We start from the raw sequence: 69,653 nt of genomic DNA, 5'->3' as shown, positions 1-69,653 counted from the left end.
TCTGGACCCTCCTCTGGCTGACAAATGCGGCCCCATTTTCTAAAGCAGACCTTTCAGACATCACTATTTTGTCTGCACTAGTGAGTATGTTTTATTTTGCAATAGGTTAAGCAGGTTTGAAAGTCAATAGCCCCTTCTCTGGAACATCTGTATCAAGTACAACAACATGTCTTCACTCACTGTTTTCTGCCTGAGAGTCCCACATACCCAATGCAACATCAGTGAAAATAAGTGTTGTATTTGTCTAACTATTTAGGTAATATTGTTGGTTTAAGGTTTAGAATGGGAGACGGAATCCAAAAGAATCCAGAGCTCTCTTCCAAAGAATGTTGTTAATTCTTTGGCACACAGTTAATCAGTGCTCCCTGGAAGTACTGACCCTGATTTGAGAACACTTCAAAAATAAATAAATAAATAAATTAAATAAATTGGTCAACGGAAGACCCAGGTCACGCATGGTTTATAGTAACCCAGCGAGGATCCAATGGCAAAGCTGAAATGTAAAATCCAAATCTACTTTTCCACCATTGGCAGTGACTAGACTGCACCCAGACTCTTCCCCATGCTGTCCATCTGCAGCTTTAAAGGAGCAGAAGAAAGATATTTCTGGTAAGTCTCTGGGAAGGTTACAGCTAAGGGACAAAGTCTACACAGAGATCCACAGGTGCTGGAGTGGTTTCCGTTCTATACAGGGGTGACACCGTTTAGCTCAATGGCTCTCAGCAGCCCCACTATACAAACCGTTCCAGCGCCGCAGGGCAGATCCTGTTCCAGAGGAGAGAGGGAGACATGCCAGGCCCACGGCACTGCCAGCTGTGCCCGGCAGCCGGGCTCCACACTAGTCAGCGATTATTGATTCCCTCCAGCAGTGGAAGCCGCCCGCACCGCTGCGTCCCGGGCACCCTACAACCCTGGGGCGGGGTTACACACTGCAGATTTCTCCATGCGCAGCCCAAGCCGGGCACGGTCGCTGCTGGCCGGGCGGGCCGGTCCCTGCGGCTGAGGACCAGCAAAGTCCCGGTCCTTGCTCAGCTGCAAACGGCTCTGCCCCGGCTCCAGCCCCGACCCCGCCCGGTCCTTACCTGGGCAGCGGCCCGCTCGGCCATGGCCCCCCCGGGCGGGGCTTCTCCAGCGGGCCCGGCCCGGCCGAGTTCCGCTCCTGCTACGGGCTGGGCAGAGCCCCGTGTCTCGGGCTTGTTCCCCGGGTTCGCCCGGCTGTCAGACCGAACCAACGCCCTCGGGGAGGCCTTTGTGACGCCACGTGCCTGCGTCTACACTGGCTCGCGCTGCTGTAAGTGCCCCAGTGTGAGGACACACTAACACCAGGCAGGGACCGGAAGGAAGTGGAGCCATGTTCAACTTACCGGCTCTGGTCAATGAAGTGTGAGTGTAGACACCCTCACAGCCCTCCAGCAGCTGTCCCACAGTGTCCAAGAGTGACGGCTGTTTGTGAACGCCTGCAGAGAAAAGAGGCTGTGGATGCACAACTATAGACCGGTTGTAGAAATGGGGATATGTACAAAGATTGCACGGGGGAAGCAAACAAAGGGGTACCACAGGGATCAGCAGCTGTGCCCCGTGTGGCCGGGGCTCCAGCTACGGCAAGAGTCAGGATCCGTTTGCAGTGGAGTCTCAATCTAGCCAGCTTTCAGAGGGGCAGCCGTGTTAGTCTATATCAGCAAAAACAATGAGTCCTTGTGGCACCTTAGAGACTAACAAATTTGTTTGGGCATTTAGCCAGTCCCACCACCAGCCAGACATGGATGAACCGAATCCAGGGGCAGGAACCTCAGCTATGTGTCTACAGCTCGCATTCTTCCTTACAATGTTTAAATGTGAAGATGGCACCAGCCCAACCCCAATTTAGCAGGACATAGGTATCTATTGCTCATTGTTTTACTTGCCCAACAGAGGAACAACAAATAGAGGTAGAGTTGTTATCTGCTTTTCATTCCCCCTTAGAGGGAGGCAGGGAGGGACCATGAGCTTATTTGTTATTGTGCATTGGATTCTCTTCCTGAAAATGCTGCTACAAGTTTAGAACCTGTGGAGTCAGTATTGTTATTTATTATTTAGCACGCACAACATATTAGGCACCTTATGGATTATTTTAAAAATAAACATCACCTATGGACAATATTAATGATGAACTCGCAGACTGTACTGTAATCACAAACGGGACAGATCAGTGTGACAGGGAAAGTTTATTTATGTCAGCAAGACAATTCAAACCCATTCAAATATGAAGGGCAGAAAATCCTTATATGGCATTGCCAGACCTTAACCTGGCTACTCAACAGAAGTAAAGACTCGCAAAGCTCTATAGGTTTTATTCTACTGTCCGCTTCACTACACTTCCTGGCAAAATAATATGCTATGGCCCAAGGCTTATTTTACATTCACAGAATGTTGACACCCCCTATACAGGTAAAGGCATAATATGGCCATTGCACAATGGGGTCTTAGTCCATGACTAGAGCTCCTAGGCATGACAGTAATACAAATAGTAAATAATGTTTACTGTGTGCCTGCAATGTCACTTCTGTCCCCTCCCCATTTACACACTTCAGCGGCAATCAGCTAACAAATGCTGGATAAAAGAGTTACTAGATTTGGCATCTTTCCTGCACTTCTTTGACAGAGTTCAGATCTACTATCATTTATTCTAAACAGGGGTGCCCAACATGGTGCCCACGGGCGCCATGGCCCCCGCCGGGGCATCCATGTGCGCCCACCTGCTGGCCGCCGGACAAGCAGCCCAGTGAAATGCCGCCGAGAAGCAGCAACGTCAAGAAGCGCTACCGCCGAAATGCCACCAATTCGGTGGTGACGCCTCTTGATGACACTGCTTTACAGTGGCATTTTGGTAGCAACGCCTCTTGACGTTGCCACTTCACGGCGGCATTTTGGCAGCGGCTTGTCCGGCGGCCACGGTCCTCGGCGGCTAGTCGTCCGGCGCCTGCCCCACGGAAAAGGTTGGGGACCACTGTTCTAAAACATCCCCTTGGACTAAGACAATTGCTTATTGCGTTGTGCTCTCGGATGTTTTGCTCATGCTGTAACTCGTCATTTGACAGCAATCACTTAAAAAAAATCTTTATTGAATCTTAATAGCAAACTAGCTTCAAATATGGTACATACGAGATTGTTGCAACATAACACAACAGGATACCACAAAAAGCAGCATCAAAAATACAAGTATCTACATAAAGACATCTTCATGTTTATGGGTTGTATGTATATTAATTCTGTTTAGAGACACAGTAAATGGCTTTGCAACAGTCCTCTCCTTGGGTAAAGAAGGGATTGGGAAAGTCCTGTTCAAGTAGTCATCACACTAGCAACAATGTTTCATATTTTATTAGTGGTGGGCATAAATCTAAAGTATGTTTTCAGGATCTGTGTTGAGAGAATAGGGTTGCTTTTAGCAGAGATTCAAGGAACAAACATTTAAATAAGATGTTAACTGAACTCAGAAAAGATACCTTCAGAAATAAACAGTAGTAGTAAAGACAACCAACCTTGCATGAAAAATACCTGTTCATTTTACACAGTATAACATTCATTGCTTTTTTTGGGGTGGGGGAGGAGGTTAAATTCACATACAAACTATTCACTTATGGGTCCAATCTTGCTCCCATTTAAGCCAATGGCAAGATTCCCATTGACTTCAAGGGAATCAGGAACAGGCCCTATATCTTTGGAAACAAAACATAAAACTTATCTTCGTTAGTTCCAAATGGCCTGCTGAAGCTCCATATTTTCTTTTTCACTTTATTTTAGGTTCAATAAAGTCTTTGCACTTTCTTTATCACACAAAGATACTGCACTTCACTAGCACAGCAGTGTTTAGCAGGATATAATCATGTTAATTCAGTGAAATACTTAGCAGAAGGCTCTTAGGAAGGGGAGTAGTCCTCTTTTTGCAAATGTGCTCAGTCCCAGATGGGGGAAAGCCCATATTGTGTCATTTACACACCCTATCACTGTGCTTCTGCCTACATGCAAGTGCAATTTTCACTAAGTGATAAATACAAAGACTGGTTCCTGGTTCTTTTACTGGTCTCATTTCCAACTAAGGAAAAACAATCCATGTCAACAAAAAAGGAGTCTGGTTCTTGGTCTCCCTTCAAGATTTTGAGCTGTTGCTCAAAAAAATAATACAGAATGCCCCATTTCTATACCCCTCCAAAACTCATGCCTCCTCTAGCTATTAATTCCCATTGCATTCTATAGGAGCTCACCCCTATTGCCCAACAGCTTTCACTGTATTCTGTGGGAGAATCTAATTTTATTGTCAAGCCTCTTCAGTGTTCAATGTTTTCTGCTTAACGTTTTATTTGATTACCATTTGAACATATAAAGTGCTATATGACTAGGCTTGGAAGGATTAGATTTTTATCAGTAAATGTCAGAAAATGTCAATTTCACCACAGGTAAGCACAAATCAACAACAAATATTTCCATCAATAATAACTGCTGTTTACAGATAGGCAAAGTAAGAAAAATGCCGATTGAGAACTTAAGGTCAAATCCAGTGATTTAGACTTCTGAATAAAGCTTGTTACAAATAGACTAGAGAATGAATAATTAAAACAGGTCGGATTTGTAGATTTAAGGATATTTTGACATATGATGTTGGAAATTTGTGTTTTAATGGTTGATAAAGCTTTAACTCTTTGCATCTCAATGTCTACCATCTTGAAATAATTGTCTGATCCCCCCCAATTTCCTATAACTGTGAAAATTCAAACTGAAACAAAAAAAGCTTAAAACCCATAATTTTGCACAACAGTGAAAGTGTAAATCACTAAAAAATTTCAAATGCTTAAAATACACTCATATTATCTGCTAAAATTATTTTTAAATATATCTAATTCTGCCAAGCCTATATGTAAACGCTAGGTCCTACTATTGTTCTGCAGAGCACTTGTGGAGCATGAGGCTCACGCTCCACAAGTTGATAAAGTTTTGCATCCTCAGTAGCTATTGTTTACTTGTGTTGGTAGATGTTCTGCATTTATCTTCTACCTGTCATCACTATTTGCTCAGGAAGAACTCTGTAACTGAGCTATTGCTACCAGATGGATCCTTCCCAAGGGTGGGAACTACTTTTGTTGTTGTACTTGTTGCACAAGAGGGGAAAACATTCTACACAGAGTTGTTTGACCAGATTCTGCTCTCAGTTGCACCTAAGCCACCAATTGCAGGAGTGTAACTAGAGTGCCAGATTGAGGCCTCTATTTCAGGGGGTTCTTGAACCATTTCATGGTTTGAATCACATTTTAATGGAGAGATCATTTAGGGGATCAAATGCCCACTCATTCGTGATTGCAGAGAATCCCTATTTAGGAGCGCATATCATTCTACAGCAACTGCTTACATGGGAAAGTAATAATTGGAAAGTATTTAATGTAGGTTTAGTTGTCTCTCATGTGATTTAGCAGTTGTAAGGAGAAGTCAGCAACATGAGACCAGACAGCTCTCTGCATACCCACCACCAAGCAGTCCGTGGACCACCTTTTGCTCTATTCAATGTGCATCTTGCAAAATTAATTATTTTAACTGCTTACCTGCCAGGTAATAATACAAACATTTAATAGAGGAAAAATAAAACTAAGTTAGAGCAATTAGAATAATAAAAATCTTGGCAAACCTCCCCATTAGTTCAGTTACCAGTAGGGTTGCCAACTTTGTATTTAAAAATCGGACACTCCAGCTGGAACCACCCTGCCTTAGCCCCCCGAGCCCTGCCCCACCTCTTCCCCCAAGGCCCCACCCCCATTCGCTTCTCTTCCCCCCTCCCCAGTCACTTGCTGCTTTTCCCCTTTCTGCCCCTCTGCCCTGGTCAGGAGGGACACGCCTGCACAGCCAGGGCTGGGAGCTGCAGCCACCCAGTGCAGGTAGGAGGCGGCCCCAGCTGACTAGGAGCTGGCACAGATTAGTGACCAGGCGCCTCCCCGCCCTCAGTGACGGGACTTGTTGTACGGTCAGTAGATTGGACTGGACGCCGTCAGATCCCCTTTTTGACTGGATTTTCTAGTCGAAAACCGGGCACCTCCCTACCCTAGTTACCAGGCATCATTCATTGAAAACAAATGTTATTATGTATACTACAATGTAGCACTCTTCACTGTACAGCTGATCATACAATACAACATTTTACTCTTTTCCCCCCTCTTTGGTTCTCCCTAACTGCTCATATGTAGGCACAATTGGGCAATGTTAAAGTCAACTCCCTATAGAATTTGGAGGATTTATTTTAATACCCCCTTCCCTGCCCCCCCACCCGCCCCAGACAAGAAAGTCCACATCATAAGGTTTAAAAAAAAAGGGGGGGGGGCACAAAACCAGGTGTTTTTTAATTGTTTGCAGGCCACCTTTAAGCAAGGCATTTAACAAGATGCACGGGTTTGGTAAGATTTTCTGACCTATGTTTGATTATGTTTTTAAGCAGATGACTCCACTGTTTTTTTTCCCTATCTCCATCTGCTGATGCTTCCTCTGAATTTGGAACCAGTGCTGCTTTTGGTTTAGAGAGAAGAATAATCCCACATAAATTTTGCCTCTCGTCATTCATGTTGCACAGAAGCGACAGAAAGGAGAACATTACCCATGTCTGTTTTCTCTTCCAGGAGCTCAAAAATGAAGCCTGCATCTCATGTGCTGTAAATTACTCTAAACTGTGGAAGTTTGAACTACATTTTGTCTTTGGACTACTAACATGCGTTGGTGCTTTCACTCACTGTCATTTGACTGCGCTTAATGGACTTTACCATTTATTTCCTGTTTTTAACATCAAGAAGCCCAATCTCTTAAACTGATCTAAGGCTCTTTGAAGCTCTAATTTCTATCTTGCTCTGTTCCGTAAATTCTCTGGTGATGTGATCAAAGGTTCCTCATGTCAAACTTCTCCCATGTTTTCTGCAACGATACAGTCTCTCTCTAGTATAGGTTAGTTGGTGTTTTAGAATATGCTTTTTTGAATAAAAATTTTGGTATAGTCAGTACACTTTTATATGTCCGTTCTCCCCCCTTGCATGAATCATTTTGATAGCTAATAAATTCAGTTGCTTCTCAAGGTTTAAACCGATGAGCTACAATGACAGATCCAATTCAGTGTTATAAAATGTCTTCTTACACAAAAGCTTTTCCCATAGTTGGTACATGTGTATGGTCCATATTCTCAGATGGATTTGTTGGTGACTGAGAAGAAAATGAGTTCCCATAAAGCTTTTGCCACAGTGATTACAGGCAGATGTTGTGAGTCCGTAAGTGATTAGTAAGTCTTGGTTTCTCAGTAAAGCTTTTCTCGCATTCTGTACATTTATAGGGTCTCTCTCCCGTGTGAGTTCTCTGGTGTCTAATAAGATCTGCATGGCGACCAAAGCTTTTTCCACAGTCTGTACATATGTATGATGATACAGGACTCTTTTTTGCATGAATTCGCTTGTGTTTTAAAAGACCTATCTTCAATTTAAAGGTTTTCTTACATTCTGTACATAGGTATAGTCTCTCTCCTGTGGGTGTCTCCTGGTAGAAAAGGATGTCTTTGAATGTATTGGAATCTCCTTTCCCAAGAGTCGAGTTACCCATTCTGCTTCCAGAAAGATTCAACGGCTCTGTTGCTGTGCTCCAATGACTCTCGCAAGTTATTCCCTTGTCAGGAGTTTGGAAAACCAGGTCTTCTGATCTTCCTGAAAACGATCCATGCAGTTTCATATTTTCTGGAGCTTCCTCATTATCCTGCACTTCAGTTTTGATCTCAATCCCATCATCCACTGGAATAAAAAGAATCCAATCATTCATTTCATCTGCTTGGGAAAAGGAAATCTCCTAAGAATAAAACATTCCTGATCCATAATGCACACAATGCTTGTAGGTCATATTGCTCCTTGAGGGAAACAAAAAACAGAAAAGTGATAACTTATCGGACCAGTAAATAATGTATGTCACTCAAACTTTTGCATATGAAATGCCTCTCATAAGCTGCCAATTCCAGAAGTTTAAATAATTTAGATTGAAAGAACTCCACATTATGTCATCTAATCTATCTCCATGCATTTTAACCAGATAGATTTGACTTTGTAAACCATCCCTATTAGAAGCCATGAATATCACCAGTAATGAAGATTCTGCAACTTTAATACCCTCAAAATCCACCTGTGCCTCTCTATTGCTACTGCCAAAGCCCTTGTTCATACCTTTGCCATCTCACTTCTTGATTTTTGTAACCTTCTCTGTGGCTGCCTTGATTCTAACCCCTTCCACTCTACTCCATACAATAAGCTGCTGCTAGTGTCATCTTTCTCCCTGTCACTCAAACTGAATCACTTAACTCCCTGCCCCCTTCACTTGCTCCCTCTTTAATACTGCATTAAATAGAAATATGTCCTTTCCTTCAACGCACGTATCATCCTGTCTCCAACATCTCTGCTCTCATTTCCCCCCTACTCCCTCTATATTTCCCATGCTCCTCCCTGTTCTCTCACCTTACTGCTCCCTTCTCCGACTCTTAGCATTGCTCCTTAGAGTGCCCCTACATTTGGAACATCATCCCTCTTTGCCAAGCATCCTCTTTTGCCTCCTTCAAACCTTTTGTTAAAACATCTCATGGAATTCTCCCTACCTCATGCTCCTTACTAATAATTCTTCACCACCATCACCCTTCCTAAATTATTTTTCCATGTTAGTAATGGTGGCCATATAAGTACCAAAAGAGATGTTTCATCTTAGACCACATGTTCTGCAAGGTAGGGCATATATCATACCATTTATTTAAAAAAAGGTTATGTAAATTTATATCAGTATGATTTTTAATATTTAAAAAATACTAGTAATAACACAACATTTCATCCAAACACTCAGAAATTGGAGGGATGAAAGGAGAGAAACTGCCTTAGACCAGAAAGTTCACTGGTTCCCATATCTATAATGAACTTATGAGAAGATCTTGTTATAAAATAGCAATACATGAGAAAAGACAGAACTATAAGAGTTCATCATGATGGTTTCTCTTGCCAGCTTTAAGTCATTTACTCTTCTGAGATGTCTTAATCCATTACTCACCTATGCGAGGATTCATAGACATTTCTCTTTCCTCCAAGCCCCGCTGAGCCTTGACACGTAGCTCTTCTCTAGACTGCATATCATGTTTGGAGACTGAATAGTTTGGACAAAGAACAAAAAAAATTCCCATAATATCTTAATATTCACTGGTTATTTTTTAAACTTCAAAGAATGTCACATTATCTGAAACTAAGATGCTTACATTGCTGTGACAGTAGGTAAACTGAGCAGAGGTAACAGTGTTAAAGGTGACCATTTTTAAGTCTGTTCACCTTTTCAGCTTATGAGACTTTTGGTCTACTTATTTATTTTTGTCAAAATCCCTGTTTTCATGAATGTCTGTTTAAAAACAGTGGCTTTGACCTTGCCATGAAAACCCAAGGGACTGGAATTTAAACTCTGCCCCTTGCTGACATCACTGCTATTTGCACACCTTGCAGCTGCAAATAGCATTTTCCTCTCCATCCCCACACAACTCCTATGTACCGACAGATTGCACTGCACCATCCCTACAGAGCAACTGAGCATGCTCTATCCCAGGGATGCATGGGCTGAGCAGGACTTTCCCTGCAATTGCTCTTCCTACCTGCTGGGGGACACTAACACCAGACACTAAAACCAAGAGCAGGGAGACTCTCTCTCCTATGCTTTCAATGCTCCTGGTGCAGACACCTAGGTAGCGTGGAGAAGGATGAAGCTGCCTGATTCAAAGGCAGAGAGGTGAGGAGAAAAGAGATGCAGAGCTGGGGCAGAAGACACTGGATGTTAGGAGAAGGGGCAGGAGTCTGCCAGGGGATAAGAGCAGACGGGAGGCTGGGAGCACAGGGGTGGAAGGCTCTATAGTCACTAGAAAACACTCTCCAAAGAACATGTCATTCAGTCCATTTAATATTCCTTTGCAGTCTAGCAAATACCTCTGAAACCCACTGATGTCCCAATGCAAACGGATGGACATCATACCAAATGGACTGACGGTGAAAAATCCATTGCTATCTACATGGGAGGGATAGCTCAGTGGTTTGAGCATTGGCCTGCTAAACCCAGGGTTGTGAGTTCAATCCTTGAGGGGGCCACTTAAGGATCTGGGGCAAAATTGGTACTTGGTCCTGCTAGTGAAGGCAGGGAGCTGGACTTGATGACCTTTCAAGGTCCCTTCCAGTTCTAGGAGATAGGATATCTCCATTAATTTAATTTACATGCTGCACAGACCACAGTGAGAGATTATGCCATACACTATCAAAAACTGAGGAACCACCTGATCAGCATCCTATACAGCAAACAGGAAAACATCAAAAAAGAGCGCTCCAACCTGGAGACTTTCATAAATAACCAACCCTCCACACAAATGGATTTTACTAAATTAAGACAAGAGATCTACATTACACACTTCACCGCTCTACAAAGGAAAAAGGACCGTAAGCTATCTAAAATCCTACCTGCCACATGAGGCCACAACAGTGGTACCCCTAACTCACCCAGCAAAAAGCAACAGAGGGTCCTGTGGCACCTTTGAGACTAACAGAAGTACAAGTCTTGCATCTGAAGAAGTGAGGTTCTTACCCACGAAAGCTTATGCTCCCAGTACTTCTGTTAGTCTCAAAGGTGCCACAGGACCCTCTGTTGCTTTTTACAGATTCAGACTAACACGGCTACCCCTCTGATACTTGTCACCCAGCAATATCGTCAATTTATCCAGCTACACACTCAACCCAGCAGAAGAGTCTGTCCTATCTCGGGGACTCTCTTTTTGCCCTACCACCCCCACGAACATGATACAGTTCTGCGGTGATCTGGAAGCCTACTTTCACCGCCTCTGACTCAAAGAATACTTTCAAGATAACACTGAACAGTGCACTGGTACACAGATACCCTCCCACCAACACCACAAGAAGAACTACTCCACATGGACTCCTCCTGAGGGTCAAAATGACAGTCTGGACCTATACATAGAATGCTTCCGCCAACATGCACAGGCAGAAATTGTGGAAAAACGACATCGCTTGCCTCATAACCTCAGTCGTGCAGAACGCAATGCCATCCACAGCCTCAGAAACAACCCTGACATTATAATCAAAGAGGCTGATAAAGGAGGTGCTGTTGTCATCATGAACAGGTCTGACTACCAGAAGGAGGCTGCCAGACAACTCTCCAATACCAAATTCTACAGACCACTTTCCTCAGATCCCACTGAGGAATATACTAAGAAACTGCACCATCTATTCAGGACACTCCCTACACTAACACAGGAACAAATCAACACACCCTTAGAGCCCTGACCGGGGTTATTCTACTACCCAAGACCCACAAACCTGGAAATCCTGGACGCCCCATCATCTCTGGAATTGGCACTCTCACTGAAGGATTGTTCGGATATGTGGACTCTCTACTCAGAACCTATGCCACCAGCACTCCCAGCTATCTCCGTGACACCACTGATTTCCTGAGAAAAAACTACAATGCATTGGTGATCTCCCAGAAAACACCATCCTAGCTACCATGGACGTGGAAGCTCTCTACACAAACATCCCACACACCGATGGAATACAAGCTGTCAGGAACAGTATCCCTGATGATGACACAGCACAGCTTGTTGCTGAGCTCTGTGACTTTATCCTCATGCACAATTATTTCAAATTTGGTGACAATATATACCTCCAGACCAGTGGCACCGCCATGGGCACCCGCATGGCCCCACAATATGCCAACATTTTTATGGCTGACCTGGAACAACGCTTCCTCAGCTTGCGTCCACTCACACCCCTTCTCTACCTATGCTATATTGATGATGAAGATATCATCTGGACCCGTGGGATGGAGACTCTGGAAGAATTCCACCACGATTTCAACAGCTTCCACCCCACCATCAACCTCAGCCTGGACCAATCTACACAGGAGGTCCACTTCCTAGCCACCACAGTACAAATAAGTGATGGCCACGTTAACACCACCCTGTACCGAAAACCCACCGACCGCTATGCCTACCTTCATGCCTCCAGCTTCCACCCCGGACACACCACACGATCCATCGTCTACAGCCAAGCACTGAGGTACAACCTCATTTGCTCCAACCCCTCGGACAGAGACCAACACCTACAAGATCTTCACCAAGCATTCTCAAAACTACGATACCCGCACAAGGAAATAAGGAAACAAATCAACAGAGCTAGACGCGTACCCAGAAGCTTCCTGCTACAAGACAAGCCCAAGAAAGAAACCAACAGAACTCCACTGGGCATCACCTACAGTCCTCAGCTTAAACCTCTCCAACGCATCATCAGTGATCTACAACCCATCCTGGACAATGATCCCTCACTTTCACAGACCTTGGGAGGCAGACCAGTCTTCGCCCACAGACAACCCGCCAACCTTAAGCATATTCTCACCAGCAACCACACACCGCACCATAACAACTCTTACTCAGGAACCAATCCATGCCAACTCTGCCCACATATCTACACCAGCGACACCATCACAGGACCTAACCAGATCAGCTACAACATCACCGGTACATTCACCTGCACGTCCACCAATGTTATATACACCATCATGTGCCAGCAATGCCCCTCTGCTATGTACATTGGCCAAACTGGACAGTCCCTATGTAAAAGGATAAATGGACACAAGTCAGATATTAAGAATGGCAATATACAAAAACCTGTAGGAGAACACTTCAACCTCCCTGGCCACACAATAGCGGATGTAAAGGTAGCCATCTTACAGCAAAAAAACTTCAGGACCAGACTTCAAAGAGAAACTGCTGAGCTTCAGTTCATTTGCAAATTTGACACCATCAGATCAGGATTAAACGAAGACTGTGAATGGCTAGCCAACTACAAAAGCAGTTTCTCCTCCCTTGGTGTTCACACCTCAACTGCTAGCAGAGGACCTTCCCCTCCCTGATTGAACTAACCTCGTTATCTCCAGACTGATTCTTGCCTGCATATTTATACCTGCCTCTGGAGATTTCCATTACATGCATCGGACGAAGTGGGCATTCACCCACGAAAGCTTATGCTCCAATACATCTGTTAGTCTTAAAGGTGCCACAGGACCCTCTGTTGCTTTAAGCCAAATCCGACTCCTGAAAGGGGCCCAGTGAATAGATCTTGGGAGACAGACCTGTCCTCGCTTACAGACAACCCCCAACCTAAAGCAAATACTCACCAGCAACCACACATCACTGAACAAAACCACTAACCCAGGAACCTATCCTTGTAACAAACCCTGATGCCAACTCTGTCCACATATCTATTCAAGTGACATCATCATAGGACCTAATCACAGCCATACCATCAGGGGCTTGTTCACCTGCACATCTACCAATGTGATATATGCCATCATGTGCCAGCAATGCCCCTCTGCCATGTACATTGGCCAAACCGGACAGTCTCTACGCAAAAGAATTAATGGACACAAAATCTGACATCAGGAATCAAAATACTCAAAAACCAGTGGGAGAACACTTTAACCTGTCTTGTCATTCAGTGACAGACCTGCGGGTGGCTATATTACAACAGAAAAACTTCAAAAACAGACTCCAACGAGAGACTGCTGAGCTAGAATTGATATGCAAACTAGACACAATCAACTCCGGTTTGAATAAGGACTGGGAATGGCTGAGCCATTACAAACATTGAATCTATCTCCCCTTGTAAGTATTCTCACACTTATTATCAACCTGTCTGTACTGGGCTAGCTTGATTATCACTTCAAAAGTTTTTTTTCTCTTAATTAATTGGCCTCTCAGAGTTGGTAAGACAACTCCCACCTGTTTATGCTCTCTGTATGTGTGTATATATATCTCCTCAATATATGTTCCATTCTATATGCATCCGAAGAAGTGGGCTGTAGTCCACGAAAGCTTATGCTCTAATAAATTTGTTAGTCTCTAAGGTGCCACAAGTACTCCTGTTCTTTTTGCGGATACAGACTAACACGGCTGCTACTCTGAAACCTGTCTATTACCTCAAGTGGTAGAGGTCTGTATGGATCTAAAGATCCTAATTCTGCTGATGACCCATGTGGGAAGGACAATATGGTTCCTCAGGATAAATTAAAAAAAGGAATACTTAAGAAATTTCATCCAAAAAACTACATTAAAAGAACATTAAGGTTACAAAATCAAGCATGAATGAAGGACTCCTATAACCTTAATTCAGCCCCCTTGTGCTTATGCATTATGATAGTAGATCATCACATAATTAAAGACTATGTTTTCAAACAACTCCTGCCCAATTCCTTGTAAAAGACGGATTGTGCTTTGACAATAGATATGGGTTGTGTTGTGAAAGAGGTTGTTGTCTAGTCTGTAGGACTCCTGCTTCATTTGTTGCAGAAGTTGGAAGGTGTGCAGCAAATGAGGCAGGGAATTGCAGGAAGAGAAAGGGTGGCCTCATGGTTAATGCCACTGAACAGTGCCCTGGAGAACTGGATTCTATCTCTGCCTCTGCCGCAGAGTTCCCATGTGATGTTGAGCAAGTCACTTAAACCAACATTTTCCCAGGTGGCTATTGGTTTTTTTTTCCCTGCAGGTGTTCCTAATTTTCTGAAACAGCACCACACATGGGGTTGTACTAATTTAACTACTTCGATAACCCCCCACCACCACCACCACCATAGCAGTTAAGTCAGTACAAAAACTGTATACAGACCAGGTACTGGGAGGGGAGAGGAGGTGAGGTGGGGAAGGAGGGAATCAGACTAGGAGCAGTTCACACTACAACTTCATGATTAAAAGGTCCATGGGGTTTGTGATGTAATTCTTTCACCTAAAATTAAGCAAAAACTGCTGAGGATGAAAGTATGTGCCCAAAAGGCATACTTTAAAGGGGGGGGGGGGGGGGGGTAAAAATAATCTTAGAACTAAAAAAAAAAAAATACATGCTAAAATATAAGTAATCCTAAAAAAGATCAGAAAGGATTTGCAGATTACTTTAATAAAGATCCTGCAGACAGGCAGAATGTTTGAGTTTTGCTCCCTTCAGGAAATTCAGGGAGAATCCCAATCACACCACATGTACTAAATCACTTGGCAGTTTATAAATCAGCTGAAAGTCCAGATCCCCTTCATGAGGAAGAGAACACACCCCTAATCTTTCCCATTGTCATTTTTTCTTGTTTTAGAGTTGGCATATAAATTAGAAGGGATATAATCACAAATTACTTAACTACTTTATTCTTGAAATATTCTTTACTGAAGGAATGTTTCATCCACATCACACATGGAAAATAGCATCTGTGCATGTGTTGTTCAACATACACAACTAAATAGTGCATAAACATTATTCACAGAAGGAAAACGGTGGATATAGAGGTATTAGAAACATGACTGTGTCTATCAATCTCCTTTTACAGAAAAGGACGTATGGAGTTGATCTTCTATCACAAAGGTTTTGGAACATCTAAGAACTGATCCACCAGCAATCAAAGGATTTGAGAAACCAGACTGGAGCCAGCCCAAGAACTGTACATATTTCACAACTTCCAGAGAATGAGTGAAAACTGACCTTTACCCAGTGAGATTAAAGATTCATAATTGTCCTTTATCACTTTTTTGTAAAGCTCTTTTTGCCACTCTTCTAAATTCTTCCCTTCAGGAGCTGCAACATTATCAAATGTCCCTGGGACCTGAAATAAAAAATATTGCAAACTTAGTATCTATGATTACATCCTGACAAGGGCCTTTCTGAGAATATTAAATGAGCAGACATTTGCTGGATGTTTCTGATGGCACTCATGCTACTGTATATCTCCTTTACAAAGAGGAATTAGATATTTATACTGCTATGTCTATGTCTCTCTCAAAGTCAGTATTATCGTTTCAAGGTGGTATTCCTTAGCTCTTCACTGAAATCATGACTTCCCAAGCAACAGAATCAAAAGGTAGAAGTAAAGACTATTAAAGTCATCTTGGCCAATCTCTGAAACTCAGTGCACTTGTTCTCTTCAGCACACTCTTCAGTGCTTTCTTTGTCCAATGTATTTTAAATTATTCAAGCTATGAGGCAACTCCACAGTTTAATAGATCTCACTGCCAGGATTTCTTTTTCCTGATAATCAACTTACATTTTCCTTTGCTCATTTACAATTCCTTACTTCTATACTGTCTTGTACCACACTGAATAATTCCTCTCCCTCTTTAGCATTTATACCTTCCAAATACTGGCAGACTGTTGTATCGCTCCATCATCAATACATATTTAAAAAAAAAAATGTTTTTAAATCTTTCCTTACAAATCAAACCCTCCAACCCTTTAATCTATTTTGTTGCTCCTTTTTTCCATTTCCTTACAACTCATCTAGATCTTTCTGATTTGAGGTGAGCAGAGTTGAGTGCAGTATTATAGCTGCAGTTTCTTAAATCTACTTCCTCTTCCATTTCCCAGATAGGAAGTGCTTCTTTTGGCCTTGAATCTTGTGTAATGCCCACAACCTCCACACAGATTAAACAATCTCTGATGACGTTTCTTTGCTCCTACAGTTATAAACATAACATTTAGAAAATAAAAAAAAAAAAAAAAATCAATGAAAAGCTAGTGCAAATACATCCAAGACTGCCAATTTCACATCTAGCTTGTAGCTCCCCGCCCAATTAATTTTAATATTAAAAGATACAAACTACATGTAAAGTTGTATCAATACTTGCCTGATCAGTATTATTGTTCCCACGTGGCTTGTATCCATTTGGTAATATTAGGAGCGAACACTCTGCCTTTATGTATTGCCTTTCATTCAAAGGGGTATCTAAGTGTTTCACAAATGTTATCAATTGTACAACCTATGGATCCAGTTCTACAAATCTGTAGTCATATGAATATTCACTTTTACATTAGGAAACTATTCCATGAGTAAGCACTACTCAGATGATGGTTTGTAATATCTGGTCCTAAACAGGATCGCCACCCAAAACTGATGTACAAGATACTGAATTGAACAGAAACTTAAGGCATGTCTACACTTACCTCCGGAGCGATCAATCCAGCAGGGGTCTATTTATCACGTCTAGTGAAGACGCGTTAAATCGACCGCCAAGAGCTCTCCCGTCGACTCCACCGGAGCAAGAGGCGCAGGCGGAGTCAACGGGAGAGCGTCAGCAGTTGACTTACCACAGTGAAGACACGGCGGTAAGTAGATCTAAGTTATTCACGTAGCTGAAGTTGTGTAACTTAGATCGATCCCCCACACTAGGCCTAAGACACTGTTTAACAGTCCCCAGCAAGGTCTGCCCAGATTTGAAGAAGAGGTCTGTGTAGCTCAAAAACTTGCCTTTCACTATCAAAAATTGGTCCAATAAAAGATATAATCTCCCACTCTTCTCTCTCTAACATGCTGGCTACAACAATAGTACATAGTATAAGCTCTATACTACAAACAAGTCATCCCAAATCAAATGAGATTATTCACATGAGTAAGGATTACTCACTCATACAAGTACAGGTTTGCAGGCTCAGGATCCATTTTAGAGCAGGAAGTAAAGAAGAGTACAGTATCCAACTGACATGCCAAGCAGAAATTTTTACTTGGGCAGAATGTAATTGCACAAGCTGAAACATGATCAAGAGAAAAGTACCATGATATTTTCTGTATTCACAAGAGCTCAACAACCATATGCCTCCTAACTCTATGGTGCACAATGTTAAGTAGCAACTCAAAGGGAAAAGTGCAACCTACTGAATCATTTATATTTTTTATTTCCTGCAGCACCTAGGTGTTCCCTTGGAGAATTCCCATCCAAGTATTCTCTTATTATGCTCTCTTAATTTAAGAGAAACAAATAGAATATCAAATATTTAAATTACCTTTAAATGTTCAGGATTCCGGATTCGTTTTCGAGTTTTATTACTTATTCCACCACAGAAACTTTGAGGTGTTCCAACAAGCCAGTTTCCATCTTCGCCCAAAATGAATTTTTTGGGAACTGCTTCTTTCAGTAGGCGCCGGTTTTTCCTAATTTTTAGAGGATCAATTTCAAAAGAACTGTCCTCAAAATGTTTAGAACATAGTCGCTGATGTTTCGATGGAGTTCCCATTTCCCGACCCATGTTGTGAATCCACTGCTTCAAGAGAGGTTTGTTATGTAAAGGAAAGCCATAGAAAGTAACTGTACTGTTCTTATATACCCCACTCGTAGCATTTTGACAGTTCAAAGCTGAGCAATAAACCATTGTAAAATGAGCAGTAGAAGCAAATCTAAAACAGTAATAAGATGCCAAGAGGTCAGTTTGAAGGGTTTATAATCAACTATTGCTTTAATATTAAGACCAGTAGATATATGCACCTCAACAACGTACAGTGTTGTAAAATACAGGAAAAGATTAAGTTCACAGTGAAGCAAAATGTAGTCGTGGAGCCAGACTTCAATGTAGGACACATGCAGACCTCAGCATAGTTGACATCTGTAAAATACAAAGAAAAGTCAGCCTCCTGCTTCTTAAATTAATACCGCTCTTCCTTAAACCATATACTGGTATACAGTTTCCACAATTCCAACTACCTATTTACAACCCCCAAACTAAAATGTCCCTTTTAAAATAACATAATTTAACATTACCATGCACATCTCCCATATATTAAACACCCCTACATTATGCATACACACAAGTACACCCTATCAATCAGGATATTTGCTAAGAATTTTGCCATATTCAGGAGCAAAGAAATATTTATAACATTAGGGTTACACAGAAGGAAGCAACAGAAAGGTGATGTACAATGTCCAAAAGGAGCGATTCATATGAGGAAATGTCAGCTTTATACTTGTCAGGAAGAGGAGACTTTGGTTGCACACTGAAGTAGGAGCAAGTCTCAGAGGATCGACATATGGAACGTCCAGTGGCAGGAAGGAGCTCTTAGAAGAAACATGTTGGAGTGCAAGAACTCAAGTATATGCTGATGCACAGGGGACTGAAGTCAACAAATCAGATATGTATCTACATTTTAAATTGGGACGGAGGCATGTGTGAAGGAAAAGGAAATGTCAAGAGAAGGGACTCTAGAAAGGAGAATGTTGGGAATGCATTTAACCCCAGCTATCCCAGAACCAGTTCTGGGGTATGTCCTTTCCCTGGAATAAATCTCTTGACCATTTCCACATATCTGGAAGTGTCTGAAGTTCCTGACACTCTGGTCACGCGAGTAGCACACCACCAGTGTATTGTGTCAAGGAGAAGCACCATTCCATCACACTGGGGACATGCAGGTAGCCCTGCTCCACCACATCAATGGGGGGAGAAGGGGCATAGTGAACCCAATGTGATCTATGCCATCATGTGCCAGCAATGCCCCTCTGCCATGTATATTGGCCAAACCGGACAGTCTCTACGCAAAAGAATTAATGGACACAAATCTGACATCAGGAATCAAAATACTCAAAAACCAGTGGGAGAACACTTTAACCTGTCTGGTCATTCAGTGACAGACCTGTGGGTGGCTATATTACAACAGAAAAACTTCAAAAACAGACTCCAAAGAGAGACTGCAGAGCTAGAATTGATATGCAAACTAGACACAATCAACTCCGGTTTGAATAAGGACTGGGAATGGCTGAGCCATTACAAACGTTGACTATCTCCCCTTGTAAGTACTCTCACACTTCTTATCACACTGTCTGTACTCGGCTAGCTTGATTATCACTTCAAAAGGGTTTTTTTTTTTTTTTTCCTCTTAATTAATTGGCCTCTCAGAGTTGGTAAGACAACTCCCACCTGTTTATGCTCTCTGTATGTGTGTATATATATCTCCTCATTATATGTTCCATTCTATATGCATCCGAAGAAGTGGGCTGTAGTCCACGAAAGCTTATGCTCTAATAAATTTGTTAGTCTCTAAGGTGCCACAAGTCCTCCTGTTCTTCTTTTTGCGGATACAGACTAACACGGCTGTTACTCTGAAACCTCCACTCTGGTTCATCATGCCTGGGCAGCCCTGATCCATCAGCACAGCACGCTACGAGGGGCAGACAGCCCCTGGCTCACTGCCCTGATGCACTGTGGGGGGGGGGGCGCCCCACTCCGCACCCCAGTGCATTGTGGGGAATGTACAACCCACCTCACACAACCCATTGGCCCGGTGCATTACGGGCCGGGGAGCACACAGCCCCACTGTATCCTGGGGGGTGGGCAACACCCAGCCCAACGGCCCACACAGAACTATCGGGGAGCAGCCCCACTCCCTCGCCCCGGGGCATCCTGAGGATGGGGCAGCCCCACTCCCTCGCCCCGGGGCATCATGGGAAGTGGCGCCTCTCCCCCCTGGCAGCCCCTCCCAGAGGGGCTCCATGAGACTCTCTCACCTCCACTGCTGGGCAGCCATCTTCCCCCTCTCCGTGCCTCCCTTCATCACCGTCCCACGCCCTTCGCCCTCCCTCGGCGCGCGCAGCAGCCTGTAACGGCCCCACCTTGCGCACGCCTCTGGTCTCCGCCACCAATGGGAGACGACTACCCACCCACGAGCGCAGGGAAAGGTTATGATAGGCTGCGAGGACAACGACCAATCAGAATCGACGCCAGTTAGGACGGGTAACGGCGGCGCCACGCGCCCTACCACACGGGCTAGCGAACGCCGGTAAACTTCTGTCTTACTGCAACGGCACCATTCTTCCGTCCTCCCCTCTGATTGGCCAACCTCTTCCGGCTCCCGTCCTCTGACTGGTGATCCAGGGGCCTGAGGAACCAATCAGCCTCCACTTTCCCCCGGGAGTCTCCTCTCCAAACTACAGTGGCGGGCCGCTCCGACCTGGGCATTCCTATTGGCCCGCAGCTGGCAGGACGCCTAGTTCTGATTGGTGGAGACGGCTGTCGACCCTGCTGAAGCCCTGAGAGCGAGCGAGCGGGGAGCTGGTGCAGGCTGGGAGTCTGTGGTCAAACAACCGGGACTTGTTGTAATCCGTCCTGCCGCCTCACCCCCAAACTATCTGGTTGGTAGGTATTGTCCCGCCTCCCAGAGACTGCCTCCCGCCCCTCCCCCGACACGTCCCCTCAGTCACACCCAGCCCCGCCGGAGCTCCCATTGTCCCTGGAGCGCCCCTCAGTCACACCCAGCCCCCCCAGAGCTCCCCTCAGTCGTACTCAGCCCTCCCTCCTTGCTCTCCCCGGAGCTCCTCTCAGTCACACCCAGCCCCCGCCCCCAGACTTCCCCTCAATCACACCCAGCGCGCCCCCTCCTGTTGTCCCTGGAGCTCCCTTCAGTCACACCCAGCCTGCCCCTCCAGAGCTCCCTGCAGTCGCACCCAGCCCACCCACCCCCCCACAGCTCCTCAGTCACACCCAGGCCCTACCAGAGCTCCCCTCACTCTCGCCCAGCTCGTCCTCCCGCTCTTCCCAGAGCTCCCCTCAGTTGCACCTAGCCCACACCCCTGCTCTCCCTGGACCGCCCCTCAGTCATCCCCACCCCTGCTCTCCCTGAAGCTCCCCTTAGTCACACCCAGCTTTCCCTCCCAGTGTTCCCCATGTCACACCCAGCCCCCGCCAGAGCTCCCCTCAGTCACACTCAGCCAGCTGCCCCTGGAGCTCCCTTCAGCTCTCCTGTCCCCAGACATGGCCCATCCCCTCTCCCAAGCTCCCCTCAAACATAGCCAGCTCCTTCCTCCAACCGGCCCACAGCCCCTTTCTGCCTTCCTGAGACCCCTCCCCACTTTCAGCTCATTACCCTGCAACCCCGAGGCCCCCCACCCATCAACCACCCTGGAGCGTGGTGACCCCAGAGCAGCAGCATGAGAGTAAATGTGGGACCGCTAGTCTAGGCAAGGGAATAGGGGAGACCAAAGGGCATGGTGGTGTGGAAATGTAGAGGGAGCATCTGTGACGGGTTTGGTCACAGAGACCCCGTTGGCACTGTCACTTGATGTGCTGAGATTACCTCTGAGCCTGTTTTCTCTGTCACTTTGGGACTCCAGAACCCTGCCTTGTTGAGCCAGACACGCTAGCCAGCTGCAAACACAGACCCAGGTCTGGTCCACACCCAAAGTGGCAGACTTAACTGAAAACGGCTTAGCAAGTACTCCTGTCTCTAGCACCCAGACACCCAACTCCCACTGGGATCCAAGCCCCAAATAAATCCATTTTACTCATAAATTGTCCACCCTCTACAACACAAAGATATGCACAGCTGTTTGTTCTCCCAGGTATTAATCATTTACTCTAGGTTAATTAATAAACAAAAGTATAAAAAGTAGGATTTAAGTGGTTTCAAGTAATAACAGAACAAAGTAAGTTACCAAGCAAAATGAAACAAAACACCCAGGTCTAAGCCTAATACATGAAGAAACTGATTTACAGATGACATTTTTATACGGAGATGTACCTATCTCTTAGAACTGGAAGGGACCCTGAAAGGTCATTGAGTCCAGCCCCCTGCCTTCACTAGCAGGACCAAGTACTGATTTTGCCCCAGATTCCTAAGTGACCCCCTCAAGGATTGAGCATACAATTCTGGGTTTAGCAGGCCAATGCTCAAACCACTGAGCTACCCCTCTCACCCTCAGAGATGTTCCAATGAGCTTCTTTCACAGACTAGACTCCTTCCTAGTCTGGGACCAATCCTTTCCCCTGGTACAGACCTTGTTAGTTCCAGCAGGCATCTTAGGTGAAAAGCATGGGATTCCACATGACTGGAACCCCCTTTTATATCTTTGACACAAGGCTGGAATCCTTTGTCTCTCTTTGGGTTCCCACCCCTCCTTCTAAGTGGAAAAGCAATAGGTTAAAGATGGATTTCAGTGTCATATGACGTGTTCACATATCCTGTGAGCCCCCCTCCATTCTTTCAGGACTGGCCCCTCCATAGGCAGTGGAGGCTTGCAGGTAAACAGAGCCATCTACAGACAATTGTTCTAGTTAATGGGAGCCATCAAGATTCCAAGCCACCATTAATGGCCAACACTTTGCATAATTACAATACGACTTCAGAGTTATACTTCATATTTCTAGTTTTAGATATATGAATGATACATACTTACAAATAGGATGAACACATTCAATAGATTATAAGCTTTGCGTCTGACAAAGTGGGTATTCACCCACAAAAGCTTATGCTCCAATACGGCTGTTAGTCTATAAGGTGCCACAGGACTCTGTCGCTTTTTACAGATCCAGACTAACATGGCTACCACTCTGAAGCTTTGTAATGATACCTTACAAGAGACCTTTTCCAAAAAGCATATTCCAGTTACATCATATTCACACTTACAAACATTTTTATAAAACATTATGGAGTCCAACATCATATCCAGCTCTTAGCAACTTTCCCTTCTGTCTACCCCACATTTTTTCTTCCTGGTGGTACCTCCTCTCTGTTTGAAAATATATCTGTAAGTCTCAGCGCTGTTCAATCGTCAAGTTGTTTAGCTGAAGGCACCATTCATTTGATTGTAGCACAGAGAGGGTGGACATCTTTAAAAATGGTGAAAGATGTATTTTTTTATTTCATGAAATGTGGAAGGACACAATGTTGCAAGTAACTAAGATGATGTCAGAGACACAAAAGGAAAAAAAAAAGCTCATGTAATGACTGCAATGAAGAAAGATGTAGACACAATGAAAAAATACTTAACATATTTTAACAGCCCGTGCAGTAGTAGCAGCAAGATGGTCACAGCGGAGACATCAGATGAAAAATGTATAGATGATCCACAATTCAACATTCAAGAATCACCACAAGAAAAACAAAGATCCAAACAAAACAGAAATTCTTTATCCGAACCAGAATAATGACGATGCCACTAGTCACAGAGATTAAATGATTCCCATTATAACCATTGGCAATACCATTTCTGATCCTGCATTATGGTCCACTCTAACACCCAAAATTCAAGATCTGCTAGTGATCAATAGTCCACCAAAAGTAAAGGACATGGATTTTCCTCTGGATGAGCAGAATCGCCATTTTTCTATGATGTTTTTAATACAGAAAGCTTGAAAACAGTGACTTTTGAAGCAGCGCTGGCTGCTTTACTCAGATTCCACTGACAAGGTTTTCTGTTTCTGCTGCAAGCTCTTTGACTTGAATCCAAAATCATCCCTAGCATTCGAGGGGTCGAATGATTGAAGAACATGTCTCAGCTTCTCATGCATCATGAAAAGTCACCTAGTCATTTCAATTCCTACCAAATGATGGTCAAAGCAGAACAAATGCTAAAGCAGGATAATTGCATGAACATGGATCTTCAATGTGTGATTAAACAAGGGACAGAACACTAGGAGAACATTGTAAAGAGGCTCATGACAAAAGCACTTTATCTTTCTAAAAATAACATGGCTTTTTCCAAGGTTTATCTGTCAGGCTCGTCACGAACTTCCTAGGTTTGGTGGAGTTACTAGGAAAGGAGTTACTAGGAAAGTATGATGAAGTAATGAAGGAACATTTGCGACTCATACTTTCCAGGGAGGTAATGGATCACTACTCTGGAAAAACAATCCAGAATGAGATAATTGAATTATTGGTGAAGAAAGTGCTGCAAGATATTCTTAAAAGGTTAAAGAGTGCTAAGTTCTACTCAGTTATATTGGATTGCACTCCAGATGAGAGCTGTCATGAAAAGTTGTCTTTCACTGTTAGGTTCCTTTATTGGTTTTAAAACAGTGGGTGAGTCCACAAGGGAAGCACTAACTGATACTATACTTACTATCTGAAGGCATTCGACATAAATACCCAAGACTGCCGGGGCCAAGGTTATGATAACGGTGCAAACATGAAGGGGAAAAACAAGGGTGTACAGGCAAGAATCCTTAATCAAAACCCAAGAGCATTTTTTGTTCCACGTGGATGCCACTCGCTCTGTCTTGTGGTGGGGAATGCTGCAATATCTTCATGGGAGTCCATCTCCCTCTTTGGCATTCTGCAAAGGATCTACCTTCTGGTTCTCTACCTCTGTTCATAATTGGAAGATTCTCATAGATCATGTCAATATCGCTGTGAAGCCAATATGTGAAACACACTGGGAGTGCAGAATTGACAATGTTAAAGCTGTTCGATACCAAAAAGCTGAAGTCCACGATGCCCTCATCGTATTGGCTGAATCAGAGCAAGCAGATGCTGGTGTCCATCATGAAGCACTCACCCTGGCATGTGAACTAACTGAATTCAAGTTTCTTGCCTCCATTGTGGTGTGGTACGATATCCTTTTTCAAGTCAATGTGAACAAAAGCAAGAAAAACTTCAACACTGTTGCAGCCACAAATTTGATAAATGCTTGCCATGACTATACTGTAAACTACAGGGAAAAAGTCAGGTATGAAGGAGCTCTGACAACAGCTAAGGAAATAGCTGAAAATCTTGGTGTTTAACCAGTCCCCACGTGTTCATCATAAAAAGCATCAATTCAGCTATGAATGTGAAGATGAAACAATTTACAATCCAGAAGTCAAGTTTAAAATTGAATTTTTCAGCCGGCTTTTAGACACTGATGTCTCTGGAAGAACGGTTTGAGCAAATGAATCAACATGTGAACCTTTGGGGCTTTCTATATAACATAACGCGACTCCCTGACAAAGAAACTTTGATGAAGCACTGTAACAACCTTCATAGTGCACTGACATATGGAGAGAGCTCTGACATTAACAGCAGTGACCTCTGCAAAGAATTTGGCTATCTCCAAAGTCTGCTTACAATGGACTGTAGTGCTCCTCAAGAAATTCTATAATTTATTTACAACAATGAACTTAATGACAACTTCCCAAACACATGGATAACACTCAGGATCCTGTTAACCATACCTGTAACAGTGGCGAGCAACGACTGGAGCTTCTCGAAGTTGAAGCTCATAAAAACATATTTGCGATCGACCATGGAAGATGAGACAATCTTCGCTGGCCATCCTGTGTATTAAGAATGCTGTGGCTCAGAATATAGACCTGTCATAAGCAATATCAGAATTTGCGGCAGCAAAGGTACACAGAGTTAGTTGCCTTCTGAGTCTTGGTGAACAAAGTTTTTTTTTTTTTTATTTAGTTTAGTGTTTGTCATTTAGCTATGTTATTTTTTGACATTTATTTGAATAAAACAATTGTCTTTTGTATTTGTTAGTAAATTATAAAAACTTGAGATTACAGCTTTATTTCTGAAACTTTTGTTAATATCACTACATACTTACACTCAAAGAAAGGGCACAAAAATTCAGGTTTGCCTAGGGTGCCATTTTCTCTAAAGTTGGCCCTGTGAGAGGACACACTCCCAACCCCAAGGAAGTATGAATATGAGGTACAAGGTATGGTTAAATGGCTGGTAGGTAAACCTAACTCACCCTCAACTCTGTCTGGTCACATCTCTCCCACCATATTACCACTCTCTCAACTACTCTCTCATACTATCCCCCAACATAAGGAACAGAAGCATCTATCCTCCCCCAGTCCTGATCCCAAATGAATGCCTCTTTGGTCTCAAATAACTTGTTTCCCTCTAACAGCAGTGCTGAACTGATAAAGCATCCTCTGGTTCCTCAGACCTAGACTTCTCAACCAGCAAACTACAGATGGTTTGAGTAGCGGCGCTGGAATCTTGGCTTCAAAGATGTGCCTCCTCTCCTTGGCCTATCACTGCTAACATGTATATTTTTGTGTTTTGTTGGGTTTTTTTAAAAGAGGGATCAGCTTATTTTGATAAACACAACCCTCCTACTAATGGATTATTATTTGAGTTCTATTTATTAAGTAAATGAACAACTTCTACTGAACTTAAACTTTTTTTTTTTTAAATAATTACATCATATTATACTCGTGTTCTATTTCGGATACAACATATTGTTATGAGTAGGATCCAGTATCCCCAGTGGCCACAAGAGAGAGAGAGACATTCATGCAGATAACCTTTCCACCAAGGCGTTTTCACTAAGGTTGAAGTTAACTCATGCAAAGATCCACTACAAGGACTACTATGCACTGCTTAGGAGACTGATAGGCTTAAGTGGCGTATAGAAGTTTATATGCCACTTAAGCCTATTAGTAGCCTACGTTATAGACCTTTTGTATGCTGCTCCTTTAAATGAGAAATTTCAATTTTAAATCCCCCTTTCTAAAAGGTAATGAAACTACTGCATTATATTTAAACTATACAGTAGAACCTTTATTTTTAAATTAACTGGGGATTGAATAATTCATAAAATTGAATCTCTCAAAATTAGCCGTTGCAGTATGGTGTATTGCATTGTTCTCTTCCTGTCCTTCAAACCACTGCAAGGTAATTTCCACTGGAGGCATCAGAATTTGAATGGATGTTGATTTGTTCTTCAACATCACTTCCATTGTGTGATTCCCCTACCCCACCCCTGCGCCCTGAATTGTGGAAAATGGTTGGTATAGCTGCTTGTTTGTAAGATTGATGTACTGTATTTACCAGTATTTGTATTTCATAAAATATCACTATTGGAGAACACACATAGAAAGCTGTGTCATGCAGCTCTTACTCATGAGAGTAGCCCTACTAAGGTCAACAGAACTCCTCATGCAAGCTAGGGCTGGAAGTAAGGCCCAAATGTATCTGGACAGCTCCAGTGATCGGTTACAGTATCTATTCCTTTAATTGAGAGTAGGAAATACTACATGTTCTGTGGCAAGTAACTACCCCCAAACAGTGTTAATTTAAGAACAAATGTTATCCATGGCAATATATCACACAAGATAATCCATTCACAAGGATAAGAATGATAGAATTACACCTCTAGTAAACAATCACACCAGCTCGTCAGCTAATTAATGGGGTGAGAAAGAGAAAAATAGATTCTAGTCTGAGTGAAAGGTCTATATTAACAGAAAAGTAACAAAAATTACCCATAAAGATTTTACCAAGACCATGAAATGATTCTCTGGCTGAATACATTTGCCTATACCAATTTTCCATCTTCTATAATTAAGCAAAATCCATTTCCTTCACTTACAAAGAATACACTATAAAGAATACCTTGTGCCTCTGTTTTGGGCTTAGCACACAGTTATGTTGTTCCATGGCCGTCTTCCAAATTCTCCAGCTGAGACTCCCTTCATTTTGTTAAATGCAGTTGTTGGGCTGACCTCTTATCCTAAGCCATATTCATTTGATCTAATGCTGCACCTCAAGCAGAAAATTCTTGATTTACATTTGGGACCCCACCCCATGAAGGGCAGAATGCCCTCGCAACCTCCAATGACTTCACAAACTGAATTCTATCCTGTGAGACTAACATGAGACTTGGGGTGGTCTAGATAGGCTGAAGACATGATTGTGAAGTATCTGCTTTTTTAATTTTGTATGGATTTTCCCCACCCGTAACTCATCAATGGATTGTACCAAAACAAATTGTGAAGGAGTGCCATCTGGATGGAGCTTACAAGGTGGTTACTGCCAGAATTAGGTTTTGCCCTGTTGGTTTTTGTTTCCCTCCCCTCATCTTTTCTATAACATATCCCCTAGAAAAGGCATCAGGGGGTGCTAGAAACAATCCTGGCAAGTTTGGGCCAGAGGATTTTTCTTGACAATTTTGATGATAAAAAAAAACCCTAAAGAAATTCCCACACAAACTTTAGTGAGAGTTTACTGGCAGCAAAGGAGCTATGACAAGTTATACCAGCTGAGGAGCTGACTTGTATTATTTACTAACAAAGGTGGCTTTCACGGCATTTTGCTCAACTTAACTACCCAGCCCTGCTGCCCCTAAACATTTCCCCTCCCCCAGGAGGCCACAGTGCCATCAAAAGCGAGATTAGAGAAATTTTCTTTTATTATATCAAGAACCTGGTATTACTGAATAGGGCTGGTTCCTATCTCAGATACATTTTTGTCCTTCCAGTGAAAGGTAGCGATAGCAATGACCTATAGCTGCTGCAGCACAACAAATGCTTATCCACTTTATTCCCCATAATGTTTCCTTCAAAACCCAAATGTGGTGAAAATTAAGAAAAGTGTTCTCAAAACCAGGACAAATATCAACATATAAAAATCTTCAGTCTCCAGTAATGCACACATCAAACCACATATACAACAGTCTGTAATATGGAACATTACATTTGGAAGGTGGAAAACTCAGGCTATCCAAAAAGAAATCTATACTGTAAGCTTTCTCTAGTCAGTTTCCAACTCATAAGGAGTCTCAGCCAGGTAATCTTCAGATATCTCCATTTGCCTGGCTTGAATGGGCTAAAAGTTTGATTTATAGAGGTACTGAATACCAAGAGCTACCTTTGACTTACATGGGAGGTACGGGTACATTTCACCTCCCAAACTCCATTCCTAAGTATCTGCTGCTTCTCGGAAGGGGTTCAGAAATGGGTTCTAAATTTCAAATGGTAGGAGTTCTTCCTCTCAGTAAAGAGCCAACAATCCCTTTTTCCTGTTGTGGGTCACACTAACATGCATTTTCTGACCTATTTTCAGTGAGCTCTGTCTCACATAGTAGCTTGTGAACAGATATTAATGCATTCTCTCCTTTTACATCAAGCTGATCTCTCTTGTGTATCCAGGTCCCTGTGAAGCCTTCAGATGGAGTTACTGGTGATAGGATTATTTTTGAGGATCATAGATTTCCTACTCAGTTTTTCCCTCACCTAGCGATTGTTCCAGCTTCTCTGTGTGAATCATCTGGTGTCTAAGAAGACTCATCTGGCTAAGTGGATTGGGTCTCTTTCATGTGACTTTTTTGATGCCTAACTAAGCTTCTTTTCAGCACAAGGCTTTTCCCACACACATTACACTGGAATAATTTCTCCCCTAAATGCCGGCGTTGGTGATTTAGAAGATAATCCTTTCTGCTGTAGCTTGCGTCACATTCGGTACATTTATATGGCCTCTCTCCACTGTGAATCATTTGGTGTCTAATGAGCCACGAGCGGCAAATGAAGCTCTTCTCACATTGGCTGCATTTATAGGGTTTCTCTTTTCCATGGCTCCTTTGGTGTTTTGTCAAACTTACCTTCAGCTGGAAATTTTTCCCACACTCAGCGCATGCAAATAGTCTCTCTTCTGTGTGGGCTTGTTGGTGATTCTGAAGATGCACCTTTTGAGTACAGTTTTTCTCACATTCAGTACTTATATGCAGTCTGTCTTCTGGGTAGGGTTCTTCCTGATGGATTAATAATTTTTTGTCACAGAGAGATGAAACCCCCAGACTGTTCCCAGTAGCAGTTGCCTGCTGCATTTTTGAATTGTACACACTCTTCCATGTCACTCTCTGTTTGGGATTCTGCAAACACTCTTCTCCAAGTTTTCCATATAATCTAGACTTGTACACAATGCTTTCAAGAGGTTTTCCGGGGAGCTTATCCTTGTTTGTGCTTCCATCTTTCGCTGAAATAAACATACAATCACAAGAAGGTAACACGAATAAGGAAACCTCTTCTGATCGCAACCAAACAAAGATCTTAACCAGAAAAGTGTTTGTGGCTATATTGTTCCTGAAGAACAGATAAAGCAAGTTAAATAAAAATATAGGCTTTATTACTAAATAGAACAGCTTGGAAAGTTTCCACTGAATTTAAAATGTTGATGAAAAATAGAAAACATTTGTGAAAGTCTCTGCAACCAGCTCTATTAAAAATTACTTATGCAGAGTCATAGATTTGATCCGCACTTTACAAACCTATGGCAAGACCTGTGCCCAGCTTCGAAGAGTCTAGTCTTAGCACTGGATCAGTAAACACACACAAGTTTTGGGACCTGATTTTCAGAGACACGAGTACCCACACCTCCAAATAAAGTCAAACAAGACTCTGGGGATGCTCAGCACCTCTGAACATCAGGCCTGTAGTGTAAACTGATTATGTATTTACTAGAAGTTCCTGACTAAAGAACACCATTAACCTGAGAGCTTATCCAATTGAGGCCTAACCAGTACTGAGCATAGCAGAACATTAGCCTCACTGAGAGCTCTGATCCCACAACAAACTTTGTGCATAGGGCAACCCCCTGCGCACACCCAGAGCTCTGGGCTCTTGTCCTTAGTATATCCCTGCTGAGAGTTCATTGCAGGGCTAGGCCTGATTATATACTTGATACTCCTCTTGATACAGCCCAACAGAGTACGTGACATTCTTGCTACTGCACTAGTGTACTGCCACCCTGTGGTCACGTTCCCGCATCTATAAGGAATTATTCCTCCCCACATCGATCATTTGACATTTAGCTTTAAAGATTAGTTTTTCAATGGATTTCAGCAGAGGCGTCCAGTATATCATGATCACTATATTTTAATAATCTCCTCAGAGTTTCTAATCCATCCCACCTTTGTCTCATCCATGCATTAAATACATTAAGGCTCCACTACACCCGCTAGGTTGTTAATGAGAAGACTGAACGGCATCTGTTTCACACGTACCATATTGAGACACCACTCGTTTTAGTCTCAGTTACTTACGTTCCACACAAATTTGGTGGCCCCTCGTTTCTATTGTTGACAATTATTTACATCCGTAATAAAGGCACACGTGAAGCTCAGGTTACAGAATGTCATTTACTCTAAGGGAATTAATGCCGCACGATTAGCAATTTCCTGCACAAATAATTCTTGGGTGTCCTTCATTTTGGGCCTTTTCCCAAATATTTCGTCCTATATTTGGGTCCTGGCAGGTTGAAAGCTGAACAGTGCTAGGTCTAAACCATATGGGACTCTACTTGAGACCGCTTTCCTATCTGACAGAACCATTTCCTCTGAGTTTTTAACCAAACTTGTGTCTATTTTGTAGTAACCATAGCTAATCCACTGACCCATGTTAGGAGGATGCTTCATCATATATCAAGAGGATGGCACTGAATTACTGGGTTTGTGGGGACACAACTAAAAAGGTCCTGAATTTTCTGCATTTACATTAATTTAACTTTGCATTAATTTAGCTTTCCCACTAGGAGCATTATTCCCTTACTGACCTGTGCTGGGATCTGTATGGATTTTGTTTTCCTCTGAATCATGCTGCTCACAGACACTCGGCTCTTCCTCTTGTTTAATCCGTGATAAAATGTCAGTTGCACAAATTTGAAATCCTATTAATGGGAAAAGAGTTACATTACAAAGCATTCACTGTAGAAGTTAGGAAAACAAAAAATTTTGGAATAGTTAGGAACCCCAGATTACATCTGGTTGAGGTTGCTGGAAAGTCACATTTGTCATGCAGATAAGAAAAGTGCTGATAAAGCATCAGGAAAGACATGGTTATAAGAGCTCCCAAAGGTATTGCTGGGTGTCCAGCTTTGACCTACACCATTTGAGTTGTTCTGATCTATTACTCACCAGTGCATGGGTCTATAGGCATCTCTGTATTCTCTGACTCTAGCAGTACCCTGATGCATAACTCTTTGCCTTCCTCAGTCTGGGATAAAGTGTCAGACTTGGAAACTGCCTGGTTTGGATGGACCCAGTATCACTGCATTTATGCAGTACATGTGTATATACTCAGGCACTGTATATTATAGGAGGAGTTGGTAGTGCCACTTATTGTTAAAGTTATCCAATACTTCCCATTTTAAAACCCCGTTTTCAGTTGCTTATAAGTTTTGCCAAAATTTAACTGCTAGGGTTGATGTTTTCCATGCCAGGTGTCTACCACAGGTTAAATATTCATAGAAAGTTACAACTAAAAGAGTTTAGCCATTTCCAAGAACAAGATTGGGGGAAACAGTTTTACCCTGATAAAAATAATTCTTACAACCTTTTCGTTTTCCTGCATCTCCTGGATTTGGAGCAAGGACTTGACTTGTGGTACAGGGTCCCATGGGTGTCAAGGATGTGCTTATTGCCACCCCCATGAAAATTCACCCACATTTGACCAAATTATAAGCCTCTGATCAGCCACAACCCTGATTCATCCCCACAGCACAGTCCATCCTGTTCAGTGAATGAGGCAGGGCTCCTGTGGAAAAAAATAGTACGTGATCATTTAATTAAAGATTGTATCATATTGCATATGAACACGGGGGCCAAATTTAGATTGCACAGGAAGACTTAATTCTGGCATTTCTTAACTTTTGAGTGCTTGACTTTGCAATCTTAAATGTTCTTTTAACAGAGTTTTTGTGTGGGAAATTGATATATATGCACATATCCAAATACATGCACAAAACTGGCTTTCCTTTCCCAGGTTAAGGTATCAGTTCTATGCTCCCTGGCACCATCTGCCTGAAAAGACTAATCAAATAAGGCCCTGGTCCAAAAGCCTTATTTAGAAAGAGAAATCACAGTAATCACCTGAGCTGCTCAGGGCCACCTGGGCTGAAGATACCAAGCAAGGAGGGTTAAGGGAGGAAAACTATTTCCTACGTCTACCACCTTCTGCACAGGAAAGAGGCAGTCACCAATTCTGCACTCTCAGAAAATGGATGGAAGATGGGAAAGAGAAAATGCCCCAATCAGTCAGGACCGATAGAAAGCCTGATTGACGTCATGCCAAGTATTGGTTGTAGATTTGGAACACGCAGAAAAAGATAAAAGAGCTCACAAAATTTATTAATCTTTCAATGTCACTCCACATTTGAGTTACTTTACTCTAACTCACCGGTATAGAGCTCTTTAGGGAATTTTCTGCCCTCCAAATCCTGCTGATCCCCGACATACAACTCTTCCTCTTGTTTAGTACGTAATAAACCCTCTTTAATCCTCAAATATAGTATTTTGGTATCCAGTGTCCACAGTTGGAACATCTTTGATCACCTCTACTTTTGTTTGGCAAAGAAGATATAGCTTAATTGCAAGGGTTTTGAGGATTGTACATGCACAGTTGCAAGAAGCTCAACTACCATGGACAGTAAAGAGTTGTATGATTTCAAGTGTTCTGGCATAATTAGAGGTGGGAAAGTGGGCACATGCCAAGAGTCAGACTGATCATGCAAAGCTGGTCTCCAACTATGGAAAGATCAATCTCTCTCAAATGTGAAGTTGCGGAACTATTAACTAAGGTTTGTAACCTATCCTTTAAATCAGCTTCTGTACCCAATGACTGGAAGTTAGCTAATGTAACACCGATATTTAAAAAGGGCTCTAGAGGTGATCCAGCAATTACAGACCGGTAAGTCTAACGTCGGTACCGGGCAAATTAGTCGAAACAATAGTTAAGAATAAAATTGTCAGACACATAGAAAAACAAACTGTTGAGCAATATTAACATGGTTTCTGTAAAGGGAAATCGTGTCTTATTAATCTATTAGAGTTCTTTGAAGGGATCAACAAACATGTGGACAAGGGGGATCCAGTGGGCATAGTATACTTAGATTTCCAGAAAGCCTTTGACAAGGTCCCTCACCAAAGGTTCTTATGTAAATTAAGCTGTCATGGGATAAAAGCGAAGGTCCTTTCATGGATTGAGAATTGGTTAAAAGACAGGGAACAAAGGGTAAGAATTAATGGTAAATTCTCAGAATAGAGAGGGGTAACTAGTGGTGTTCCCAAGGGTCAGTCCTAGGACCAATACTATTCAACTTATTCATAAATGATCTGGAGAAAGGGGTAAACAGTAAGGTGGCAAAGTTTGCAGATGATACTAAACTGCTCAAGATAGTTAAGTCCAAAGCAGACTGTGACGAACTTCAAAAAAATCTCACAAAACTAAATGATTGGGCAACAAAATGGCAAATGAAATTTAATGTGGATAAATGTAAAGTAATGCACATTGGAAAAAATAACCCCAACTATACATACAATATGATGGGGGCTAAGTTAGCTACAACAAGTCAGGAGAAAGATCTTGGAGTCATCGTGCATAGTTCTCTGAAGATGTCCACGCACTGTGCAGAGGCGGTCAAAAAAGCAAACAGGATGTTAGGAATCATTAAAAAGGGGATAGAGAATAAGACTGAGAATATATTATTGCCCTTATATAAATTGACGGTACGCCCACATCTCGAATACTGCGTACAGATGTGGTCTCATCTCAAAAAAGATATACTGGCACTAGAAAAGGTTCAGAGAAGGGCAACTAAAATGATTAGGGGTTTGGAAGGGGACCCATACGAGGAGAGATTAAAGAGGCTAGGACTCTTCAGCTTGGAAAAGAGGAGACTAAGGGGGGATATGATAGAGGTCTATAAAATCATGAGTGATGTGGAGAAAGTGGATAAGGAAAAGTTATATACTTATTCCCATAACACAAGAACTAGGGGTCACCAAATGAAATTAATAGGCAGCAGGTTTAAAACAAATAAAAGGAAGTTCTTCTTCACGCAGCGCACAGTCAACTTGTGGAACTCCTTACCTGAGGAAGTTGTGAAGGCTAGGACTATAACAGCGTTTAAAAGAGAACTGGATAAATTCATGGAGGTTAAGTCCATTAATGGCTATTAGCCAGGATGGGTAAGGAATGGTGTCCCTAGCCTCTGTTTGTCAGAGGGTGGAGATGGATGGCAGGAGAGAGATCACTTGATCATTGCCTGTTAGGTTCACTCCCTCTGGGGCACCTGCATTGGCTACTGTTGGGAGACAGGATACTGGGCTAGATGGACCTTTGGTCTGACCCGGTACAGCCGTTCTTATGTTCTCTCCACAAGAAGAGTTCAAAATTCTTGCTGGATTTCCAGCATTTTACTGTATTAAGCGTGTGAGTGCTTCTGACATATCAGTCACCTGCGCTGGGATCTGTAGGAATTTCTCTCTTCTCTGCATCCCCTTGATCCCCGACACTTAGCTCCTCCCCTCGTTCAATCCGGGATAGGAGGTCAGGTTTGGAAACGGCATAGTCTGTTCATAGAAAAAGATATTAAGGGACAGTATATAGTAATAGGCTAGATTTGCATGAGTCTGTCCTCCCACAGTATGTATGTATATCACTGCATTCTACTGGATGAGCAGATCTTTTGAGGGCTGCAGCCACCACAGAATGATTTAGGAAGGGGGGAAGGAAACAACTTCTGCTACTGCTTCCAGTTCCTCCCCTCCAGTTACATCTTATCTCCTCCATGGCAGCAGCCACACTTACATGCATTACAAGCCTGGAATGTATTAGCCACAAGAGTCAGAGGATACAATGGAGATATTTAACCATTTGTAAGCCTGACCCATGGCAGGTGACTAAGGACAGGAATGAAAGGCAAGCCTCTTGGAGCAGCAGCTAGTGCTCTATTAACTTTCATTAAAGATTTTGAGTTATTTTAGTTCATCCCACTGCTACAGGCTAGAACAGAGGCAAACGTGTTACTGAAGGCATTGTAGGGGAAAATGCCAGGTGCTATGAAGTACTGAGTCAGAGACAGTACGCTGTCTGATGCTGCCCTCTAGGCTGGCCTCACCCAGAGGAGAAGAGATTACTCCTACATAGGTGCGCTCCGTTAGCTGAAGTGGTAGAGGACTGTGTCTCTACAGCTGAAGTAGCAGGGTCCCAGTCCCAGCAATCTGGGGATATGAGAGATTTATAAAGCAATTGTGTCAGTTGTCAGCCCCTCATTAACCTGTTACAGAGGGAGATGTGTGTGTGCTTTCTGGAAGGGTGCCAGAGATCTCCACACACAAGGCAGATTTGTAGGTTCTCATACTGTTCCCACCACTTCGGTATCCATGCACCTTGTAAATCTGCCCAAAGTCCAGGTCCCATAAGAGGCCAAGGTCAAGCCAAGAAAAAGCACAATGCTTATTAAACAACAGTGTTATCTAAAATTGAGATTGTAAATATACAAGTCAGGAACAATCAAAGTTATGATTTCCAAATAAAACAGTCATTGGAATGCATAAACATGGAGATAAATGCCGCATGTGCACATTCCACACTGCAGAGAGCTGGCATTTTAAACCCTACAGTGTTAAAAACTGAATGGATTGGAATGCCACGTGTCATGCACACAGCAAAGGGAGTTGAGCCGGTATCACCAAGTTTCCAATAACTAAAAGGGCCAACACCAGAAATCAAAGGACCGGAGCAAAAGAGCAAAAACTCATCTTTACCCAGTGACATCAACGTCTCATAGTTGCTTTTCATCACATTCTTGTAAAGTTCCTTCTGCCATTCCTCTAAATTCCCCCACTCTTGCTCATTGAAATAGACTGAGATGTCATCAAATGTTAGTGGCACCTGGAATCACAAATGCCACACATTCAGCACCTGCTGTTGTGATCACATTCTGAGGCTTGCTTCCTTTTATCTTCCATTAAAAAGACTTCGCTCACTTTTGTTTCCTGTGAAATAAAGTACTAAACATATTTAATTGTGAACTAGCCCAACACAAGCAGCCAGATCAGTTCCCTTCTTCTAAGCCATTTTATTAATGGTGAATTAAAGGGCGAATATACCAAGTTCTGGGGGGAAAAAACCCACTTCAATAGTTCACGGCCAGGCTTTGTATCTACTCTTCATCATTAGCTGGGATATCGTTACCTTGGGAACTTCCCCCTTAGTCCCTGGGGGGAGCCTCAGGACCCAGAAGTTCCTGTTCTTCAGCAGGTTCTCCATGTTCTCCACCCTCCTCTGCAGCAGCCCGTACTCCTGGATCAGAGTTCCCAGCACGGCCCACTTACTCTCCAGCTGGTTCCCAAACTCCACCATTGTTTTCTCACAGCCGACGAGTTTCTTCTCAGCCGTCCCCATTCTCCCGTCCAGATTCAGCAACTGTGCAGCCTGAGAATCCACCTTCCTCTCTACGGCTTGGAGGGCAGCCAGGACAGGGAGGGAAATCTCTGCACTCTGCAGTTGCGTCTCTCTCAGCGAAGTTTGTTTGAGGCCGGTGGGGGGATGCAAAAGTGTTGGGTGCTGGGATTCTAGGTCCCATTTTGGAGCCTGTTAGCAAGGACAGAAATTGGGGCATGTGACACTGATATATCTGGCAGTCTCCTTTCCCCATCTCATCAAATATTTGTCTAGCACCCCCGCACAAGGCAGCTCCAACTGTAATGAGGGTACTAGGGTTTTACTGTAATTTAAATAAAAATAATATGGAAATGAGAGTCAGGCTATCTTCTTTCCCAATCATGTACTACTGCCAGTAATAAGTGTTCAGCAGAGCAACTTTTACCCTTATGGCTATTTTGGCTTTAAATGATGCCCTCTTTGACACACCTATAACCCCCACTGCCTTCAGCAGGTTTGCACAGGTGTGAATGAATGAAACGTAAACAAGTCTGTTGTTGACATACAAGAAACAGAATCCAGCGAGCTCAGTGAGCTGCGCTGGCTGACAGGCGCAAAAAGCACTATTTTTTTGTCCTTTGAACACGCAGCTGTAGTTTTGAGCAGCTCCCTGGAGTATGATGGTGCAAGGCAAAAAGACGCAGCTAACGGTGCAGGGGACTGGGCGACGCGTGCAGGGAAAGGAGACGGGAGAGCCCAAGGCTGCTCGCCAGCCGAGCGCTGCACACTCACGAGTGGGATTGGTTGGGTGGCACAGGGGGTTTGTGAGGCCATGGTGCTGTTAAAACGTGCTCCACATCGGGAGCCTGGGAGAGTTCAGCGGGGAGGGGGGGTCGGTCCCTGCAGCTGGGGGAGCAGCAAAGCCCCGGTCCCTGCTCCCTGGACCATCAGCAAATGACCCCAGAGTCTGAGGGCATGGCTACACTTGCAGACGTAGAACACTGTGAGTTAAACTTGCCTTCGGAGAGCACAGTAGTGAAAGTGCTGCAGTCTGTCCACACTGACAGCTGCTTGCGCACTGGTGTAGCCACATTTGCGGCACTTGCAACAGCATTTGGCGTGGTGCATTATGGGCAGCTATGCCAGCATGCAAGTGACTGCAACGTGCTTTTCAAATGGGGGGGGGGGAGGTGGAGTGTGAGAGGCAGTATGTTGTATGTATGTGGGGGGAAAGAGAGTGGGGTTTTGGGGGGCTGAGAGCATGTCAGCATGCTGTCTTGTACGTTCAGACAGCAGCAGACCTCCCCCACACACACACACAGCATTCCACACTAATGGCTTGCATGCCGGCTGTCAGAAACAGAGCTTTGAAAGGGCATTTCTGCATTCCTACAGGACTTCAAAACAGTGACCAGAGTGACCACTTGACTTAAGGGGATTATGGGACGTTTCCAGAGGCTGATCAGAGCACAGTAACCCAACACCGTGACCTCGTTCACACTGACGCCCGGGCGTTGTAGCCAAGGCGCAGCAAACGTTATTCCTCTCGCCGAAGTGGGGACCGGCAGCGCTGTAGCCGCGGAGCCCGAGCGCTCTACGGGCCTTGCCAGTGTGGACGGGGAGCGAGCTAGAGCGCCCGGGCTCCTTTATTGCGCTGTAACTCGCACGTGTCGCCAAGCTGAGAAACACAAACCGGATCAGTTCGGGCTCAGCCCCCGCCCGGCCGGGCAGCCCCGCGCTCCCCGCGGCCCGGCTCCCGGGGCCCAGGCCGGGCGGGGATCGCCTTGTCCCGGGGCCCGAGGCTCCCCCGCCCCAGCGCCGGGCCCTTACCTGGGCAGCGGCCCGCTCGGCCATGGCCCCCCCGGGCGGGGCTTCTCCAGCGGGCCCGGCCCGGCCCGGCCGAGCTCCGCTCCCGCTCCGGGCTGGGCAGAGTCCCGGCGCCGCCTCGCCTCGCCTCGCCTCGCCACGGGCAGGTCCCGGCCCCGCTGCCGGGCGGAGCGGAGCGGAGCAGAGCGAGCGCCGCCGGGGGGAGCCGCGGCCTGGCTGCTTGGGCCGCTCTGTGCTACCAGCCGTGGGCGGCACCTTGCACCGCCCTCTCCAGGCCCCGCCCCCGATCCGCCCCAGGCCCCGCCCCCAGACCCGCCCCTGCGGGTTGTGTAAGGCCGGGGGCCCGCGGCCGAGCAATTCCGATCCCATGCGCTAGAGGGCAGTGGTGCGCGCGCACCCGGGACTATACACCGCCCACGTGGGCGATGGGGCCGGTGTACGAGCTCCTTGGGCCGGGCCGGGCCAGGCCTCCCTCCGCCGGGCGGTGCAGGGACCTTCCCCCCAACCGATGTCCCTGATCCCCAGCGACAGACCACGGGGCTAGTCCGTCGGTCTGGCCGCGGGCACAGCTCGCCCCAGTGCCGCCAGCGCCGGGCCGGGGCGGGGCGGGTGGCGCTGGCTGGGCGCAGCGGCGCTCAGACCTGCAGTCCCGAGACGTGTCAGATGCGGGCAGCGGGGAAAGCGCAAGCCCCCGCCTGGCCGGTGTTGGCTCAGTGGGGGGCGGGGCAGGCGCAGACCCCGAGCCCCGCCCCTGGTGGAACCCGGGACACGCCCCCCGCCCCGCCCGCAGTAGGGGGCGCTGTTCGCGCGCGGCGAGGCGCCCGTGACCCGTTCTCGGTGCGGGGGCTGGCTCCCGGCATGCACTTCGCCCGCCCAGCATGGCCGCGCCGCCCAGCCCCGGCCCCGTCCCCTAGCGCGCGGCGCCGGGACTCTGCCCAGCCCGGAGCGGGAGCGGAGCTCGGCCGGGCCGGGCCGGGCCCGCTGGAGAAGCCCCGCCCGGGGGGGCCATGGCCGAGCGGGCCGCTGCCCAGGTAAGGGCCCGGCGCTGGGGCGGGGGAGCCTCGGGCCCCGGGACAAGGCGATCCCCGCCCGGCCTGGGCCCCGGGAGCCGGGCCGCGGGGAGCGCGGGGCTGGGAGCAGCGATCGGGGCTTTGGTGCTTCCCCGGCTGCAGGGACCGACCCCTGCTGGGCACAAATACCCTGAGCCGGGTTGTGCCGGATCCTGCCCGGGAAGCGGTCCCCGACTCGCCCCGGGGGTGTTTCTGGGCTGCGCGCTCGGTACTGTCGCTGCAGGGACGTAACCCCGCCTAGTCAGGGAGTGTCCCGGGCTGTGCTCCGTGCTCCACCGGGCAAGCAGTAAATCACAGGCCCTGGGCCGAGGTCTGACATGACAATCTGAGGGATGCTGCTGCTTTTCGACCCCGAGAGTCCTGGTGCAGACTGTGCCTCTCCATGGGGGTGCAAGGGTGGATTCAGTTGTAGGCTTGGGACCTAATTTTTAGACGTGACTAGTGACAAGGAGAAGGGAACGGATATGGGGCTCAGAAGAAAAAATAATCTTACACCAGTATGATTATCAGTCAGCCAGCTAGGCCCTGATCCCACATAATATTCCTTGGGGATGGGCCTTCTGCGTTCACCCCCAGTCCTGTTGACTTCAGTGGGGCACTGCACAGCGTTCTGCCCATACAGGGCAGCCTGCAGGATTTGGGTATTGGATATACACATATTCTGGTGGTTCAGTTTTTATTTTTTCCTAAAACGTATTACTATGGTTGAGTTGCTTTTTGTGGGCATCGTGGAAGAAGTGAGTCTTAAGGAGGGGGTTGAATGAAGTATGTCTTGCAGCTTGGCAGACAAGCCTTGGTCAGGCCGGAATATTCTAAAGAAAGAAAATAGCAGGATTGCTGTAATGGATTTAGAAAATCAGCAGCAGCTCTGTTGATGTAACCAGGGGGTCAAGTCCCAGACCAATGTATTATAAACCTCTAAACGTTACTTCTAGTGAATTTGTTAACAGACCTTTTAACTATTCTATCCAGACTAGAACTGCTGAGTGCTCAGAAGTTTGCCTTAATAGGGTTTGTGTGAAGATTTTCTTTCACATTACCCCATATGAAGTTCCCATCCCAAATCTTGTTTTGAGGTTCAAACAAACCCAAAGCCTCAAATCAAAACTTCAGAAACAGACTTCAAAGAGAAACAGCAGAACTAAAATTCATTTGCAAATTCAACACCATTAATCTGGGCTTGAATAGGGACTGGGAGTGGCTGGCTCACTACAGAAGCAGCTTTTCCTCTCCTGGAATTGACACCTCCTCATCTATTATTGGGAGTGGACTACATCCACCCTGATTGAATTGGCCCTGTCAACACTGGTTCTCCACTTGTGAAGTAACTCCCTGCTCTCCATGTGTCAGTATATAATGCCTGCATCTGTAACTTTCACTCTATGCATCCGAAGAAGTGAGGTTTTTACTCACGAAAGCTTATGCTCTAATAAATCTGTTAGTCTTTAAGGTGCCACCAGACTCCTTGTTGTTTTTGTAGATACAGACTAACACGGCTACCCCCTGATACTTGAAATCAAATCTCTGTAGCAACCAGAGTTTTGCTTGGCTCGGTTGCAAATTGTCCCCAGTGTGTTAGCAAGGCTTATAAACCTTAGTGGTGCACATCATCTGAGTTTTCACTTCATAATAATCCCAGCACAGCTGGGTTGGTGTGGTGGTGTTTGTTTTATTACAATAATGCCCAAAGGCCCCAACCAAGATCAGAGCTTCAATGTGCTCAGCCTGTACAAACCCATAGTAAAAGACAGTCGTTGCTCCGAAGAGCTTACCGTGTAGACAAGAAGCAGGCACAAATTACACATTACGTATTACAACGCAGATCAGGGGCAGCGGTGGGAATAGAACCCAGGTCTCCTGACTACCAGTCCCCTAGATCACATATTGGTTTTGTTGGGACTGTTTTGCCCAACTCTAAATTTGACCCTATTAAAAACAAAGATCTAATCGCAATAAGGTTTGAGCAGCCTGTAGCACATGATCTATTTTTATGTTGTTTCTCTTTGTGGAAGATCTACTTTTATGCATCCGATGAAGTGGGCTGTAGCCCACGGAAGCTTATGCTCAAATAAATTTGTTAGTCTCTAAGGTGCCACAAGTACTCCTGTTCTTTTTGCGGATACAGACTAACACAGCTGCTACTCTGAAACCTACTTTTATGTTTGTTTCTCTTGTTTCTCTGAACCCAGCTCTCTTTAATTTTTGTCCTTGCAAACAGGCATCGGAATGGGACACAGAGGTACAAGCTCCCCTTATCCCAGATGTAAGTTTTGTGAAAGAAACCCAGCTGCAGACTGCAGCTATTTCCTTGTGGACTGTGGTAGCTGCTGTTCAAGCTGTGGAGAGGAAAGTGGAGTCTCATGCTATGCGATTGCTGAATTTGGAGCGGAGATCAGGGGCAGCTGAGAAGAAATTTGTGGACTGCGAGAAAACAGTGGTAGAGTTTGGTAACCAATTAGAAAGTAAGTGGGCTGTGCTGGGAACTCTGATCCAGGAGTACGGGCTGCTGCAGAGAAGACTGGAGAACATGGAGAACCTGCTGAAGAACAGGAACTTCTGGATCCTAAGAATTCCCCCTGCTAGTAAAGGAGAAGACCCAAAGGTAACAGTAACCCATCTGGTACTTAGTGTAAAACTAATGTATACTGTATCGGCGAAGTTTTTATATCCCTATAAATCACCATTGTAAAATGCCTTGGCTGGAGGGAGCGGTCTGGCTGGCTGCTAGCTGTGTTGCTTATTAAGCAAGTACTTGATCCACAAGATGTGTGAAAGCAATTATGAAACATAACCCATTTTGCACTGCCCTACTCCAGTGTATCCTGCAGAATGAGCGTTCTGCTGCAGTCCAGGAAACCGTTCAATAGCAATAAAAGGAAGAAATCTCATTTTAAAAAACAACAACCAAGACATTTCATATAAAAATCCCTCTGTTAAAATAATATTATGTTTCCAAAGTGAAACACTTAAGTCTGGAAATGCCAAAATCCGTTGTTCCCCTAAACTTAACTCTGTTTCTTGGTCCATGTGCATTACAGTAATGTCCCTAGGTATGCATGATTACATTTTATTTTTTTCCATGGGACCCTGGACCCCGGCCCGACACAATGAAAGTTGGGCACTATCTAGTGCGGTGTTAATCCCAGACTTGATCATGCCGTGACCCCCTGTGGGTTCATCTCTGTTAATGCGACATGCCCCCGCCCCCAATAATTAGCATTCGGGATGGATTTGCACAAACAAAAACTCCATTTTAACAGCCTATTGGAAAACTCCTGGTGGGTAGCCAGGCCCAGATTAACCAATGCATACTCACACAGGGCCTCTGTTTTGGGGGGCCTTGACCACTGGACCATAATAAGGGGTGGGCAACTGGCAGCCCGGGCAGGGGACACATGAAGCCTGCCGGATCATTTGATTTGGCCTACCACCCTGTGTGCAGAAAGGGAAGGGCTCTGCCCCCTCCGCCTTCCTCATCTCACCAGTTGCTCCTGTGTCTCCTCCATGTGTGGCTTGTGACCACCTGCTGGCCATTAAAGGCATGTTGCCCCTACTGCTACGAGAGCATGTCTCTTGCTCTGGTAGCAGATGGTGCTGCCCAGAGAGCTGTTTGTTTCAAAGCTCTCTTTCATTTCATAGGCTACACTTGCAAACGTAACCTTCTTTAAACAAAGCTTTTTGGGTGGGATATTGGATGCTTGCAAATTTTAGATGCCTTTTTCAAAATCCCTTCGACCAGCTGAGTAATACTGCTTTCCAGGATACGTGCATGGCTTAAAACTATAAGGTTTTTTATTTAATTTTATTTACTTATTTTTAAAAAGAGAGAACTAAACCAGGATCTCCTATTGGAAGGCTCCCAAACTTTAAGAAATGCAAGCTATAGATCTGACTTTCTGGGTCGGGACCATCTAAAAATTTTCTATTAAGCTTAAAAAAAAATATTTTGCTGAAATAGGTCTATTAACCAAGCAAAGGATGGATGACAATGAATACAATGTGCTATTAGTCATAATGATCCACGGCCATTTGTTTGTTTTAAAATAAATATTTCAATGGGGAGGAAATCTATTCAATCTGTTTTTATATGGATCACTTGATGATTCCCTGTTCTGTTCATTCCCTCTGGGGCAGCTGGCATTGGCCACTGTCGGAAGACAGGATACTGGGCTGGATGGACCTTTGGTCTGACCTAGTATGGCCGTTCTTATGTTCTTATTTTACTTTTATTATAAATAGTTTCTATATTGTTTATAAAAGGTAATGTTCATGTTGCTTTCTTTAGAGGCATGTCACTTTCTACAGGGCCGGTTTCTATTGACTTCACTGACTACTTCAGATTCTGCTGCAAGTAAAAGCAGGATCTGGCCCAAAGTCCCACACTATGTTTGGGATGGCTTCCAGTCTACAGCTTTTACCAGTTGTCTTTCCACAAACTCCTAATAAGCATGGTGTTTGAACTGTACCGTGTTCCAGTACAGTATCTGCGAACGGTGGAATAATACTTGATTCTACAACATATTATTAAAAATAGGGCAAAATTACCATGTGCAGTTAGTCACCTCTTGGTCCATAGCCTCTCCAGCACGTGAGAACCTGAGTGATCCATGTTAAATAGCCTAGTTACGAGTAATGTGTTCTGTACAGGGTTTCTGGGCGATCAGAATAGATGCATAGTGAAGTAATCTTGCTGAGAGGGGCTTGGATTCCAGGGTGATGTGTGGTATAAATACTCAAAAGACAAATGTTTGTATAGTGCAGGAGTTCTCAAACTGGGGGTTGGGACCCCTCAGGGGGTCGCGAGGTTATTACATGGGGGGTCGCAGGCTGTCAGCCTCCACCCCAAACCCTATTTTTCATCCAGCATTTATAATGTTGTTAAATTATATAAAAAAGTGTTTTAATGTATTGGGGGGTCGCATTCGCTTGCTATGTGAAAGGGGTCACCAGTACAAAAGTTTGAGAACCACTGGTATAGTGCATGCAGTGTTCTTCAGTACTGGAGAAAGCAAAGTAGATTTTTGACGTGCAGCGATGTGAGCACTAGGGAGATGCTTAGCAAGCAGAAGTGAAAGGCATTTTTAAATAATACCTTAAACCAGGGGTGGGCAAACTTTTTGGCCCGAGGGCCACATTGGGATTTCAAAACTGTATGGAGGGCCGTGTAGGGAAGGCTGTGCCTCCCCAAACAGCCTGGCCCCTGCCCCCTATTTGACCCCTCCCAATTCCTGCCCCCTGACTGCCCCCCTCAGAACTCCTGACCCATCCAACCCCCCCTGCTCCTTGTCCCTTGACCACCACCACCCCGGGATCCCCCACCCCTAACCGCCCCCCCCCCATCCAATCCCCCCGCTCCCTGATTGCCCTGACCCCTATCCACACCCCTGCCCCCTGACAGGTCCCCTGGGACTCCTACGCCTAACTAACCTCCCCTGTTCCCCGTCCCCTGACCGTGCCCCCCCCCCCAACTTCTGTCCTATTCCCCTGTCCCCTGACTGCCCCCCGGACCCCCCCACCTCCTTACCATGCTGGAGCCAGCCACACCACCGCGCTGCCCGTCCTGGAGCTCAGGGGCTGGGCAGGACAATCCCGCAGGCCATAGTTTGCCCACCTCTGCCTTAAGCAGTCACTTAATCTGTACAAATCCTCTTGAAATCAAAGGCTATAACTACACGCTGCTGACTTCTAAAATGCTTTGTCTAACTTTTTAAATATGGCAAATTAACTTTAAAGTTTCTGTGGGAATACAATGGAAAATGTTTTCCCTATAAACGTGACTAATCCACTCCCTCTGCCTCCCAACTCACAGTGCCATTGTCGCTCATGCTCCATCTGATCTGGAGAGACCACCTCTGAGGGTGAGCAATAGTTCACTCTCCAAGCCCATTCCCGTCTCAACGCAGAGACTTCTAGCAAGGCCATCATTTGGTGCCAGTTTTCCTGGTGGTTATTCTGGTGTGGACACCTGTTGACTGGACATGGGATGGAGACCCACCTGCTTATAGACTGACCAATGGGCAGTCATTCCAAAGCTAAACTTCTGCCATTTCCAACCCATTTTTCTGTTATACAAGGTGAAGGGATAGGTGGTGTCAGGAGGCAATAGCAGCAGAAGGTGCTGAGTGTGTGACACTTGTGATTTCAGGTCCCAATGGCGTTTGATGATGTCTCAATCCAAATTCCCCGGGAGAAGTGGGAGAATTTGGAAGAGTGGCAGAAAGAGCTTTACAAGAATGTGATGAAGGGCAACTATGAGTCTTTGATCTCACTAGGTAAAGAGCAGTTTACACTTATTGAAGGCTTTGCAATCTGACTTGATTAATTTCTTCTATCTCATGGCTGTTCTCAACTTCCTCTGATTTCTGGTGGATCAGCACCTATCTCAGACCCTGTGTGATAGACCAGCTCCACAAATCTTCCCAATTTAGAGAGATTTCAAAATGCAAACAGGGTTCCTGATCCCTCCACCTTCTGAGTTTTCTGGTACTGAGTTAATTGTGTTTGTGTAAGCTCAGGCCATGTCCAGAAACCCGAACTATTCGTTGTATGAAGGTGTTGCAAGATCTTCTGCATTAATGGCTGTCTCAAGGCTTCTGCCCATGTTATACTAGAAACACACATTTTAAAAATTAGGACTTTGCAAAAGGTTCTCACAGAACCCTGAGCCACCTGATATGAGGATTGAGGTGCTTGTTAATTTATGCAAACCTGAGCGTGCCAGCAAGTCATGAGGAAGTGATTACTAGGTCCTTGCTCTGGAAACCGTCCCTTGGTACAGACTGTCTTTCTGATTATTGACTTGTCTTGAATCCCCCTTTCGATGATGAGGATTATAGCAAGGCAACTCTGGAGGAGCCAAGGAAGTCTGAGCACAGGCAACTTTGTTTTAGACTGGCTCCTTAGTCAGTGATCTCTTCCTGGCAAGGAATGGAGATCCACGTGTCCAGACTGATTCTTTTAGATCAGATACCTTTGATACTGCCAGCCTCACGGTATCCTTGACATGTCTGCATAGCTTGCTGTGCCGACTGACAGCTGCCCATGAATGGCAGCAGCTTTTTCTCTCAGGATACGATGATGAGCTTTGGAGAAGTGCCCAACACGTTTAGAGACCTACCGCTTCCTTGATAGCCTAGAGGTTGCCTTTATTCTCCAGCAGCACAGGAAAGCCAGGCATTCTGCATTTTGCGGTTGTGTGAGGGAACTCCCCCATCCTGCAAGGAGCTCCCATTTTCCAGCAGACATTTGCTCTTCTGCATGATCTTCGTTCACCGTTTCTTACATCTGGGCAGATTACCCGTCTCTTCCAGAGAGGCAAGGGGGTTGGCTTAAAACCAGGAGAACCTTTAAAACTAAAATCAGTACTTACTATATCCTCAATACCTCTTTCCCCTGAACAGATCATGCCATTTCCAGGCCTGATATTTTATCGCGGGTTGAACAAGGGGAAGAGCTATGTGCTGGGGAGCCGCAGGACTTGGAAGTGAGAGAGATCCCTACAGAGTCGACCACAGGTGAGTAATAGACTGAAATGGAAAAGTGAGTGCAGTTAAAAGCAGGGAATTCCACCAAAGAATGGAAATAGATGAGGAAAAACCACATGAGCTTGATACGTTTTAATTGACAGTTTTCTTATCTTCTTTGCAGATGTCATTCACGACTTTCCACCTGCCCCAGGTACTTCGGTCTCTGCCGGTCCCAGCACAGGTAATACAAAAAATCTCCTTGACACACTGATTGCAGCTAATGTTGCGAATCCTGCTCATCTAGTCACAGCTTAAATTTCTGTGCGCAGGTTCTGATTATCCTGCTCTTGCACCAGTCTCTCCTTGTTCTGGCTCTTCAGAGAATTTGGATCATCTGACCTGTTCACCCCATATTTTTTAATTTCCATTTTAAGGTGTGCACTCCATCAGAATGTGCATCTCTTCCAGCAAAGAAATAGTCAAATTCACCAGTGGTATATGCTAATGCAACTCTCCATTGAAGTCAGTGGAGTCATGCCAATTTGCTCCAACCGGATACTTGGTCCATTGTGTTGGTTTCAGTTCAGCTCTCAAATACTGAATAACATGTTCAGTGGATTATAGATAAGCTGTGATGTCACCCTCTTTCCTCTGAACAGAATCTCCCATTTCTACCACGGACATTATGTCATGGATTAAACAAGAAGAGGAGCAGAGCATACGGGCTCAAGCGAATGCTAAGGAACGAGAAACGCATAGAAGTACCTGCACCAGTGAGTACAGGAGTGAAATAACTGAGGAACAGTGAGTAAATTGCCTGAGAGTTACTTTCCTGAGGTGGCTAGCTCCGCTCCATAACAGGTTTTTCTGTAAACAGATAAGCCCTGATCCTGCCCTGAGCTCTGCACAGTTCTCCATCTGTGCAGAACATCTTGCAAGATTGGGGCTTAAAACTCTAAGCACGTGTACGTAGAAGGCTGGTTCCATACAGCACACGGCTCTTCTGTGACTCTGATTTCTGGGTAGATGTCCACAATTTCTCTTTGGAAACATCATAGGGAATGATCTTGTATTTTGAAAAGCACTAGGAAATCAGAGCGAGAGTCCCCTTTTATCTTGGTGTGACTGAATGCAGATCTAGATGCATGTATTGTAGGTCCTTAGTTCCAAAGCTTTGGATTTAGACTTTTCTTAGAAGTGAAACTCAGCTCAAAATTTCTTCTTGGTGTAATGCACTAGGGAAAAAGTGGAAGATTTTCACTCCGCTTCTGTCCCACACCTGCTGTATGATCATGCAATAGATAAGGTTTATGGCCAGCTGTGTTGTAATTTTGGTGAAAAATGATGGGACATGGCAAGAATGATTCTTAGAGCTCCATTTTTGACTAGTCAGTCTAGAGGCCAGTTTGGGGTTAGGAGCTAGCCCAATGGAGAACTCTCTATAAATAGCTGGATATGGGTCACTTCCTAGTACAGGGGTGGGCAAACTTTTTGGCCCGAGGGCTACATCTGAGTGGGAAAATTGTATGCAGGGCCATGAATGTAGGGCTGGGGCAGGGGGCTGGGGTGCGAGAGGGGGTACAGAGTGGGAGAAGGCTCAGGGCAGGGTGTGAGGGCTCAGGGCAGGAGGCTGGGGTGCAGGATGGGACTCAGGGTAAGGGGTTGGGGTGCAGCAGGGGGTGCAGAGTGTGGGAGGGGGCTCAGGGTGTAGGAGGTGGTGTGGACTGTGGGGGGGATCAGGGCAGTGGGTTGGAGTGTGGCAGGGGGCTCAAGACAAGAGGTTAGGGGGCTCAGGGCAGGGGGTTGGGGTGCAGGCTCCGGCCCGGCGCCGCTTACCTTGAGTAGCTCTGGGGTGGCAGTGGCGTGCAGTGGGGCTAAGGCAGGCTCCCTGCCTACCTTGTCCCCGTGCTGCTCCCAGAAGTGGCCAGCATGTCCGGTAGTGGTTCCTGGGGGTGGGGGTCAGTGGCTCTGCCTCGCACTGCCCTGTCTGTGAGTACCATCCCCGAAGCTCCCATTGGCCGCAGTTCCCCATTCCAGGCCAATGGGGGTTGTGGGGGGGCGGTGCCTGCAGGCAAGGGCAGTGCATGGAGCCCTCTAACACCCACCCACCCCACCCCCCAGGGACCACAGGGAAATGGTGCCGGCCGCTGCCGGGAGCGGCACGGGGCCAGGGCAGGCAGGGAGCCTGCCTTAGCCCTGCTGCACCACGGGGCTGGCAATCCCACAGGCCGGGTTGAAAGCCCCGACAGGCCGTAGTTTGCCCTCCCTTCCCCTAGTACCTACAGACTGAGAGTAAAGTCTTTCTTACCTGGCACCGTCTCGACAGACCATTCCTAGCATTTTTGTAGCACGTGCAGAAAAGAAATCTGACTTCATGGGATTCCATTATGAATTAGAAACCTCCAAATCTTGAGGGGTTTCTTTATTCCAAATTGATGCATAAGTAATGTAAGGATTATCTTTCCCCTCTCCTTGCCCCCACCCCCCTTTCTAGCAGATGATAGGATCTTGGTCAAACATGAGGACCGTCCTGAGGAGAGAGGTCCTGTGAACCAGGAACTGCCTGTGACCTTATCAGGAAGATCAGAAGCATGCGTTTTCCAGGTAGCCAGCTGCGAAAATCAGCCCAACTCAAACATGCAGCTCATCTCAAACACAGCCCCTACAGCAAACAATCTGGGGGAATCCACTCAAGGTGAAACAGAGTTTGGTCAGTTTCCAAACGTCACCGCCCAACAGGGAAGCCAACTGGGAGAGAGACCATATTTGTGCAGTGAGTGTGGGAAGTGCTTCAGCCGGAAAGACATCTTCATATCACATCAGAGAACCCACACAGCCGAGAAACCCTATTCCTGCTCCGAGTGTGGGAAAAAGTTTGCCCAGCAATCCAACCTGAACAACCACTTCCGGCTCCACACAGGTGAGAGGCTTTATGTGTGTTCACAGTGCGGGAAGAGCTTCATCCACCAGTCCAGGCTCACCTACCACTACAGAGTCCACACGGGAGAGCGGCCCTACATGTGCACAGAGTGCGGGAAGGGCTTCACTGAGCAATCCAAATTAACAAACCACTATCGAATCCATACAGGCGAAAGGCCGCACACTTGTGCCGAGTGCGGGAAGAGCTTCAGTTTGAAGATAAGCCTTATAATTCACCAGAGAAACCACGCCAAGGAAAGGCCTTATGAATGCACTGAATGCGGCTTAAACTTCAATTGTCACTCAGGACTCATCAGGCACCAGATGATTCACACGGGGGAGCGACCCTATAAATGCACAGACTGTGGGAAAGGCTTCATGCGGAAGGAGCATCTTCTGAACCACCAGCGACTGCACACGGGAGAGAGACCCTACCAATGTACGGTGTGCGGGAAAAGCTTTATTCGGAAGCATCATCTTCTGAAACATCAGCGGATCCACACCGGGGAGCGGCCCTACCAGTGCGCTGAGTGTGGCAAGAGCTTTAGGTATAAACAGTCGCTCAAAGATCACCTGAGAATTCATAGTGCAGAGCAGGGGCCGCCGGAAATTTCCCAGGGCCTTTTGCAGGAAATAGAAACTGGGCTCCTTGATGTTAAAATAGAAAATACATGGTAGCATGATTGTAAATAGTCAGTTGCCTAATAAAAGTACATCAGCTCCAGCAAATTGGAAGAGGATGTTATCGCATTATAAAGGTAAGTAAAAGCAGACGTTCAAACTTCCCTCTCTTAGAGGAGCACACTCATGAGCTTCTAAATCCAGGAGCCCTCGAGAAGAAAGGATCCTCCATGTGCTCACATGAACTCTACAAAGGGGAAGGGAAGGCATAAACCTTGGCTCTGTGTCTGTCAAACTCATTATTGAGATGATTTGTACCTTCGTGTTGGTCTAACTCCTGTTTGAAGATCTTCCCGGTTAAAGCTTACCTTGCTGTGCATGTCAATCTGTTATACACACAAAGTGTATACAAATTTCTTGAATCTTTAATTTGAGCAGTCAATGCTTTTCTTTAGTTCTTGGACTTTATTTTAGGGAAAACAGGAACAAGAGATTAGATGTGACCCAGGTGAGAACTTTTTTTAAAAAAATAATAATAATAATAATCCACTTGTTTTTAAATACCATTAGGATCCTGCAATGTTTTACAGATTAAACGCTTTCCAAAAGAGCCTCATCAATATGAACCATGTCTTGGAAAACTTGAGTGGTCACTTCTGAGAATTCACAGATTTAAAAAAGAATGCAGCAGAGTTAATGTATTTTTTATAAGATAGTCAAGTGTTGTTTGCATGCATAACACTGCTGATATTAAGTGTAAGACCACTATTTATAAACCAAGCATTTATTACTTCCTGAATTTATTAAGTGTGGGGTTTTCTTTCTCTCAAAAAAGACAAGATTTTTGCAATTCCTCAGTATTTAAAAGTCTAATGACTGGAAACAAAAGTGGGATTTCTGTACATATGGGAAACGGGAAACCTACATAAAAAACGATCAAAGAACTTCTGTTTTAAAGATCCCCCCCCCCCCCCCCCGCCACTGAAATAATGTTGTAGTACTGTGATCACTCCATTAACAAAAACATCTCCATGCAGGAATATTAGTGGCCCTACAGCCTGTAAATGGCACTGTTTATACACCGATTCCAGGGAGAACATTTTTCTTTGGCTGGTAGGGAATGTAATTCTTCTGAGGCACTTTGTTCTCCATGGTTTAAACATTGATGGACAGGGGATGATGTGGGTGTATGCTTCTGTATAGCTCTTTATTACATGGCTTAGTCACATGTACAAAGTGTTAGCACCAAATTGAGGCTTTGATCACTTAACTTCTTGAGACTGCACAGACTGCTGCACCTGCATCAAGCCCTGCTGAAGACAGTGAGGCTGTGTGTGGACACAACTGCCCACATGCAGGAAGTTGCAGGATTTGGGGCCTAAATTTGACTGTATATGCACCAAGGCCTTGATCCAGTTTCCCTTGAAGCCAATGAGTTTTTTCCATTGGCTTCAGTGGGCTTTGTGGCAGGCTGCTAGCATGCTAAAATATAGAAAACTCAGCACAAGGACCAAAAAGACCCTGCAATTGCGACATTTAGTATAGTAGTTGGGGCTTGGTTTTGGGGGGTGTTCTGATTTTTGCTTTATTGCTGTTTTTAGGCTTCCTAGTTATCCTGTAAAGAACCAAATTCCTGGGGAAAAAAATCTCTGCAAAAATAAGATAAATATCTTCCACCATGCTTATGAGCTAGGCCTTCAAGAACAAAAATTTGTGAGGGGAGACACTGAAAACTTTTTTTTTTTTTAATTTACATTAATTGCAGCTGGCTGCTAATAAGTGTTCGCAGCAGAGAAGTGCATGCCCCTGTGGACTTAACTTGAAGTTACTGCAGTGCATTCAGGTCAAAAACATCTTTGTAAAGATTATAGTATATGCCGGATGCAGGAGAATATTGACCTGAGGCTTAAGAGCTTCTGAGCACTGTCCAGTCCTCTCCGCATTTGGTCTATTATTGGTAGTTTGAGTGAAAAGGAACAATTTCTCATGGGTAACTGGCCATTCACTCTGCAGTTACAGGCGCTATGTTCCACCGGAAGGCACGATGGCAACAGGTTTTCCCCTTTTTTTAAACCTCAACTCACACGATCAAGTACAGTACATCCATTCCTGTTTACTGCTATTCTCGGTCTGCTCTAGAAAATAGACGAGGATGCAGAGAATACCTTTCAGCAGCCTGGGGTGTAATCATCCTTTGAGATATAGTCAATGCCATTGTGTTAATTTAAATCACTGTGAACACATCCATACAACCTTTTATGTAAAGTCTCTGCTTTTGTATAAACTGCCAGCACCTGAATAATTTTAACATCTTTGGCGTGAAAGCTTGTGTGTTAACTTTTATGGACCAATAAATGGTACTACCGGATTTATCCTGTCTGCTGTGTTTTAACATGTTGTAGCAGAGGTTTTGTCAATCTGATGTAGCACAGGAGGTCATCTGAAGCATGAGCGTCGTCCCAAGATGGATGGACTCTCCTGCAGCTAAAATCCTCTTCCTAGCAGCCACTTTCTTGTCATCACCTCCCCTTTCTTCCCATCTTGTGTGCACTGCAGCTAGTCAAAGGAGTTCCTGGGGGTCAGTAAATGCCAAGCTGCAAAATGGAAGAGAAAAAACATGCTCACTTGCATTGGAAGCTCTTTGGGGCAGAGACTCCTTTGACTCTGTCTGTACCCCATCTAGTACAATGGAGTCCTGCTCCATGCCTGCATCTCCTAGGTGCTACTGCCGTACAACGAAACATTTCAACCTTGCATAAGGCCTGTAGTTTTAAACAATGTTTAAACCACTTTGGCACAGTTTAAAACCTAGTTCTAGCTGAAAAAGTGCAAATGCACTTTAGCTTGCCAGTGGGGAAAGAGGCCTTTTAAGGGAATTAGAAATGATTTTTCAACGGAACTTCTTGTACCATTTCTCAGGCTGTGTGGTTAAACTGGTTCAGCAAGAACTGTGGAAGGTGTAATTCTACCCTGAAAAGTGAAATTGAAAATAGCAACTTATTCAACAGATCTGCTCCTGTGTGTATCGAGAGCCTTAGCTCCCGACTTCATTAACAAAAACAAGTTTTTCTTCTGCTCACCCCATTTAAGTCTGCAGAGCGGAGCCAACACAGCTGAGAGAATGAGCTGGAATCTATTCCTTCATGTGCTCATTGACAGAATTGTTTACTACATCCTAAGCAGTTACATCTGTGTAAACCCCCTGAAAGCAAGGAGGTGTCATGGCTGTTGAGGGCTTAATTTGGGGATGTATAAGGCTTGGTCTACACTACCCCCCTAATTCGAACTAAGGTACGCAACTTCAGCTACGTGAATAACGTAGCTGAAGTTGAAGTACCTTAGTTCGAACTTACCTTGGTCCACACTCGGCAGGCAGGCTCCCCCGTCGACTCCGCGGTACTCCTCTCGCCGAGCTGGAGTACCGCAGTCGACGGCGAGCACTTCCGGGTTCGACTTATCGCGTCCAGACTAGACGCGATAAGTCGAACCCAGAAGTTCGATTTCCAGCCGTCGAACTAGCGGGTAAGTGTAGCCAAGGCCTAAGACAGACCCTAACCTGATTCAGATGAACCCAGTCTGAGATTGCAGGGCTGGGAAAAACAAATGTTACTTATTAAATGTGCTCATGCTACAAAGAAATAATTGAATGACAGTAAACAAGCCCCTACAATGCCAAGCTGAGAGTTGCTTTTCAGAACAGAAATACACTTTTTAAAGAGCGTGTAGATCATTTACAAAAGAGTCTGAAAGCTCCATAACAGAGGGTGGTGCCATAATACCCCTTTAGTGCTTTACATTTCCCGTGCCTTGTATCAACAAGAATTGGTGCTCTTCACCTGTATGCGGGTGGTCTGTAATATACAGGGTCAGACTAGATCTGCTAGTCCCTTCTGTCCTTTAACGGTGTATCAGGTTCACCTGCAAACCATGTGCTGCCATTGGCAGTGGGGGCTGCTGCCAGAGATGATTAGAGCAGCAGGGGAAATTAAAGGGACAGAATTAATGTATTCACAAAGTACAGCTAGTTTTTTTCTTCTGGACCGTACAGCCCAAATGAATTATGGAGCCAGTAGTGAGGTAGGCCCAAATGCTGGCCATCGTTATATGGGAGGAAAGGGGCTGTAAGCGGGCACTGCACTGGGCTGGCCAGTCCAAACAGGCTGTGGCTGGTGTGGTGTGCGTAGGGAGAGGTGTGGTGGTGCCACAGGTGTGCACAGGGGTAAGAGCTCACACAAAACTACTCCTCCTTCCCATTCCCATCCCGTCTCCACACAGAGGCCTTGTGAAACTTCACTTATACAAAACAGTTCCCCAGTATTTTGGAGCCAGGGCTTCAACCCCTGCAGGTCCCAACAGCAATGCTGCAGGGAAGGGGGGGGGGGGGGAGGGTCTATCAGCTGGGAGCCTGGTGCAGGGGATGTGCAGATCCCCCTTTAATTTCCGCAGCAGCTAAGCATAAGGACAGGCCCATGTTCCCTGCAGCGGGAGGGACCCCGCATGGGAGCAGGTCGTCGGCCAGGGCTGGCGGCCGAGAGGCTGCCCCAGGCAGGAGCGGGGTGGGCCTGGGCCCCCCAGGAGCGGGTCTCGTGGGTGTGGAACTGGGCAGATGCAAAACCGGCTGCGGGGGTGGAAGGCCGGGGGGGAGGGGCGCTCCTGGGCTGGGTTAATCGCACGGTCCCTGGGGAGACCCCGCCCGGGCGCTGCTCCCTGCCCACGAGAGCTCGTGCAAACACCTGCCGGCTCCGCGGGGCGGCCCTGGGTTCAAATCCCGCGGGAACCGCGGGCTGATGCTGGGTGTGCGGCCCCGCCCCGCCGCTCCCGGGCCCCGGCAGCCAGGCCGCGGCTCCCCCCGGCGGCGCTCGCTCTGCTCCGCTCCGCCCGGCAGCGGGGCCGGGACCTGCCCGTGGCGAGGCGAGGCGAGGCGAGGCGAGGCGGCGCCGGGACTCTGCCCAGCCCGGAGCGGGAGCGGAGCTCGGCCGGGCCGGGCCGGGCCCGCTGGAGAAGCCCCGCCCGGGGGGGCCATGGCCGAGCGGGCCGCTGCCCAGGTAAGGGCCCGGCGCTGGGGCGGGGGAGCCTCGGGCCCCGGGACAAGGCGATCCCCGCCCGGCCTGGGCCCCGGGAGCCGGGCCGCGGGGAGCGCGGGGCCGGGCGGGGGGGCGGAGCCCCGGGGCGGGGGGCGGTCGCTGCGGCCCCTGTCGGAGCCGGCTGGTGTCCGGGCCCGCTGGCACCGCGCTCCCCGGGGCACTGGCTGCTTTGCTGTGGACCCGCAGCTAAAGTCTGCTGGGAATCCGAGGGGCTGTGGCCTGGGGCAAGGCCCGTTTCACCTGCCCTCTGTGCACGCCCCATGGGGCTCGCTTTGCCCGCTGCAGTTTCCCCAGCCATCGCGGGGCGTTGGAGTCGGAGGAGGGCAGGATGTCAGGGCAGGGCCAACGGTGGGGCTGGCCCTGATGCCAGGCATAAGAAGCCGAGTGGGGAAGAGGAGGGTGGAGGTTCCAAAGTTACCTCGTCTCTGACCCCTTTCGCGCTCCTGCCCCGGGCGGAGATTGGCTTTTATCTCACTTGTCCCATCTGGGTCAAGAAGGACAATAGACCCATCTTCTATGTTCTCTGTCCCGCAACTTCTAGACCTAGCAAAGTATTTTGGCTTTAGGGTTCTAAAACTGGCCAGGTGTGTGGTGAGGGGAGAGTTTGTGTGTGTAACATCCTGACTGTTGGAGCTGGGAAAGTGTGAGATCTAAATTCCAGCTCTGGTCCTGAAGATGGCTGGTGGTGAAGGGAGGAAATGTTTCTGACAAGGACTCTGGCTGTAGAGGCTGGGTTCTCTGGTAGTTTTCTTTCTCCTCCCCATCCCAATCATCCTTCCAGATTGACCTGCCTTTCTCAAGTCCCAGGTCATCGTGACTCTCCCTTCAGTCAAGATCCGAGTGCAGCTCCCTTCAGAGCAATGCCTGCTGGCACAAAGGGTTGTGAAGGCCTCTCTTCCCTGCAGCACAGCACACTCTGCTAGCCTGGGGGACCAAATGTTAGGCCCAGACTCTTAACCACATTGGGGGAGCAGGTACTGCGGTCCCTGGGCCAGCCCAACGCATGTTGGTGTAAAACGGTAGAGAAACATGCATTTCACCCATGAACTACTAAGCCTCCCTCCCTTCGAATCAGGGGAGATGCCCTGAGCTGTCTAATGATACTGATTTTGGCAGCTTAAGGTGATTGTTAAATAATAGTAAAAAATAATTCTCCGGTTCATTCATATGGCACTAGGATGTGCATTACAACCTCTGCTAGGGTCTCCAACTGAGATCAGGACAGGTGAAAGGGACTCTTCTCATCCCCCATTTGACAGTGGAGATCTGATCTAGGGAGGAATGTGACTTGTTCAGTTTCACACAAGGAGACTGTGGCAGAAATGGAAATAGGCCACACATCTCCTGAGTCCCTGTCCAGTGCTTTAACCAGAAACCCATCCTTGTTCTCCTTCCGTTTTGGGCCGAGGGGTCACTCAGGCAGAAGACCATGTTGGAGATGTTTTCCTATCATGCTCTAAGCAGAAACTTAGGAGTAAAAGCTAACAGTCCTGGTTTTCAAACCAAAAGCTTTAGTGTTTTGAAATAGGGAAAAGTCCCCAATGCAGGCAGAGTATTGACTATCTACAAAGTCTGTTTTGTAAAATGAAGTTATTGACCAATAAAAAGGTCAAAAAATATGTGAACCTGCTGATGAGACCAATTTGGGGTCTTTTCAGGAAACATCTGAACAGTTTGAAATTGTATTGCAGGCGGAGTTCAGGTTTTCATGTGTGTTAAATTTCAGGCTGATGTAGGTTAAATCGTCAGACTTTGAAAATACAGCTGATGATGAAAATATCAACAGACTTTGATACATCTGGAGAGTGACTCTTTTAGAATAAAGATCCAGCCCCAGCCAGTGCTGAGTGGCAGTTTTATTGTTTACCTCGCTAGATGTCTTTCCATTTCCGTCCTTTCAAACAGGCTCCAGAATGGGACGCAGAATCATGGTGGCCAATGCCTTTGCAGCCACCTGCTGTCCCTGAAGAAACTTCCCTGAGAGAAACCCAGCTGCAAAGAGCAGAGATTTCTTTGACTGTGGTGGCTGAAGTTCAAGCCGTAGAGAGGAAGGTGGATTCTCAGGCTGCACAGTTGCTGAATCTGGATGGGAGAATGGGGACGGCTGAGAAGAAACTAGTCGGCTGTGAGAAAACAATGGTGGAGTTTGGGAACCAGCTGGAGAGTAAATGGGCCGCGCTGGGAACTCTGATCCAGGAGTACGGGCTGCTGCAGAGGAGGCTGGAGAACATGGAGAACCTGCTGAAGAACAGGAACTTCTGGATCCTGAGACTCCCCCCAGGCACTAAGGGAGAAGTCCCCAAGGTAACGATATCCCAGCTGGTGCAGAAGAGCCGAGGTAAAGCTGATTGTCAGATATCAAAGGGGTGTTTGTGTCTCGTGGCTGGTAGGTTCTTCAAGGCACTGCTGATTTGGATCTCATTGATAGATACTTTTGTACCAGGAATAAAATCTTGGGGGAGATAATATTGCCTGTCCCTTTAATTCTGGTGCCATTCCCCCAGTCAGCATTGATGTAACTCTCAAAAAGACTCTGATATCATCTCCTGCCTCTTCTCATTCAAATTACTGGGTTGTTGGATCATCTTCCAAGACATGAGGTAGGAGGGGTCCCTATGTAGCTACATTTCATTCACAGCGCTGACCTCCGGCGGGTGAGGTTTTCTCCTGTCTCCGTTGTCTTTTCTCATGTTCTCTCAATGTTATTTTAGGACCAAACTCTCTGCTGATGTAGCTATATTAAAATCAGTGGAATTCCACCAGCAGAGACATTGGCCTTTAACCTCTATATGGCTGAAGAGAGTTCTGCCTCTGTGCACATTTGAATTTTGCCCTGTTTAGGTGTATCCGCCAACAAGGGAACTAACTGAAGCTACTTGATTGCTTCTTTGTGGACATCTAGGGTGTGTCTACACTGCACACACCTCATGGCGGTGTGCAGAGCTCATACACTGCACGCCGCACTAGCTTGGGTATAAATAGCAGTATAGACAGTGAGGCATGGTTTAGATGAGTAAAACCACACCAGAACTTTAGGGTATGTATCCTACACGGCTCTCCACACACCCAAACAGTGCCTTCTCCATCTACACTGCTCATTTTATCGGTGTAGTATCCCGGTGCTGGAGCCTTTCTCTACCACAGGGGAAAGCATGCAGCGCTTGTGATTTCAGTCCCAGTGTCGTTTGATGCGTCTCTGTATTTCTCTGAGCAGGGATGGGAGAGTGCAGCCAAATGGCAGAAGGAGCTTTGCGAGAACGTGATGAAGGGGAACTTTGAGACTCTGATCTCCCTGGGTAAGGATCAGTTCTCACTTGCTTATTACAAGCTTTGTGATGTGGCAAGGGCTGGGTTGGCTCTAGCTCAGAGTTATTGATCAAGGGTCAGAGCCTCGCTGGTGTAAATTGTCCATTGAAATGAATGTGACCGTTTACACCAGGTGAGGCTCTGCCTCCAGATCTTTATGCACGGCGCACAATGCGTTGTTCCTCTCCATCTGATGAGCCCTAAATCTACTGCTGGGAGCCCAGCTTACCTGTCACCAGCGATCTCTATTTTCTTCATGCTCTTCATTAACACTTTTGCAACTTGGTTCATAGGAGCAGGCCCCTTCAGTGACAAAAGGGGGTTTAAAATCACATCAAGTTTTATGTCATTAAAGACCAAAGAGCCCTATTCTTCTTCTCTATGAACAGACTCTGCGATTTCCAAACCCAGCATGCTGTCCCGGATTGAACGAGGAGAGGAGCCATGTGTTGAAGATGAGCCGGAGGAGACAGAAATCCCCATGGAGCCCAGCATGGGTAGGCCTGGCAGGCTCTTTGGATTTCTCATATCCCAGGGTTCCTTATCCTCAAGACAATTCTGACCCCAGATTTCTCCACCCACCCCAATAGGTTCTAAATCTAACAACTCCCCTTTCTGACTTTCTGCCCACTGATCCTCTGTCAGTTTTCACTGAATCCTCATTACCCTGTTTACATTTATTCAGGAAAGAAATGGTTTTGGGTAGAGATTGTGTTTTCCCAACATCCACAGAATGCTTAGCAAAGGGTTTGAAAAGCAATTTCCTTCTTTCCCTTGAACAGACTCTCCGGTTCCTACACATGAGATTTCATCCTGGATTAAACAGGAGGAGGAGCTATGTATCAAGGATCAGCAGGACTCGGAGGAGAGAGAGATCCCTGCAGATCTTAGAATGGGTGAGCAATAGATTTAAACGACTGAGAAATTACAGTAGACAGAGCTGGAAATCCAATCAAACCTTCCTGAGCTCCTATAATTCTATCTTTTTGTACATCTGTCTTAACTTTGTAAGTAGCCTTTGTCGGTGCATAAGAATAGCCATGCTGGAGACATCTAGTCCGGTATCCTGTCTTCTGAGAGTGGCCACTGTCAGATGCTTCGGAGGAAGTGAACAAAACGGGGCAGTTTGAGTGCTCTATCCCCTGTCGTCCAGTCCCAGCATCTAACAGTTGGAGGTTTAGGGACACCCAGAGCATGACGTTGTGTCCCTGACCATCTTGGCTAACTGCCATTGATGGACCTATCCTTCATCAACTTATCTAATTATTTTTTAACCCAGTTATACTTTTGGCCTTCACAACATCCCCTAGAAACAAGTTCCACAGGTTGAGCGTGCGTTGTGTGAGGAAGTACTGCCTTGTGTTTATTTTAAACCTGTTGGCTATTTGATCAGGTGACCTAATTCTTATGTTATGAGAAGGAGTAAATAACACTTCCTTATTCACTTTCTCCACACCAGTCATGATTTTATAGACCTCTATCATATGCCCCTTTAGCCATCTCTTTTCTAAGCTGAACAGTCTGTTTTTTAAATCTCTTCTCATAGGGAAGTTGGTCCATACCCCTAATAATTTTTGTTGCCCTTCCCTGTACTTTCCAATTCCAATACCTTGTTTGAGATGGGGTGACCAGATCTGCACTCAGTATTCAAGATGTGGGCGTACCGTGGATTTATATAGTGGCATTATGATATTTTCTGTCTTATTTTCTATCCCTTTCCTAATGGTTCCTAACCGTCTGTTCGCTTTTTTGACTGCCGCCGCACAGTGAGCAGATGTGTTCAGAGAACTAACCATGATGACTCCCAGATCTTTCTTGAGGGGTAACAGCTAATTTAGATCCCATCATTTTGTATGTGTAGTTGGGTCTATTGTAGTCATTGGGTATGTTGTAGTTATGTTTTCCAATGTGCATTACTTTGCATTTATCAACATTGAATTTAATCTGCCATTTTGTTGCCCAGTCACCCAGTGTTGTGAGATCCTTTTGTAACTCTTCACATACTGCTTTGGACTTAACTATCTTGAGAAGTTTTGTATCCTCTGCAATCTTAGCCACCTCACTGTTTATCCTTTTTTCCAAACCATTTATGAATATGTTGGACAGCACTGGCCCACTACAGATCCTTGGGGGACTCTAATTACCTCTCTTCACTGTGAAAACTGTTTATTTGTATCCTTCATTTCCTGTCTTTTAACCAGTTACTGAGCCATGAGAGGACCTTCCCACTTATCCCATGACTCTTTAATTTGCTTAAGAGTGTTGGTGAGGGACCCTGTCAAAAGCTTTCTGAAAGTCCAAGTACACTGGATCCCCCTTGTCCACATGTTTGTTGACCCTCTCAAAGAACTCTAGAAAATTGGTGAGGCATGAATTCTCTTTACAAAGGCTGTGTTGACTCTTCTGCCACACATTGTATTCATCGTAGTGTCTGAAAATTCTGTTCTTTACTGTCGTTTCAACCAGTTTGCCTGGCACTGAAATTAGGCTTACCAGTGTGTAATTGCCAGGATCGCCTCTGGAGCCTTTTTAAAAAACTGACATCACATTAGCTACCCTCCTGTTACCTGCACACTCTAGGGCACCTATCATTACCCTTCCTTGGGCTCAAGGCCTAACCGTTTTAATTTAGGCAACTACCCTTCCCCAGTTCCTAGGGCTCAGGGCGTACTCTTCTGCAGGTTTGCGGGGCCTTTTACCAATGAGAGAGCTCTGAGCTTGGGGTGTGTCCTGAAGTTAGGTTCCAAAAAACTTCCTTTTGGACCTCGATTTATATAGTTAAACTTGAGTCCTGCTTAGCTCTACCTTAACCAAGCATTTTTAAAGAAAAGTCATACCATACAGTATTTATTTTTCACCAATCACAGCCCATTACGAAACAATTCTTTACCCAATCAGACCCCACCACCTTAGTTGATTTAAATCTTGCAAAACAGACCAAAACAATCAAAGAACCAGACACAGACCATACAGATAAACAATAGAGAAGTGGGGACCATAAAGGCAAAACAATGGAAATAGAAATTTCACAATCACAACTATTGATAAGCGATTCCTTGCCAGACAAGGAAAATGTTGTCAAACAAAGTTTTCTTTAAAGATTCTAAGACCTGTTTCTTTATCTGGTGGCGATGGGTCCTGTTAGGACAGGCGCGCCTTCTTAACAGTCTGATGTTACGCTGCTTTGATGCAATGTAGATGGTGGTTCAGGTTTTGGTCCTGCAACCTGCTCTGTCATTCTTGTCCTCGTACAAATTCATTGTGTGCATGTGATGAATTCCAGGACCTTGTGACATACTTCATTTATTTTTCACCACGCCTGCCCTCTGCCCTCTGATCTATCTCACCTGAAACTTGCAGCGTTCCAGACCTCTGAGCTGCTTCAGATCAAAGCCTGCTCATCTGCCCAAGGCTTAGATAGTCACCGATTCAGAAGGGACTGGCTTCGCTTCCAATAAATATTACAACTCTGCAGGACTAGAAATGGGACTTGAAAGGGGAAATCCCCAGCAAGATGCACGGCACTTGCTTCTGGCCCTGAAATGTCCTGAGGATAAACATAGAAAAGCTATTTTAGGTCCCTGTTAGAAATTTTGATGATTTCATCTGAAAGATTTAGAATCAGGGTAGCGAAGGGAGACTAGCTTTAAAGGCAGAGGGATACAAAGAGAATCCCAGCAAAAAGCATTGGTTAGTGATTTTGGTAACATGTGGCATATGCAGCATGCATGGTGGTGCGGTCCTGTCTAAAGGCTTACCTGGCCCTTGTTTGGGGTGACCTGGGTGACTCCTGAGTGGTGTAGCCATCCCAAACTCAAGCTGATTAAAGCCATTGATTGTGTAGATTTCCAAACCCGAAAGTGTGTTCCCCTGGCAATTGACTAGAATATTCTAGATAAATCCCATTCCTCACCCCAACTTTGAAAGCTCTGATTTTCCCACTGCAGTGCTGACCTGCATTTCCTGTGTGTCTCTCACTACGCCCCAGCAGCAAGGCCAGTCTGCTGCAAAGCATTCTGGGTGCTCTGACATCCTGTTGCATGTGGGGGTGGGGGGGAAGAGGTGAGGAAACCAGCAGGAGTGTCTGTCAGACAGGAAAGAGGTAGGGGAGGAGAGGTGCTGTAGGGGGGACTGCGCAGGTACCAGATGACAAGCCCCAGAGAGGAAACGTTTTGGCCATAAAGCTTTGTGTTATACACTGTGGTTTTTGCTCTAGTAAAAGGTGTCACTTCATCCACCTTTTCCCTTATAGACTAACACTGCTGCCAACCCTTTCTGCATTATGTATTGGAGACTTCCTTCCTCTGAGCCAGATGAAATGAAGGTCTTGATTCTCTCTTTTGTACCAGCAGATGTTGAGCTCACAATCAAAACAGAGGAGCGACATCCTGAAGAAGGCCCTAGCAACCTAGAGCTCCCTGGGCCGTTGCCAGGACGAGCAGAGGAGAGAGCTTTCCAGGGTGCTGAACAGGAAGCGGCCGTTGAGAGTCCTTGCACTTCAATCCGCTCTCCAGGTAACAACCTGGGGGAACTTACTCCGCATGAAAGAGAACTCAAAACTGCTGCTGCCCATCTCCGGGGCAATGCAGGACTAGCCCCCTATGCATGTGCCCAATGTGGGAGGAACTTCACTCGAAAGGACATGCTCCTGTCGCACGAGAGACTCCACACGGGTGAGAGGCCCTACGTGTGTGCTGACTGTGGGAAGAGCTTTAGGCTCAAGATCAGCTTTATGAAGCACCAGAGATGCCACACCAAGGAGCGGCCCTATCCGTGTAACGAATGCCAGAAGAGCTTCAAGTGCCACTCGGCGCTCGTGCGGCACCAGATGATCCACAGGGGAGAGCGGCCGTATAAATGCGACCAGTGCAACAAAAGCTACAGCCGCAAGGAGCACCTCCAGAACCACCAGCGGCTGCACACCGGGGAGCGGCCCTTCCAGTGCGCCACCTGCGGGAAGAGCTTCAGTCAAAAGTTCGTGCTTGTCTCGCATCAGCGCATCCACACGGGGGAGTGGCCCTACAAATGCACGGAGTGCGGGAAAGGCTTCAGTGAGAAATCCAAGCTGACCAGCCACTACCGGATCCACACCGGCGAAAAGCCCTACAGCTGCGCCCAGTGCGGGAAGAGCTTCCGCCTCAAGGTGAGCTTCTTAAGGCACCAGACGAGCCACGGCAGCGAGAAGCCCTACCCCTGCACTCAGTGCGGCAAGAACTATAGCTATCACTCAGGCCTTCTCCGGCACCAGCTGATCCACGCGGGGCAACGGCCGCATCAGTGCAACAAGTGCGGCAAAAGCTATGCCGAGAAGTACCGCCTGCGGAATCACCAGCGTGTCCACCTGGACGAAGGACCGCAGCGGTGCGTCCCGTGCGGGAAGAGCGTCTTGGGGAAGCAGGACCTCCTGACCCCCCAGCAGAGCCATGCCGACGGACGCCACCAGCGCGCCACGTGCGGGCAAAGTGTCTGGCTTGTGGAGAGCGGCTTAAAGCACCAAAGAAACCACGGCAAAGAGAAGCCCTACGAATGCAGTGACTGCGGGAAGAGCTTCAAGTGCCAGTCGGAACTCACCCGCCACCGGAGGGTCCACACGGGGGAGAGGCCTTACAAATGCACCAAGTGCGACAAAAGCTACAGCCAGAAGTACCATCTCCTCCAGCACCTGCGCGTTCACACTGGGGAGCGGCCCCATCAGTGCAGTGACTGTGGGAAGAGCTTCATCCGGAAGGAACATCTCCTGAAACACCAGCGGATCCACACCGGAGGGAGGCCTCACCAGTGCAGCGAATGCGGGAGAAGCTTCCAATATAAGCAGTTGCTGAAAGACCATCAGAGGGCGCATAGAGCGGAGCCAGATCACCTGGAGGCTTCTCCAAGGACTGAAGCCTGGGTTCCTTAATGCAGAAATGGGTTCCAGCCTGCCACTTATCTTCTAACATGCAAAGCAAATCCAGTACAGCAGGTCTGGGAGTTAACACACTCACCGCACCCTGATCTGGCAAGCACTTACATGCATGGTTAACGTTAAGCATGTGACTTCAATGGGACCGGTCACATCCTTAGTTTTTGCAGGTTCGGGTTCCATGTCTGTATGTATCATACAGCAGCCAAAGCTGCTGAACCTTCTGAGAGCTGGAGGAACATTCACTGCCAGAGATCGCTCACCCTTGGCGCTGGGAGGGAGCCAACGGGGAGAGACCTGAGCCCTATCTGGCAGACTCAGCTAAACTGGAAACTGACTAGAAACTTTTAATAGCTAGATTTCCCTCCCCCCCCCCCCCCCGCCCCCCCCGTCTACAGCATGGGTCTCTCTCATCTTGCAGCTGCTATCTTGTGAGAATTCTCGTCACGGATTTGTTTTATACGTACAGTTTGTGTATGGCCCCCATGGTTTCAGGTTTGCACATGTCCATTCTCTTCTAGCTAGGATCTGTATGTGACTTGTGTTTATCACTGTTCCCTTGTGGGGTTCTGTAAAGACTCTCTATGGAGAGAATGGAGGGTAAGTGAGCTATTGCCCACTTGCATGTCTTGTAGAGCCAGGACAGGACTACTCGTGCATAGCCTTTGGGGCTGGAGCCAGCCCTATTCCAGCCACTAAAAATAGGTTCTTTGGGGTGAGCATTGGATTGGAAGTCACGCATTCTAATCCTGGCTCTGCCTGTCTGGCCTTGGGCTGTGCCTCCATGGGGATGATCCGGGGCTCCCTCGTTATGGTGCTGTCAGCATCAAGCAAGTGCAGGGGTTTGAACGGGTGAGCTGCTCACTGTTAAATGCAGTGTTTGCATTCCTGCTCATGGCTGAACGTGTCTCTTCTAGAAAGGGGAATGGAGGATTTGTGTAGAGTTGTGGTTCTTCAGTGACCATCCCAAGCAGTGGCCACTTGTATTTTTTCACTTGTACAAATTGTAGACAAGCAAACACCAGCGATGCTGCAACAACAAACTAACTCTCTTTCGATGCGGTCTGTTGTGAGAGGGCTGTGTCTGGCTGCTGGCCTGTGTCATTCCATTCAGAATGAAGGAGGGCTTGTACGTGACTTTGGATAATGTGTGACTTTATTGCATTCATCGGTTAGAAATTGAACGTGTTCGATTTACTAGATGTTTTGTGTAACTGTCAGAAATAATGAGCCCAAGAGGTGGCGATTCCTACGTATGAACCCAGGCCATTGAGGCAAATGCTGGAAGGAAAGCCGGGCTTACAGCCAAAGGGATCTTGGCAGGAACCACCCTCTTGGTGCTCCCAAACCTACCGAAGTCGTGAAGGGGGGTGGTGCTGAAGATGGACAGGCAAATGCAAGCTGTCCTCTTCCCCCAGCCCCATCTCGAGTGCTTGTTACTTTCTTACAAAGGAGAAGTGTTGATGCATTTTGAATCCATGTATGACAGTAAATAATAAAGGAGCAGGTGCAAGACGTTGTGGATACTGAGTCCTGACCCCAAATGGCTAATCTAACAGCAGGAGTCGTCGCAGGAGGGGGGAACAAAGACCAGGAAGGTTATGTGACTGTGTGAGCGTACAGACCCTAGCATGAAGGTTACAGAGGCGTGTTTAAATATACACAGCTGGATTCTAAGCCCACTTGAAGGAGGGAGTTTAAATAAACTCTTTAAAAAGCCCAATGTAGACAGCGTGTTTTCGAACCCAACTCCACAGGAAGAAGTGAAACAGCAGTGAGACGTTTCCCTCCCACCATTTCACTGGAGGCAGGGAAAGAAGTGTTCACTACAGCAGCATTCCTGTGGGTGTGACTCTGTAGTGACCCTGGTGCAGCAAAGCAAAGAACTTACTACACAATTAACTGCGGCCTCAACCCGCAATGGGGTGGTCTGGCAAAAATCCCATGAACTTCCACTGCGGACGCGAGGTAGAATGTGTTTATTTAACCCACTTGTACCAATGTTTTCCCCTTTCCAGTGTTGCTGGCCATCCCTGCTCTAGCTGTATTGAAAATGTACTCAAGTTCTGCCCAGAGAGAGCCCGATCCCCTGGAAAGCTGCCCTTGGGTGTCCAATGGATGTAGAATTGGGTCTTAACTTCCTTTCCATGCTCAGTGGTTAACTTGCACTCTGCCTCAGGTACCGGGAGCAGAGTCTGCAGGGCAGTGGAGAGCCCGTCCGGCTACAGGCAGCTAGTTAGTTACAAGCAGAGTGGATTGAATCAGAGCAGCTCTCTTATCACTAGGATCAACTTCCACCATCCCCCTGCTGAATGTGCTTGTAACGGGGCCCACGCCGCTCTCGAGTGCCTGCTGGTGGGTGGGTGTGGTACCGCAGTCCTTTCCCCACTCCTGCCACTCCCCTGTAGGTTGTCGACCAGGCTGGGTGAGTCTTCAGGGGCTCAGCCCTCCGGCCGGCTCACACAGTCAAACTAAACTCCTTCCAAAGTCCCAAGGGAACTGTCTGCCCTCCCCAGAGTCTTCAGCCCCAGCTCTGGGCCCTTTGAATTCAGCCCTTCGCTCAGGCTTCCAAACAGACCTTGTCCTCTTCTCCGGGTTTACCCCACTTTGCCGGAGGGGGAAGCCAGGCCGCCCCCCTGCTCCAGGTTCCACCTCAGGGACGCTACAAGCAGCAGCCACATACTGCCCAACTGCAGTGCGCTGCTGCTCTTTCCCTGGGCCTCTTCCTGTGGCCCTCTTATCAGCCCCCCTTACCTCAGGGTTAAAATTTCTCGGGGCCTCTCTCTCCAGCTTCAGCAAATGCAGCCAGAACCTCACTCTGGCAGTCCCTTGAGCTTCTGCAGCTGGAGAGGGGCACCTGGCCTCGCCCATCTGGTCCCAACCAGGAACTGATTGCTAAGCCCCTGCAGATCCTTTTATCTGAGCCTGCTGGGCTCTGATTTGCTGCTTCCCTGAGGCCTCCCTAGGCAGGCCTGGATGACCCACCTTCGCTGTTCTTCTCTTGGGGCAGGGTGTAGTAGGACCACATGGCTGCCTGGAGGGAGCTCTAAAAGCCAGATGCATCCCTATTACAGTGCTATTTTGATTTTTCTTGGAGTGGAGCCTCTTTCTGGGTTAACAAAAACAACAAGGGGTCCGATGGCACCTTAAAGACTAACAGATTTATTTGGGCATAAGCTTTCATGGGTAAAAAACCTCACTTCTTCAGATGCAGATACTTGACATCTTTCTGGGTTGCAATTCATGGCCTCTATTATATAGGACTAGGCCCAAAAGCAAGGAGTACAGTGCCCCATTCATCTCAAGGAGGTGTTGAGTCTGAACCCGAATGATGACAATTTAAACATCATTAGCATTAAATATTTCAGTGCTGGTCACTTGATGAGGACCATCCACCTCCACTGGGACTATGGATGGAGTGTGAGTAGATGGTCCCGGCCGGAGAGGCCTGCTCCACCATTATCTCTGCTAGCAGCTGGTTCAGTCATGCTCTGGTCACAATCCTTGAGCTGTGCTCAGAGCAGCTCCATGGGTGGCAGATGCCAGAATGACCAGTTCAGGCCCCTACTGATGCTCACTAAACAATCCCAGCTGGCAAGGCAGGGGTAGCACCCTTGGGGGTGGCAATGGCAAATAAATACACAGGGGAGAAGGGGCCGGATTAAGAAGATTGCGAGGGCTCAAAGTGCCCCTGAATTCTCCCATCAGCCACGGGGGTCCATGGCTTGCAGTAAATGCTATAACAGCCACTCCGGGCTCCTCCCCTGCGGGGCAAGCAATAGGCTCTTTGCACAAGCTGGGGGAGGGCTGCAGGAACCAGCCGGGCACGGGCCAGGCCGGCAGGGCAAGTGAAGGCCCTGAGCTGGGCATACAACAGGGGGAGTCTTAGTCTGCTGTGGGAGTCAAGAGGAGGGGACTCAGCAGGCCGGGCCCTTCGGCCACAGGCAGCCTGACAC

At 46.3% G+C, this 69,653-nt stretch overlaps 4 protein-coding genes across 11 annotated transcripts; 2 read left to right on the top strand and 2 right to left on the bottom strand.

The window, feature by feature from the left end:
• Positions 1-5,814: 5,814 nt before the first annotated feature.
• LOC128830960 (zinc finger protein 354C-like) lies at positions 5,815-20,575 on the bottom strand. 4 transcript variants are annotated; one of them, XR_008443717.1, is made up of 5 exons: positions 20,360-20,452; positions 17,868-18,464; positions 15,576-15,696; positions 9,070-9,162; positions 5,815-7,894 (listed from the first exon to the last, which is right to left on the bottom strand). XR_008443717.1 is itself a non-coding variant. In XM_054016948.1 (5 exons), the coding sequence occupies exons 2-5, from the start codon at positions 18,231-18,233 to the stop codon at positions 7,249-7,251; spliced, it is 1,113 nt and encodes a 370-aa protein (XP_053872923.1). In that variant the 5' UTR covers positions 18,234-18,464; positions 20,513-20,575; the 3' UTR covers positions 5,815-7,248. The 4 variants fall into 4 exon arrangements, 3 of the variants coding, with proteins under 3 accessions (XP_053872923.1, XP_053872922.1, XP_053872924.1); XM_054016948.1 differs by lacking the exon at positions 20,360-20,452 and adding an exon at positions 20,513-20,575 and having other exon boundaries at positions 5,815-7,781; XM_054016947.1 differs by having other exon boundaries at positions 5,815-7,781.
• Positions 20,576-28,864: 8,289 nt separating this feature from the next.
• LOC128830969 (zinc finger protein 783-like) lies at positions 28,865-39,447 on the bottom strand. 2 transcript variants are annotated; one of them, XM_054016964.1, is made up of 9 exons: positions 39,333-39,447; positions 37,314-37,712; positions 36,884-37,010; positions 35,573-35,686; positions 34,013-34,028; positions 33,513-33,610; positions 32,252-32,365; positions 31,891-32,004; positions 28,865-30,315 (listed from the first exon to the last, which is right to left on the bottom strand). In XM_054016964.1, the coding sequence occupies exons 1-9, from the start codon at positions 39,354-39,356 to the stop codon at positions 29,636-29,638; spliced, it is 1,686 nt and encodes a 561-aa protein (XP_053872939.1). In that variant the 5' UTR covers positions 39,357-39,447; the 3' UTR covers positions 28,865-29,635. The 2 variants fall into 2 exon arrangements, with proteins under 2 accessions (XP_053872939.1, XP_053872938.1); XM_054016963.1 differs by lacking the exons at positions 28,865-30,315; positions 31,891-32,004; positions 33,513-33,610; positions 34,013-34,028 and having other exon boundaries at positions 32,251-32,870.
• A 384-nt stretch (positions 39,448-39,831) lies between these two features.
• On the top strand, positions 39,832-53,773 carry LOC128830932 (zinc finger protein 398-like). Of its 3 annotated transcripts, none has more exons than XM_054016874.1 (8): positions 39,832-40,281; positions 40,317-40,360; positions 42,618-43,001; positions 46,545-46,671; positions 47,800-47,913; positions 48,047-48,106; positions 48,525-48,638; positions 50,363-53,773. In XM_054016874.1, the coding sequence occupies exons 1-8, from the start codon at positions 39,993-39,995 to the stop codon at positions 51,460-51,462; spliced, it is 2,232 nt and encodes a 743-aa protein (XP_053872849.1). In that variant the 5' UTR covers positions 39,832-39,992; the 3' UTR covers positions 51,463-53,773. The 3 variants fall into 3 exon arrangements, with proteins under 3 accessions (XP_053872849.1, XP_053872848.1, XP_053872850.1); XM_054016873.1 differs by having other exon boundaries at positions 50,360-53,773; XM_054016875.1 differs by having other exon boundaries at positions 39,832-40,360; positions 50,360-53,773.
• Positions 53,774-56,168: 2,395 nt separating this feature from the next.
• LOC128830929 (zinc finger protein 436-like) lies at positions 56,169-67,212 on the top strand. 2 transcript variants are annotated; one of them, XM_054016864.1, is made up of 6 exons: positions 56,169-56,450; positions 58,395-58,793; positions 59,704-59,785; positions 60,185-60,292; positions 60,578-60,691; positions 64,148-67,212. In XM_054016864.1, the coding sequence occupies exons 1-6, from the start codon at positions 56,193-56,195 to the stop codon at positions 65,692-65,694; spliced, it is 2,508 nt and encodes an 835-aa protein (XP_053872839.1). In that variant the 5' UTR covers positions 56,169-56,192; the 3' UTR covers positions 65,695-67,212. The 2 variants fall into 2 exon arrangements, with proteins under 2 accessions (XP_053872839.1, XP_053872838.1); XM_054016863.1 differs by having other exon boundaries at positions 64,145-67,212.
• Positions 67,213-69,653: the final 2,441 nt, after the last annotated feature.

The sequence above is a fragment of the Malaclemys terrapin genome, chromosome 2 (assembly GCF_027887155.1).
Source record: "Malaclemys terrapin pileata isolate rMalTer1 chromosome 2, rMalTer1.hap1, whole genome shotgun sequence".
NCBI classification, from domain to species: Eukaryota; Metazoa; Chordata; order Testudines; family Emydidae; genus Malaclemys; species Malaclemys terrapin.
The sequence above is the reverse complement of the archived record's forward strand: the minus strand, read 5'-3'. Positions and strand labels throughout refer to the sequence as shown.

Excerpts from the sequence above, each read along its gene's own strand:
- LOC128830969 (XM_054016964.1), bottom strand. The coding sequence starts at position 39,356 with ATGGCCGAGCGGGCCGCTGCCCAG. Across the intron at positions 37,011-37,313 it reads CTAAGGGGGAAGTTCCCAAG|GTGCCACTAACATTTGATGA; the intron begins GTAACGATATCC and ends TTGTGATTCCAG. Across the intron at positions 35,687-36,883 it reads TGAGACGTTGATGTCACTGG|ACTATGCCGTTTCCAAACCT; the intron begins GTAAAGATGAGT and ends TTCTATGAACAG.
- LOC128830932 (XM_054016873.1), top strand. The coding sequence starts at position 39,993 with ATGCGGGCAGCGGGGAAAGCGCAAGCCCCCGCCTGGCCGGTGTTGGCT. Across the intron at positions 46,672-47,799 it reads TGAGTCTTTGATCTCACTAG|ATCATGCCATTTCCAGGCCT; the intron begins GTAAAGAGCAGT and ends TCCCCTGAACAG. Across the intron at positions 48,107-48,524 it reads CTCTGCCGGTCCCAGCACAG|AATCTCCCATTTCTACCACG; the intron begins GTAATACAAAAA and ends TCCTCTGAACAG.
- LOC128830960 (XM_054016948.1), bottom strand. The coding sequence starts at position 18,233 with ATGGTTTATTGCTCAGCTTTGAACTGTCAAAATGCTACGAGTGGGGTA. Across the intron at positions 15,697-17,867 it reads GGAATCCTGAACATTTAAAG|GTCCCAGGGACATTTGATAA; the intron begins GTAATTTAAATA and ends TTTTTATTTCAG. Across the intron at positions 7,782-9,069 it reads GTCTATGAATCCTCGCATAG|TGGATGATGGGATTGAGATC; the intron begins GTGAGTAATGGA and ends TTTTTATTCCAG.
- LOC128830929 (XM_054016863.1), top strand. The coding sequence starts at position 56,193 with ATGCTGGGTGTGCGGCCCCGCCCCGCCGCTCCCGGGCCCCGGCAGCCA. Across the intron at positions 56,451-58,394 it reads CCGAGCGGGCCGCTGCCCAG|GCTCCAGAATGGGACGCAGA; the intron begins GTAAGGGCCCGG and ends CCTTTCAAACAG. Across the intron at positions 58,794-59,703 it reads CTAAGGGAGAAGTCCCCAAG|GGATGGGAGAGTGCAGCCAA; the intron begins GTAACGATATCC and ends TTCTCTGAGCAG.